The sequence below is a fragment of the Pseudopipra pipra genome, chromosome W (genome assembly GCF_036250125.1).
Source record: "Pseudopipra pipra isolate bDixPip1 chromosome W, bDixPip1.hap1, whole genome shotgun sequence".
NCBI classification, from domain to species: Eukaryota; Metazoa; Chordata; class Aves; order Passeriformes; family Pipridae; genus Pseudopipra; species Pseudopipra pipra.
Window position 1 is genome coordinate 18,314,604 of NC_087580.1, and position 69,701 is coordinate 18,384,304.

A 69,701-nucleotide genomic window follows, 5' to 3' on the forward strand; every position below is an offset into this window, starting at 1 on the left:
AAGCTGGGGAAGAATCACATGTCTGTGTGTCACAGGCAGCATATGAGCTGTCTGTGCTCTAATAAAGCGGACATTTTTGCCAATCCTATTGATTTGAGTGCATTTCTGTCTGACCCCCTCCGTCGTTATCTGGCGCCCATTTAACAGGGAGTCCTACTTCGTCGAGTTCTGCAGGGACGCAAGGCGAACGGAAGGAGCTGAGGGAAGCAGTCGTGGGAGGTGATGCTGTCCCCGGCATCACGGAACAAAACCATGCGCATGGTACAGAGGAATCTCACCCTGGCCCGGTGAGTCGACCGAGGGAGAGAGCATGGGGCCCGCGGCATCCAAAGAGGATGAGGCCGCGGAAACGCTCCCCCGATATATATTCTCTCTAGGAGAGCCTGTTTCTGATGGAACCGCCCCTAAGGGGTTGATGGCATGGGTGAGAGCGAGGACTCTACTTCCCGCTGCTCGAACCGCCTTTCAGGTGTCCACAAGGGACGCTATAAAGGAATTGTTTTGGGACAAGATCTCTACGGGGTCAGGAGCCCCTAGAACGTGTACTCTGCTTTGGCGTCTGGCAGTTGGGTCGCTACAAGAGTTAAGTTCTGAGCGACGGGAACTCATAAAGGTTCGAACAGCTTTGTCGGGAGATGGCGGGACTACGGCCGGTCCCCGCCCCGTTCGGTCTGCTGTAGGGGGGATCCCCGTGCCTGCGGCTGCGAAGTTGCGAACGCTAGGACCCTTAGGAGCAGCGGGATCACCTCCGTTTAGCGCCGTGCATGCAGCAGCAGGATGTGTAGGGGCTGCAGGAACATCACTAGCGGCGGCGAATGAAGCTGGAGCCGAGCCCGCGGCACCGCTCTCTCTTGCGGCTGCGCAGTCGGCACTGTCGCTCCTCACTGTGCCTGCTACTGCGCATGTGTCAACTGGACCGACACTGCTGGGAGCCTCCGCGTCCCTAGATGGCGCTGCATCGCTGGCGCCTGAAGCCACCATGCAACCCGGAAGAAAGCCACTGTGGAACGCTGTTTTCGGAAAAAAAAAAAAAAATAAAAAGCAGAACCAGGTACGGTACATATGAAAGAAAGTAGCAGCTATTGTGCCTTGCATTAGAAGATGCTATATTAGCACAACGAGCAACACCGAAAAAGTGCCACTTCTCGTTGACAGGAGAGGCAGGCTAGAGAACTGCCTTTCCGTATTTTTGTTAACTCTCGTGTTAATTGTGTTGTGTGTCCAACGTTGTTGTGAGCTCACTGTATTGTTAACGGTACCGTGCTTGTGTGTGTGTGGAGAAGCGGCCATACGTTTGTTAGTAACTGTTAAAAGCCAGAGGTGAGAGTCCGGGAGAATTTCCTCCCGTTAGAGTGTCTCGGGTACACATAACAGCATAAAAATTCCCTTTAGGATTACTCAAACCAGAGTCCGGCGTGCGGGCGCTGGGGCCGCACTCCAGGGCTGGGGGCTGCGCGCTGGGGCTGCCGCTGCGCCGGCTCGGCCGTGGGGGAGGCGGCGCTGGCAGCCACGGCAAAAGGCGGCAGGGGCACCTCGGCGGCAGAGGCACCTCAGCGACAGAGGCAACGCCGACAGCTACTTCTGCAGAGCCAGCCAGACTTCTGCGGGCATCCCCGGGAGCTGCACGGCGCACGGAGCAGCCCGGGGAACAGCAGCTCGGCGGTGACTGACTTGCGGGGGAGTTGCCCCGCAGAATCCAGGCATGTCGGTAACTGAGAACAGAAAGCAGAATCTCTCTCTCTTTAGTCCTTCTACTCACTTGTGGATAACTTAAAACTAAAAGATTGTGTTTTACTAAAAGTTAGCATGCAAGAAATTTTAAGAGTTTCCCAGAGAATGAATCTTTATATAAAAGCTTTAGTGAGTTGCCTTGGTTTTAGTCACATTTTACCCCTGTAAAGAACTTCTGCCCAAATTTCGTGTTCAGTCTTAGCAGGAGGAGACATAAGGTTCACACAATAGAGATCATTTGTTGCTTAGCAACTGGGTGGGACTCAAACCACCTCCAGCAGTTTCTCAGAACTAGGGAGAGAGTAGAACTTATACACCAAAAACTACAAATCTGCAAATAAGATAAATGGAAAGCTGGCAGGCTGAGGATTTCCTTGATTCTTAGGTAAAACATCTCTCTATCTTCCTGTTATAAACTGAGAAGTTATTGTGACAGTGGAAATCACATCTTTAGAATTGTATTTAAAAAGGTTTACTCAGCTGATTTTAACATTTGGATGTTAATTTACATTCCTGTCTGATATTATTTCTTTTCCTTGGTCAAGTTTAGTGAATTCATTATTTTTTCCTTTTTTTTTTTTCTGTGTTTATGACAGAGTTGCAACTTTGAGTTGCATTTCATGTACTGTTTAAGCAATTGTTAATATTCTATTTATAACATAGCAGCAAGTACATTTTTTTTCAGATTTTAATATATATCTTCTGTCGTGGATTCGTACAGTATGTACAGAGCAGTTTGGTCAAACAAAACGTATTATATGTTTTTAAATGTTTTATAACTGCTGATATAGCATACAGCCTAATTGCTTTTCTAAAAACACTACTCAGGCACACACTATGCTGTGAAGTTTGACTTATCTCTCTTGGCACTGATGTTATGTCAACAGTTATACTACATGAATTTCAGATTATTTTTAAAATAACCTAACAAGATGCAAAATGTGTGTGTTTACTTTATACCAATAAAAAAGCAGATTGCTAAATTACACTTTTCCAAAACTATTGATGCGCGAATTAGAACTTTTTATGCCCATTTGATTTATAAAGCAGAAATGTCTGGAGACCACATGATAATCTGTCAGGAAATCAGTAGAGATTGCAATAAAGCTGAGTTACTAGAGTCAGGTTGAATTTAGTAAAATTTTTCTAGTTTGCCTCCCAATATAACGATCTCAAAGCTAGATTTAGTTAGCTTTACATTCGGGAAATTAATTAAAACCTGTGAGTGATTTAGGATTTTAATATAACGGGTGTGGGTTTTACCTGTTCTGTGCTGTTGTTCCACAATTATGGAGTTACATGTTCTTACAACTAGTTATTTGTTTTCCTTTGTGCTGCTTATGTTGTGAATTTTGTTCTCTTACCGAAATTTCATAGATAAAAGAACTAAAAACATGAGGAGATGATGTAGATCACATCTAAGGAACTGGCTGCAAGCTGGAATCTGGCCTTCTATATCCTTCTGAACTGCACATGTAGCTTAAGGCTGAGTATTAAACAGAATGATCAAACAGTATTTTTTCACTGTCATAGACTTAAATGCGAACTTTTTCAAAAGATGAGCTTGACAATGACTATAATAACTTGATGGCACAATCAAGTGTGACAGATTCAGGCAGGGGAAGTGCATCTGTCAGTGCATCTACTGCTGAATCTTCTATGGGACTTGCTCATAATATGACCTCAACACAGACATCTGCAGTAAAACACATCCAATTTGGAAACCATGGGCAGCTTTTGCCAATACAAAAAAATACCAACACCTGATGAGGGTTTCTTTCTCAGTGACTTAGCAAATAAGAACTGCTCTCTAGTAAGCAGCTATGAGTTTCAGACACTGGCTGGACATGGAGCAGAATCAACTGTTACAGAATGTCTCCTCAGGTCTGGGGAGAGTAATTTGGAAACAATGCAAGAAACGGATTATGACCAAATATCTGCAGAAGGCATAACAACAGAGACAGATTTTTCCTCACAGGAGACAACATATCGATGTCACCCTTTAGCTGTTGCTGCCAGTGCAAGTTACAGCCAATCTGCAACACCAGTAGAGATGTCTGAAAAAGAGATAATCTGTATGGAAACAAGCACAGATAGTTTGGCAGAGGTTATGCCAGAGGTGCTTTCATTCATATCTCACAAAGAATATGAATCCAAGGATGAAGACTTGTCTTCACTGAAGCATTATGAATTCAAACATACAGTGATGCAGAAATAATTAACCAATTAACCAGTAGTGCAATCAACTTAGAAAAAAAAATATATTGGAAATTAAACATGGACAGATTGAAAGTTTACCTGACAATCCAGAAGCCAAAGTCCAAAGTGTGACTGAAGACAGCAGTGGAAAGGATTTTAAAGACATTAGTGTATCTCAGAATCCAAAGAAACCTACTAATATTGTAGCTTGTGAAGTTCAATGTGAGTTTAATACAAATCTGTGCCTGATGCATGAAGAAGTGGACAAAGATGAACTGCAGGAAGCCAGCACTGAGGTAGAACATACTCAGGAATCAAAAGCGCTCCTGCATTCTGGCAGCCAACTTGAACCAAACAGCCTTTGCCAAGGAGAAAAAAGTGAGAAAACAGAAATAGGTCTACCACTGAATGTACACAAACATTCAGCTGTTTGGAAAGCAGCTCCACTGCAGACTGCTTGTCACTGGTATCTAGGAAAGAGGAGGATTCTCTCCCCACAACTCATCCAGAGCTGCCAAAAGATCACACTCTGCGAAAAACCCCTTTTTTCTCCGTGTTGCCTGTGCAAATTGTGGAGCAGAGGAATGTCTGTTTAGATGCGGATTTAGAAGATGATTTCTTGACTGAGATAGGGCAGACGTGTCACTAAGGGGAAAGGAAGACAATGGAAAACTATAGAACTTTTAACATCCTGAGGCCTAAGGGTTGTCACTGTATACAACGATCTGTTTCTGTGCTGCTCATGTCACATCAGTGATGTTTGTGAAGATCAGGCAGACTGGTGTGGTTTGGGAACTCTACATCAGACATTAACTATTTTGTAGTGCTTGTATTTTTCTGTGTTTCATCTCAGTAGTGTTACAGTGGGTAGCAAGATTTATTTGGAATCATCATATGACAGAAACCTTTTGGCTTACGAGTCTTCCCAAAATTATATGTGGCTGTGCAATAACAATTTTTGAGGTAAAATTCTATATCATATCCAAACTAGAAAAACTTTGAAAGGGTGAATTGCTTGTCCACTTTGAAAACTACTACCAAGTTGCCAGACAATGCTATGTATTTGGTATAGGGGTCAGTGATTTAAGAATTTGTAAAACACTTTTGCAAGACAGAAACGGGGAGAGAACAGGTGACAACCCCCTCAGTTCATTTGCAAAAGTTGTTTCATGTGTTAAGGTCTTTTTTGTACACAGGTGTTGTTAAGGCACAATATTTTTAGTTTTGTTGGAGCACAATTTTTTAGTATCTTTAAGCATATGATTATAGAAGGTTAAGATCTTAGATTATTCACTGGGTACTGGTGGAGGAAAGTTTACCTGTTTGGTGGAGAAGCTTTAACACCATAAGGTACTAGAGAATTAGTATGGTTTCATTACTCATGAGACACAGTGAAATGAGATTCAAAAATATGTTTGTGTGATGTGTGTTTGAATGATGGTGGCCACCGTGTGAAAGAGAATGAATGAAAATGTATGCATGTATATGTGTGAATATTCACTTACACAAACACTTTTGGATAAACAAATACACCAATACCTTTCCATAAAATGGCAAGAAATCCTGAACAAACTCTCCGGGCTGCAATAGAATGGTATGCAAAGAGTGCAATAGAAACGGAAGATCCAGTGTTAATATACGATCATGTCATTGTGTTATTCAAGGGCCAAGGTGTGAAAAAGAATAACAGAAGACATATGGCCCAGAGTTTAATGGAGTTCCATTTCCAAGGATGTTCTGGACAGAGTGGAAGTTTTAAGAATAAACCCTATATTTAAAGAAGCACTTTTAGGCACACTTTGAGAGCACACATCTTAGGGTCAATAGGTTGCTGAGTTTATTGGTGATGGTGGTGTTGTTGTATGTTTGCGCTTATTGAGATGTTATGGATACAATAAGGAATGTTACAGAAATGCAATTTAAATTGTTCAAACATCAACGGGGGATTTGTCGGTGGACAGAAATTGTGTGAACAATTTCAGTTGCATTTCTGAGACCTTCCCCTTGGCATGGCTGGGTGCAGAGAGTAAAAAATACTGCGTCACTAATATGGCTACAGGCCTTGTGCCAAGGTGAAGGAGGAGTTGTTCTGGCAGGAAAACAAGGCTTATGGACACCTGCTGATATCCAACTAGTACTGTACACCACAGTATGTTTGCCTTATGTATCCAATGTAACCTGGGGAAGAATCACATGTCTGTGTGTCACAGGCAGCATATGAGCTGTCTGTCCTCTAATAAAGCGGACATTTTTGCCAATCCTGTTGATTTGTGTGCATTTCTGTCTGACCCCCTCCGCCGTTCCGTAGATATAGTTAACAGTTTCCTTCTGGTTACGGAAGAAAAGATTTTATTCCAACACCTGCCTGTGTCTGCCTGGAATGGGGAGGGAGTGCAGGGTGGCCCCAGCAAATGGCAGCAAGCAGATCCAGCAAGGCCCAAAGGGCACCAAGGGCACCCAAAGGGCACCCCGGGCCTGAGTCACTGCCAGAGGTGCAGGCTCTCACGCAGGGTCACTCCCCTGTCCCCTTCGCCTGGGGAAGCAGCCCTTTGGCGTGGCAGCCAGGACACATGGGTCCCGTGCAGGACTCGTGCAGACGGCCCCACGCCCAAAGCAGCCCTGAGCAGAGCCTGGGCACCATCCTGCCGCTCTGGGGCTTTGGAAGGCTGCTCCCAGTGAGCCCACCGTGTCCCCAGTCACCCCAGCGCAGCCCCAGACAGGGCTCCTCCGGGCTGCCCTGGGGCTGCATTGGACAGGGCCCATAAGGGAGAGGGAAGAATGCGCTGGCAACCACATGCGGGGCCTCACAGGAGCCCAGGGAGACGACATCCGTAGATCTCGGGGAGGTGACACTCGGAAGGTCTCGACCTCTGTCTTGGGGGGGATGGCGAGCCACTCAGGAGTTGATGGGTCAGGATCAAAGGGTGGGCAGGCTGGGAATGGGCACACTGCTGTGGGGGTTTGCTCCAGGCCTCCTGAGCAGGAGCAAGATGGGGAGGAGACCTCTACAGGCAGCTTGAAGCAGCCTCCAGGTCACAGTCCCTGCTTCTCGTGGAGACTTCAACTGCCCTGGCGGGAGCTGGAGAAGCAACACAGCCAAGCACCAAGAGTCCAGCAGGTTCCCGGAAAGCGGTGACGACAACTTCCTGGCCCAGGGGGCTGGAGCCTCTGACAAGCCAAAGGAATGCTGTGCTGCTCCACCTCTTCCTAACACACAGCAAAGACCTTGTTGGAGATGGGAAGGTGCGGGACAGCCGGGGCTGTAGAGACCATGGGATTGTGGTCGTCTGAAATTCCAGCCAGTGGGAAACACAGAAATAGCCAGGAGATCGAGGAGCCGACGAAAAAAAATAAACTTTTATGGCAATAAAAGGGAGACTTCACTGGACAAACCGCAGTGAGGTGGCTCAGCTCAGTGCAGGTCGCAGCCCCCTTTTAGCCCCTTTGAGTGGCGGTCTGAAAAATAAAAGCTAGACACGATCCCAGTATGGGGAACTGGAATAGTTTATTGAACACGAGAACACTATTTGAAAGGCATCTGGGGCTGTATGTTAATGAAGGGGCCAACCTATGTTAATTGGGGAGTTACACAAATTTTTACTGCAATTTCCAAATAGTTAATTTTTCTTCTAGTAGGATTACATGGGGGACAGAGGGATTACAGGGGTTTAGACATGGTTTGATACAATCATCTCAAAAGTCCTTTCTGATTTCTGCTGGAGCCAAGCTTGATCCATGAGGTAGAACTTTAACAGGTCTTCTGAGAAGGGTCCAGCTCCTTCAGATCATGAGGTTTTTGTCAGCCCTTGTTTTCCTTTGCTGAAAGCTGGGTTTGGGTTCCCACACCTTTGCCCCTTTTTTTTTTATTTTTCTAAAAAACAAAAAACTTGGAAAAAACTTTGATCAAACGTTTGCTTATGCAAGGCAAAATACAAGGGAATACAAATATTACCATAAATGTTTTCTTTAACTAGAGTATTAAATTTATCATGCTAACTAAACATGTAATCTAAGTTTTGATTACTATTTTTTTCTGCAACTATCAATGCTTTGATGTATCGGTTCAGAGTGAGGTAATAACAAATTCTATAGCTGCATTTTAGAAGCAAATGTATTCTTAAATGGATCTAACATGAAATATTGCAGTCTTACTTTTAATACCACAAGTGAAATTAATTTTAACATGGAAGCTCCTTTTTCAAGGCAATGTACAGCCTTTTATATACCTGAGATGGAAAGTATGATTAAAGGCATTGTGTGTCAGAATAGTTTGGGCCACAAGGTTTGGCATTATAAAGGCATGTGAAGGAATCATAGCTGTTTTAAGGCATTCTGCATATTGCTACATAAATTATTTTCTTAAACTTAGCACTAACATTAAAAGCATTAAACCAATCAAAAAGACTATTAGATACTTTTGGATATAGAAAAGTAAACAAGGAACAAAATGCAAGAAGGAAGAATTCCCAACAATGCTAAACTAAATAACTCTGGATTAATATAAAACTTGTTTAAACAACTTATTTCTATTATTTCTTATTAGAAATTACTCTTATAAAATCTTTTTTAAGCTATTCTCTAAAGATTCTGTTGACTTATAAGCGATTGATTTTGAACCAAACTTAATAACTTCATGACTTCAGGGTTCGTGTGCTCCTGACTTTTACCTGAAAGTGTTTTTTAGTGTTTGTTTTTGAAAACTTTTATTTAACCTAAAACATTTCTGCAAATGAAATTCTATTCAACTCAGGATGATATGTTTTCTGTTCTTTATCTAAGGGTGTTTGTGCATGTGTGAGGTAATGTGCATTTGTGTATAAATCAGAACATATTAATTATTGTATTTTCGCACGCATGCGTACATTCACACATTCATACTCGATGGCCATCGAACACACATCATACAAACATACTTTTGGGTTTCATTTTACAGTGTCTTTTGGTTATGAACTGAGAAATTGGCGTTTTTTGTTTCTCACCCTTAGATTAGTAATATATGTTTTCTGTTTTTTATGATAGTATAACCTGTAAAAACATAAGCATATTTTACTTCATGTTTAATTTAAATTTCAAATACATATGAACATTCCTATAGTTCAAGGATAAAATATATACTTCTTCTATTTTTAAGGCAAATATATGTCTTTCTGCGTTAATTTGGCTTTTGGACTTAAGGAAAATTGTTATTGTGAGAACTTTAAAATTTTCAAAAATACAGCTATGCATACATTTAAAAACAATTTTGGCTATTAGCTATGGAAGGGTATCTTCATTCAGCAAAGGGTCTTTGCTTTCCTTCGCTTTTCCCTTTTTTTTTTTCTTTCTTTGTTTTTGCGCAGGGGGACAATCTCTCCATTGGTAGCGTTTTGTTCGCCTTACTCACACTGTTAAACTGAAACAGTTAGATTAATAAACAAAAGGGTTTCTAAAAAAAGACCAGTTCTTAGTTTAGGCTGCAAAGAAAAAGGAAAAAAGTCAAGGAAGGGGGTTTTTGCTGCCTCGACTACTGCTGAAGTCGGCAGCTTTGTGTCTGCCCCACTCCGTTTGTCTCTCGGGTCCCTCTGTTCCTGGGTTTCTCTCGTGCTGCTGCCGCTGGGCTTCCGCTCGCTCCCTCCTTCGCCGACGGTCCCGCTTGGGCTCTTTCCTCCCTCGGACCTTTCCCGGAGCCCCCCAGGGATTCTGTGGGATCCTCTTCTCCGCTCACGCTCCATAGCCCCGGTTTTTGCATACCTCCTGCTCTGCTTGTCTTTGTTTTTCCCGGTGCCTCTTTCGATTCCGGGTCCTTCCTGCCTTCTGAGTGGTTCCCGCTGGGGTCCCGCTGCTGCTTCCGCCGGCGCGGGTCTCTCGATCTCGTTGTTTGCTGGGGCGCCGGAGGTGGTGGTCCTTCCTCAGGGACCTGCTCCTGGGTGTTGACCTCGCGCCTCTGGCCGCTGCTTGGCTGCTGCTGCTGAGCGCGGTAGCGGGCGGCGATACAGGAACTTGCCGAGGCAGCGCGGCAGTTCGCTGGCGCTGGCTTCCACCCTGACCCTGCCCGGGGTGGCTGCAGCGGCGGTGGCCATGGTTCTGTCTCACACGGCTCTCTCCGGGCAGCGTGTGTCGGGCTGCAGTGTGCTTGTGCGCTCCGCTCAGGGGCTGGGGCCCGTCCCGGGGAGCAGCTGCTGAGGTTTGTTGGAGACGGGAAGGTCCGGGACAGCCGGGGCTGTAGGGACCATGGGATTGTGGTCGTCTGAAATTCCAGCCAGTGGGAAACACAGAAATAGCCAGGAGATTGAGGAGCCGACGAAAAAAAAATAAACTTTTATGGCAATAAAAGGGAGACTTCACTGGACAAACCTCAGTGAGGTGACTCAGCTCAGTGGAGGTCGCAGCCCCCTTTTAGCCCCTTTGAGTGGCGGTCTGAAAAATAAAAGCTAGACACGATCCCAGTATGGGGAACTGGAATAGTTTATTGAACACGAGAACACTATTTTAAAGGCATCTGGGGTTGTATGTTAATGAAGGGGCCAACCTATGTTAATTGGGGAGTTACACAAATTTTTACTGCAATTTCCAAATAGTTAATTTTTCTTCTAGTAGGCCTTGAGCCTCTTCAGGGATCTTCTTCCTTCTTGCCTGAAATCCCTTTTTTCCCCTCACTCACTGCTCTTGCTGCCCAGCCTCACTTCCTGCAACACCTTCACCCATTTTCAGTCTGGTTCTCTCACTACTTCTTTTAATCCCCAGCTTTTCTCCAGAACAGCCAATTGACATCCACGGAATCACTACGCCCAGAAGCGCCAGGAGAGCTCCACAAGTTCAGAAGTTCAAGTGGGCAGAACCCCTCTTGGACATCCCCTTCCCTGCTTGGAACATCTGATTCCACGGGAGGAGCCAGATGCTGAGCAGTCCCGAAAGCCCTCGTTTTCTAGACAGGAGCTCAACTCCAACAGATCACAGCACAGACCTAAAGCGCCTTTGACCCTGAGCGGACAGAACCCTGTTCTTCTTGTCCGCACTTGTCTTCCCATGGAATGGAGAGCCGAAAAAAACCTCCCCAGGGCAGGGCCAGAACTGACAGGTTTACGGCAGAGGCGCAGAAATTGCCCTGTCATTGCCTCCAGGATGATATGCTTGCTCCAGGATCCTTCCATCAGGGAGCTTTTGTCGGATTGTTTGGTCAATTTTAGGTCAATTTCTATGGCTTTCAGCAATGTCAGCTTCCAGTGGTGAGAAGTCATGAGAGTAGTCCCCAGAATAAGGTGATGCCCCTTGGTAACAAGACTTTGTGTTTAAGTGGCAAATGTTTTTATTCACCTCCTGGCTTCTGCAGAAGTCTCCTGTTTTTCAAGACTCCTAGACTCCTAGAGCAGTTGGTGTTGGAAGGAAGGGACCTGAAAGCTCATCTGCTTCCAACCACCCCTCTGCCACGGGCAGGGACACCTTCCGCTAGACCAGCTTGCTCCAAGCCACGTCCAACCTGGCCCTGAACACTTGCAGGGATGGGGCAGCCACAGCTTCTCTGGACAACCTGTGCCAGGGCCCCACCACTCTCCCCGGGAAGGCTTTCTTTCCCATATGCCATCTAAGCCTGCCCTCTGCCAGCGCCAAGCCATTGCCCCTTGGTCTGTCGCTCCAGTCCCTTGGAAAAAGTCTCTCTTAGCCAAAGCCTTCTTGGTCCTCCCTGTTGTGTTGCAAAATTTGCAAGCTGATGTTGTGCCAGGTGGCACCAGCCAAGCCCTGAGCCAGGTGCAGGACCTTGCACTTGAGGTCTGAGGTCACTGGGGCTGTTGAGCCTGGAGAAGAGGAGACTGAGGTCAGATCTCCTGGGGGGCTGCAGCTTCCTGCCAAGGGGCAGCGACCATTTCTGCTCTGTGGGACCAGGGACAGGAGCCGAGGGAACGGCCGGAGTTGTGTCAGCGGAGGCTTAGGTTGGACATTAGGAAAAGGTGCTTTCCCCGGAGGGTGGTCGGGCACTGGAACGGGCTGCCCAGGGCAGTGGTCACGGCCCCAAGGCTGCCAGAGCTCAAGGAGCGTTTGGACAACGCTCTCAGGCACACTGAATCCGAAAAATCGGTCCAAGAAACTGCTCAGAGAATTTTTATCTTTAAGCAGCAAGGTATTTGTTTATTCAACGTTGGGAGCAAGCCAGCTCGCGCTGGACAAACTTGCTCAAAGGCTTCACACAAAATCAGCATTTTTATACAATCTTCAGATGTGATTAAGTGCATATTCAAGTGATTACAACATCTATCAATACATATTAAAAATAGGTGGAGTATAGGCGGAGCTTGGGGAGGTGCTTCTCTTGGCTCCCCATTTCGGAGGGTAGTTCCCATCTTCCTCCATGGGGCAGGGGGCTTCAACTCATCTTCCTCAGCTTGACCCTTCTTCTTTTCCATTGTTCTTGACCCGCTCACTGAAGCTTGGAAAAAACCCTGGCTCCAGGCCTATTTCTCCTATTTAAATGTCTACCTGATCCTGTTGTATTTCTAATTTATCACCTCTAGGCCTATTACCTGTTCCTGTACTATTCTCTTAAGCTTTGGTCCAGTAAGTAGAACAGAACGAGCACAGATCGTCTTGGATGTTGGGAGCTTGTTAGCAGGCCCAAATCTCTTAGTTAACTCTTTTGGGCCTAGCTTCCTATATCATTCCCCCCTTTTTGTTTAGAATTTACGAATTCCTTCGTCAAGTTCTAATGGATTTTGATAGGTATTCATCACAGCCCACATTATCTGCATCCTTCTAACCATGATGCTTGATTTGCACCATAGCCAAACAATTAGGACCAGTAGTAGAATAATGCCAGCTCCTAATACCAATATTGGATGTATCAAATAGTGAAACACTTGTGATGCTGTAGGGGAGTATCCTGTAAAGATATCCCACCAGTGATGTTCTCCCACTTTTTCCACTTTGGTTAGAACAGTTTTTATGCTCTCAGTGTCATGTTCTACTTGCCAGAGCATTCGTCTAGTCGTTCTGTTTACTTCCTGGACCAGTTTTTCTATATCAGGATGTTTAAGCATTGCTTTAAAAAGATTAATGTTCATTCCTCTCTGCAATTTTGGCACATCATGATACATTGTATAATCAGCTTCAATCAGTTGTCTAGTAGTCACTAGAATGATATAACCAAAGTCACAGCCTATTATTTTAGTAAAACAAAAAAATTAATACCACTCACTACTTCATGACAAATACCTATGGTAAAATTAACACAAAAGATTCTAACACATGCACAAGCATTTCCTACATAATAGACTTGTGATTGGGTTTTAGTATGGGGAAGCATTTCAAAGGTACACACACTATTGTCAGCATCTAAGCATAAATCTTCATTTTCTACTCCAGCATTTTCACAGATATATCCTAATTGTCCTTTAGGAATACATGCCTCAGTACTGACTGGCTGCCACTTTTTCTTGGTGTGATCCTAACTTGCCCAAACATTATGGTCTATGGGTCTGACAATTACATTTTGGTGTATGGCTCTTAATGTCAGGCTAGGAAAGATGGTCTTTTCTTTAGCTGCACTGATAGTGAGCACATAAGCTTCAATTTGTTCATGTTGAGGATTGTAAGTGAAGTTTCCTAACTGCCACCACGCTTGGTAATTTTTCTCAAAGTGTGTAGTAGAACTGTTTCTAGCTATTATTTCTCTTACTTCCTGTGGTAATATTCCTGAAGTTCCTTCTCTTAATATTCCTGCAGCTACAGACTGCACCCACTGTTGAGTTTGGAGACATTGTATTGCAAGTGCAAATCTTTTATGGATGACACCAGCATAGTCAATAATCTTGGTGAAATCTTTTGCAGTGGTTAGCTACTAATGTTAACAATTTAACTGCCAATGATTGTGTTTCTGCCAAAGTGAGCAAAGATGATCTTAAAGGGACTTTGAATTTTCCTAGATCAGATGTGACAGCACTTAGTTTATTCACTAATACTTCTTGATCTATGGTGTTTAATACACTTAATCCTGTGCCAAACCATCCCGTTACATCTCTTTGAATTCTGGTACAAGGGGATCTGGCCATCATCTATACATGCCAGTCTTTAAGGCTTTGTTGAATACAGGGCTGACAATCTTTTTGTATGTTTGATATGTTTACTTAAAGGTGTATTGGAACCCTTTTCAGTGAATATATGGGATCTAACAACAGCTTCTGCTCATTTGAGTGCTTAATTACATATGGTCCAGCATAAGTTAAATTGTGGACACTCTCACAGGCTAAAGAAGGAGTTGTAAAACTGGTGGTGGTCTTAGTCAATGGGGTGGTAGGAGATTTGCTGGTTGGAAATCTCCTGGTTATATTTCCTTCCCTGAATGTCCACTGGCACATCACAGAAACTGATTTATCTAGAGTGAAGGTGTGCCAACACTGATCAGCCACTAATTACATTTCACAGTAACGTCAGTTCTGGGTGACCATCTAATCCGTGCCTATTAAAACACTTGCATTGTATGGGGTACCAGGATTTTACCAATTATTCAGTACCTTTGTTCCTTGGAGGACTATAACAGATGCATTGTATTGGTTCAGTTCAGATGAATTCAGAATATCTGTATTTATAGCAAATCATAGACTAGAATTCCCATTATAGGCCTGAGACCATAATAATTTTGGGGCAAGAGTTTGATTTAACACTAATGTACTTATCAGTCCAAGGATCAGCATTGAGGAGGCTTGATAGTAGATGATTCCTCTCCCGAGGTCCATGCTTCCTCTGGAACTCTCTTGACTCGAGAGTAGTGGATCCCCGTGGGTTTCTCTTTCACCCGGATCGTGTGGAGGTTGTCATCAGCACCTGGTAGGGTCCATCCCACTTCTCCCACAGTGGATCTCCTGAAAGATTCTTAACATATACCTGATCACCAGGGTTGAATGGATGTAACTTACAATCAGGCTGCTTGGGTTGGTGTTCTAACACCACTGTAGCATTTTTCTGCAATTGTTTTCCTACAGCCATAACATGATCGTACACATACTGATTACTGATTTGATCTACAGCTTCACTGTTCACAGTTTGCATCATGTAGGGTCTGCCCAATAGAATTTCAAATGGTCTCAGTTTCCCTTTTGATCTTGGCTTGACCCTTAGCTTGATTAAAGCAATAGGTAAAGCTTGATACCAATGAAAATTTGTTTCTTGACATATTTTAGATTCATCTTTTCTACTTGCCCACTTGCTTGGAGTCTGTAGGGCATATGCAGTTGCCAATTGATTTTTAGTGCTTTACTTATTGCTTGTACAATTCATGCACAGAAGTGTGAACCTCTATCTGAAGAGATGCTCTTAGGCATTCCAAACCATGGTATAATCTCATTCAGCAAGACTTTAACCACTCCTTTTGATTCATTTTTTCTACATGGGAAAGCTTCAGGCCATCCATAAAATGTGTCAGTCAAAACTAAGAGATAACAGGACCCCCCCCTTTTCTTGGGAGCTCAGAGAAATTAATTTGCCAAGTTTCACCTGGGAAATGCCCTTTACTTATTGCCCTTTGGCGTATTTCTGTTCCAGTATTAAAGACAAAGTTCACATTGGGATGTGACTTGCTCTATTGTGATAAATAAATTTGGTCCTGCCACTCTAGTCCTTAAATGCTAATAGAGTGAGTCTAAGCCCCAATAGTTTTATCATGTTTTACTTTTACAAATTGCCACACTAATTTTTCTAACAGTATTAACTGACCTGTTTTTAGTTAACCTCATCTATTGTCTAACACCTTACCTTCATTTTCATGTGTCCATTTATAATCTGTTTCTTGATATTCTACCTGTTGATCTGTGTCTAGTTCTTCTAGCACTAAAGCTGCTACTGATAGTTCTTTACTTCTTGCAGCAGCTAATTCAGCTTCTGCATCAGCTTTTCTGTTTCTTATTTCCAGGACAGTGTTACCTTTCAGATGTCCTTGGCAGTGCATAATTGCCACCTGAGAGGGGAGTTGTACAGCTTCTAATAATCATAGAGTTTCTTCAGCATACTTCACAACTTTTCCTTGAAGAGTTAAAAGTCTTCTTTCTTTCCAAATTGCTCCATGAGTGTGAACTATGCCAAAGGCATATTTGGAGTCAGTCCAGGTGTTAATTTGTTTTCCTTCTGCCAATCCTAAAGCTCGAATGAGAGCTATCAGTTCTGCTTTCTGGACTGAGGTTCCTGCAGGCAAAGGATTTGATTTGATTACCTCAGTAGTGGTGGTCACAGCATACCCAGCCATCTTCACACCTTGTCTTATGAAACTGCTGCCATCGGTAAACCAGCCTTCTGCATCCAGGGGTGGTTCTTCTTTAAGGTCCAGGCAGCTGGAGTGCAGTGCTCCGATGGTTTCCAGGCAGTCCTGCACGACAGGTGCAGCCGAGATTCTTCCTTCTAGGAATGAAGCTGGGTTAACAGTGTTAGTCACCTGAATGGTTATGTCATCTGATTCAGCCAGGATTACCCGATATTTCAGGAATTGGGAGGGTGACAGCCAGTGATTTCCTTTCTGTTCCAGTACTGTAGATGCTGTGTGGGACACTAACACAGTCATTTTCTGTCCCATTGTACATTTCCTGGCTTCTTCTCTATTTATGATCATTGTTGGTACTGCCCTTAGGCAGGTGGGCCATCATTTGCTTACTTCATCGAATTGCTTGGAGAAGTAGGCCACTGTTCTTTTGTGTGGCCCTTGTTGCTGAGCCAGGACCCCCAGAGCCATTCCTCGTTGTTCATGGGAGAACAACCAAAAGGGCTTCGTTACGTCAGGCAATCCCAACGCCGGGGTCCTCATGAGTTCTCACCTCAGCTGTTTGAAGGCTCCACTTGCTTTGGGGGTCCAGATGAGGTTGCCCTTAGTCATTTTCAGCAGGTCATATAAAGGCTTTGCAATTAGCCCATACTGATATATCTATAAACAACACCAACCTGTCATTCCTAGAAAGGCTTGAAGGTTTCTCACCATCTGTGGTTTCAGTGTCTGGCAGTTTCCTTTCTTGTTGTCCCCAGTGATCATTGTCCTTCAGATACTTTGTAATCCAGGTACACCACTTGTTTCTGCACTGGAAGTGCTTTCTGTTGAGAGACTCGATACTCAAATGAGTCCAAAAAGTTTAAGAGGTTTACTGAGTATTGGGCACATTCTTCTTGTTTTTCAGTAACAATCAATAGATCATTCACATATTATAAAAGTACACCCTCTCCTGGTGGTGACTGCCATTGTTCCAATTCTTTAGCTAATTAATTCCCAAAATTGTGGGAATATTTCCTAACCCTTAAGGTAACTCTGTCCAAATGAGCTGAGTTTTCCCTCCTGTGGTGGGATTTTCCCACTTGAAGGCAAATATCCTTTGACTTTCCTGTGTTAAGGGAAGGCAGAAAAAGGCATCTCTTAAGTCTAATATTGTGAACCAAATTACACTTTCTTTTAATATTGTTAATAAGGTATATAGGTTTGCAACAGCTGCATGTATGTTTTAGCTATTTTATTTACTGCTCTTAAATCCTGAGCCAACCTATGTGTTCCATTTGTCTTTTTGACTGGTAAAATTGGGGTGTTGAAATCTGATTCACACTCTACAAAACCTTAATTTCAAAAAAATTGTCTATTATTGGCTCAATTCCTCTTCTATCTTCCAGCTTCAGTGCTTATTGCTTCCTAACTACTGGGTTTGCTCCTGTCCGTAATTCTATTTCAATGGGAGCTGCTCTTTTTGACTTTCCTGGTGTTTCAGTAACCCAAACTCCTGGGTATACCTGATCTAAAATTTGATTGACATTTGAATTACCCTGGCTTGGCTCCACATAGCTCATTGCTAAACTCAGAGCTGCTATTAATTGTTCTTCCTTTACCTTAAGTTCAATTTTACCTTGTTTGAATTCTATTACAGCTCCCAGATTTTCTAGTAGGTCTCTGCCCAATACGAGTTTGGATAAATTTGGTAAATACAAAACCTGATGCACACCCATTTGTTTTCCAATTTTGAACTTTAGGGGTTTCAGAAGAAAGCTTTTCTGATTGGCCAGTGGCACCCACGACTTAAACATATTTATCACTTTTAGGTATTAATTCAAAACAGAAAATGTAGCCCTGGTGTCAATTAGAAAATCTAATTCTTCTTTTTCTTCCCCTAGTTTAATTTTTACCAGCAGGTCCCCTAGGCACTGGCCTGCCAGCCCCCCCCTTCACTCAGTACTCTGTAAGCAACAACAGCCTCTCCTGTGCCTGTGTTTCCACCTGTTAATTCAGGGCATTCTTGCTTCCAGTGTCCCTCTTTTCTGCAATATGCACACTGGTTCTGACCCAGCCTTGTCTGTCAGGGAGGCAAACCTTACATCTGTTACACAAGGCTCATACATATAACTAACAATTGCAAAACTGACAAATCTTAATTCTAGGTCTTATCCAAAGTGATGTGCTTATAGTTAACTCTTCAGCACTACCTCTCATATAGCAACTCTTAGCATGATAATACCTTTAACTATGTGCTCCTGGATGTTTCAAGGTAAGCAAGATATACCAGGTACACAATAACAATACTTGGCCAAATACAAACAAAACCAGACCAGAAGACCAGCCCAGCCCAGAGGGGATATTCCCCTGGGAGAGCGTCCTCTCCCGTGTCCCCCGCGAGACGGCGTCCCGCCTCGACTCACGGGTATCCAGAACCAGAATAACCAGAACCAGAACAAACAAAACCAGAACCAGATACAAATACCTTTTATCAATAGGCAGTGTTCTTGTCCAGCCCCCGCAAGAAGCCACCGAAGAAGGGAGCCCCTTCGGGTAAAAAGACTTACCCGAGGGCGCCCAAGGGGGTCCCGTCCTCCAGGGGATTCCGCAGCCGGGTGGAGAAGGTGTCCTGCCGCGGTCGCCAAATGAATCCGAAAAATCGGTCCAAGAAACTGCTCAGAGATTTTTTATCTTTAAGCAGCAAGGTATTTGTTTATTCAACGTTGGGAGCAAGCCAGCTCGCGCTGGACAAACTTGCTCAAAGGCTTCACACAAAATCAGCATTTTTATACAATCTTCAGCTGTGATTAAATTCATATTCAATGATTCCAACATCTATCTCTGCATATTAATAATAGGTGGAGTATAGGTGGAGCTCAGGCGGGGCTTGGGGCGGTGCTTCTCTTGGCCCTCAATTTTGGTGGGTCTGGGGGCTTCAACTCATCTTCCTCAGCTTGACCTTCCTTCTTTTCCATTGTTCTTGACCCGCTCACTGAAGCTTGGAGAAAGCCCTGGCTCCAGGCCTATTTCTTCTATTCAAATGTCTACCTGATCCTACTGCATTTCTAATTTATTGCCTCTAGGCCTATTACATGTTCTTGTACTATTCTCTTAAGCTTTGGTCCAGTAAGTAGAACAGAACAAGCACAGATCGTTTTGGATGTTGGTAGCTTGTTAGCAGGCCCAAATTTCTTAGTTAACTCTTTTGGGCCTGGCCTCCTGTTTCAGATCCTGGAGTGGCATGTTGGGTTTGAAATAAGAGTAAAGGACAATTTAGTCAGAAACGATTCCTGTTGTTGGTGGCACAGGGCAAAAGGAAAATGGGCCTTTCTTTCAACCATTAAAATTTGGAATTGGTAAATGGGTGTTGGCCCTTCAGTTTCTTTATGTGCCTGACTGTGCTGTACCATTCCTAGGCAAGAGATGGATTTAGTGAGTTAAATGACATTTGAAAAAGGAAAAATCCAAGTTAGTGGGTTCAGCTGCTCTGTCATTTCTGGGTTTTGGTGTCATTGTGTCACTCAGGGGTCCTGAGGAGGGTGAAGCCCTTCTGTGCAGGACATGGAGATGGTCCCTGGCTTGTCCAAATGCATTAAATGCTGCTGCTGAAGGAACCCCCCCAGTGATTTTATCTGCATTGACCCCCTGGAGCCCACGGGCACCTGCTCCTGCCTGGACAGTAACCAGGAGTTTCCTTGGACTGGTGTCCCTCAGGAAGGACGTTTTCACCCCTGTTTCTGAGGCTTTTAATAGTCTTTGATCAATAAATATTTCTCCATGTGATTTCTCCTGTGGTGTCTTCTTGAAGCCTGAAGCAAGCAGAGGAGGGGATGCCAAAGATCCGCCCTCCCCTCTCTATTGTCACTCTGCACCCCCCAGGCCCTTCCTCTGCAGTGTCCTGTCTCCCTGGACGTCCCCCCTGGAACTTGTGCCCTTCCCTGCTGGCACGGGTGGGCACACCCCCCATCCCAGTCATGTTCCCAAGCACTGCCAGGGCCACCTGGGTGACCAGCAGGACATGAGTGGGGGTGGCTTGTGAGAGAGTCCCCAAAGGCTCCCTGTCCCCAGAGAGCAGAGCCACGGGGACCAGGGCAGGTCCCCCAGCAGGTCCCACTGCAAATGGCCCGGTTTGTGCTCCAGGGAGGAACAGGCAAGGACCCAGCTTGGGAGAAGATGCTCCAGGAAAGGACCAAGAGGGTCCAAGACACAGGATTTGGGGCAGGAACACACCTCAGTGCCCCCTCACATACATGTGGTGTGAGTGAGAACAGCCCAGGGCAGAAACACCCACCTGCCCGGGGGCCCCAGCAGTGGGTCAGCACCAGGCTGCAAACAGGGCAGGGCAAAACTTGGCCCTGCAGACCCCACAACCGAGGCCAAAGAGAGACCAGCCAGGCCACCACCCCCAGCCCAGCCTATTGCACCTCCGGCCACAAGAGTGGGGACCAAAGCTGTGCTTCTCCTTCCTCCTCTGCACCCAGGAGCCCCAGCCCGGGGCACGATCCTGCCCCCAGCAGCACAGACTGCCAGGTCCCTGAGCCCCTGGGGCAGGAGCTCCTCGGGGTGCAGCCCCTGGGCCCTGCAGCACCACAACCTCCTGTAGGGCTGCCCCTGCCTGGGCTCCAACTGCCCAGCACGAGGGAAACCAGGAGCCAGAGAGCAGAGCTGGGGGCCTGCAGAACATCAGCATTTCCTGCCCTGCACAGCCAGGACAGTTTTCCAGAGCTCACTTAAAACAGCCCCTCCAGAACTTTCAGGGTGTTCCACAGGGCCCAGTCAGTCCCAGGATGATCCCAGTCAGTCCCAGGATGACCCCAGTCAGTCCCAGGATGACCCCAGTCACTCCTGGTTTCTCCCTGGGCCTGCATGGAATGAAGGGGCCAAGGTGACACTGCAGGGCCTCGTGGAACCAAAGAAGCCTGAGACATTTGGGAACCTCCTGCAATCAAGGGACAATTGGGAGCCTGCAGGGCCTCCTGGAAAAAAGGGACCCTGAGACACTGTGGAAACTCCTGGAATCCAGGGGCCTTTGTGACATGGGGGCCTCATGGAACCAAAGGAACCTGGAAACATTTGGGGAAGTTGTGGAATCAAGGGACCATTGTGACACTGCAGGGCAGGATGGAATTACAGGCACACTGGGACACTGTGGCAGGACATTCCCCCCTGGAATGGGACCAAGACAATGCCCTATTTGCAAATGTATCAGTGCTGAGCTGAGAGGGGCCCAGGCCAGGCCAGGAGATGTTGGAACCAGTCTGGGTTCAACCCTGAATTAACATCCTGATGGTGAGGCAACCCCTGGAGTCCAAGGGCTGTCAGTCCATCACTTTATACTATAAAGTTCCAGTCCCCTTTCCCAGGGGCAGGTTCTTCCAACATAACCCCTCTTGGGGTGTATGAGTGGAGATTCCTCCCTTGGCTGGGGACCCCCCCCCGAGGTCAGTCCTCGAGGGTGAGCAAAAGAGATCTCCCCAGGAGCCTTGGTCTGGGGGAGTTACATCAAATGTCTACTAAACAATTATTTCTTTTTTGCCAGTTTTAGTATAATTGCTTCAACAATCTTATACTGTACTACTGATAGTTTTAGTGTTTATATTGTGTAGTAAATAATTCTGATTAAAATCTTTTGTCTGTTCATCTGTGATAATGAATAGTTCATTTTATATCAATATTTCTGATTTTCCATCATTAAAACCTGCAGGACAAAAGTGGTTCAATCACAGCTCTGTAATTCCTTAAATTCCAACCCTTGGCATAATCTGGGGCTGAGATTGGATCCAGCCGCCCCCAGGCTCCTCTCTGAGCAGGAGTTTAGAGAGCCAGGGAGTCCTTTCTGCACCTCGGGACTCAAGGGCAGGACTTCTTTAATGAACTTTGTCTGAGCCTTCCACTCCCCCCGGCAACAGGGGATGACAGGGAAAAGGGAGGGGAAAGGGGAGAAAAGGTGGAAAAAGGGGGTGGGACCCCTTCAACTGAGCGGTTGAGGGGGTGGGACCCCCAGAGCAGAGCACGGGGAAGCTGTGGTTTGACAGGACGATCGGAAAGGGGTGGGAGAGAAGGGAAAAGGGGTGGGATCCCCAAAACTGAGTGTGAGGGGGGTTGCGACCCCCAGCCTAAGTGGGAGAGGTTGGGAGCCCCTGGCTGAGCACAGGGGGTCTGGGGGTTGGGGGAACGTTGGGAAAGAGGAGGGAGAGGGGGGAAGAGGGAGGTGGGACAGAAGGTCGAGGGGTCCCTTTGTGTCCCCCATCACATGAGGCTTGGAGGGATTCCCTGGAGCTCAGGGGGGTTGGATCCACACTGGGAGTGTCCCTGTCCATCCCTGGGGGTCTGATGGGACACGTCACAAGACCCTGCCCTTAAAATTTGGGGCTTTTCTCGTATAAAGTGCTGGACTGTCAGTCAGGTGTGTCCAGGCTGTGCCAGCCCAGCAGCCTTGGTGAAGTTCTCAGGGGTGTCACCTGTTTGTTCCTTTGTCCGGGGATTTTCCCAGCTCTGCCACATCTTCCCCTCCCTCTCAGGATGTTTCCCTTTGGGATTGAGGAGTCAGGCTGGTTTCAGCATTATACAACCCAAAAGCAGCGTGACCCCCCTTCTTCATTTCCTGCCGGGGGTTTTGTAAACAGGGCCTTGTTGGAGTTGTTTTACCCCATTCCAGGCAGAGCATCCTGCTACAGGACCCCCATGGGACCCTCTATGCCCTTTCTCACCCTTTTCCTCACTGTCCCACCCATTTCCCACCCTCCCTGCAATCCCCTGCTCCCCCCACAGCTCAGTTTGGGGGTGGCCCCCTCCCCCACCCTGCTCAGTTCAAGGTCTCAGCGCCTTCTCACTCACTTTGACAATGCAAAGCTCGTCCCTTTTCCCCCCTCTCCCACCCCTTTCCCATCAGACCCCCAAACTCCAGCTGCCCCAGTTGCTCCCACTAAATCTGGGAGTCCTACCTCCCCCTTTCTCTCAGTTTTGTGGGTCCCACCCCCCTCCTTCTCCATTTGGGGACCCCAGCTGTTCCGATCCGCTTCGATGCAGAGGGGAACCAGGTTCTAAAACACTCCCATAAGCCAGGTTAAGGCACAAACGAGGCCAGATGCTGGATCCCAAAACGAGAATTCCACTTTGTTTTGGAACACAAAAGAGCAGAGAGAAAGAAGGGAGATAGGACAGTGGGACAAGCTAAGGGGAACTGTTAAAAGCACAGGACAGGAGTTAGCAGCACCAGGAAGTGCCGCTGCCTTGCAAGCTGGTAGATCTCTGCTGGGCTTCTGCCCTGGTCGCCTTGTAGCCTCCGAGGAACGATCCCAACCCGCAGGGGAAGGGGGTGGCAGCAGCTCCCGCAGCAGTCCTGCAACAGCTCCCCACAGTCCCCGGGCACGGCCTTAAATCCCCTCGCCGTGGGACCCCTGGATGCCCCCTGGCCCCTTCACCAGGATCCAAGCAAAGGTCTCCTGGCACCGAGATGGGCCCCGAGTGTCCCTTGGCTGGTTCCCCGGTCTCCAAGCGAGATCCGCCTGGCACACCTTCTCCCATTTTTGGATTGTCACAAGTTTTTCTCTTGTTTGCTCCTCTGCCTGCCTCTGCTGGCTTGCTGGGTGCCTCCTGGAGCTTTTGCAAGGAGCTCGGCTCCTGCAGCAGCCCGGCTGTGGCACCAAGGCTTTGGAACTCTGCTAAGGGAAAAGGTGAAGTTGCTGTTGGGCCAATGTTCCAGTGCTATTGCTAAGGGAAAATGTGAAGCTGCGGTGGATGGGGAGGATGTTGAGTTGCCCTGGAACTGGCCCAGTTGAATTAAAGTGCAGGTTGAAGGGTCGGTGCTGTTGCTAAGAGAGCAGCCCTGTTGCCGGGGAGCAGCCAATGGGGAGCTGCCCAGAGGCAGCCAATGGGGAAGCTGCGTGGTGGCGCGAAGGGCCAGCCAATGGGAGAGTGCGATGGAGCCAAGTGTAGCCAATAGCCAGCCAATGGGACCCCGAGCGGACGGGCAGCCAATGAGGAGCTGTGGCCGGGAAGGTGCTGAGGGACTGCGCATGCTCTGGGCCAGTCCCCGTGGGGGGCTTTTCCCAATTGTCCCCTGTTCAACTCCCTTCAACCTCCAACCCTGATAATTCCTGGCATCCCCCTGTCACTGCAGAGATCCACGTGGGTTCTGCACTTGACCGCCCTGGGGCAGGGGGTGAGCAGGGCATAACCAAGCTCAGGTGTGGACACCTGACATTTCTGGGGATGCCTAGAAGAGAAGCTTTGGGCAAGGTGACTGTGGTTAAACCTGTCTGGCCATCCAGGGACAGCCAAGTTGCTCTCTCCCTTCCCCTCCTCAGTCAGACAAGAGGAGAAAAGCAGGTGAAGAAATCCTTGGTCAACAGAAAGGGAGATTAACTGGAGAGAGGAAAGCAAAAAGCAAAGGTCACGTGCAGAAACCAAGAAAACCCCTGGGAGGCAAGAATTCAGTCCATGGAGAGGTTTCCTTGGAAGACAAATGTATTAATGAAGGACATCCACGTCTGCCCCCTGCCCACCTTCCTTTCTGCCTTCCTTTCTCTCAGTTTATTGCTGATCATGCCATCCCATGGAATGGAATATCCCTTGGGTCAGTCCAGCCCAGCCCTCCCAGCCATGTCCCCTGTGAAACACTTGCCCAGCAGAGCCCATTGGGTGGGGGTGGTTGCAGAGACGCTCCCTGTGGGGCCAGCACTGCCCAGGGACAGCCAAAGCCTTGGGCTGGGACCAACAGCGCTGCAGCCACGAGCACCAACCCAGCAGGACAGGGGCTGCTCTGGGCAAAGGGAACTGCAGCCCAGCCACAGCCAGGGCAGGGCTGCTCAGGGGGCTCTGCCAGCCTCTGGTATTCTGGGACTCAATGAAGCTTTTCCTTGGAGAGCTCTTTGAAGGCCCAAGTGAGAGAGAGGCAGAAGTGCAGCTGTCAAATGCAGCAGGATAAACACAGCAGTTCCTGTGAGGAACATTTCTGCCTTCAACCTCCAGTTAGGAAATGTGTTGGATAGATTTGATGAAACAAGCTTCCTTTTCTCTGGTCCTGTGGTAGGTCACAAAAAGGAGGGTGATGGATGGGTACGGTGCTGTGTGATCAGTTGTATTTCAGCAACTCACTATCCAGAAGGATGTTGGTGGCTGTGAAGGGGCTGTGAGGTCACTTCTGCCCCTGGAGGGGAGAGGCCAAGAGCAGGAAGGTGTCTGGGGAAGGGCCTGTGAGGTCCCTTCTCTCTGCAGGAGCTGATGGCTCAGCCCGTGACTCAGGGCTGGGCCAGGGGCTCTCCAGCTGCCCCTGCCCTGGCCTGTGACAGCCCAGCACAAGGCCCCTGGCTGGCACAGCCCTGGGAGATCCCCTGTGCCTGAGGGCCTGGGCTCCCTCCAGCAACGGGGCTTCTCTTTGGGCTGCCCCGTCCCTCGTGCTGAGCGCAGGATGGGACAGCAGCAGGCACAGCTGGGCCCTGTCTGTGCCCGCAGCTGAAAGGAGCAGCCTGGGCACAGCACGGGGAGGCTGCTGCTGGCAGGGCACAGCAGAGGGCCCGGGCAGGCTGGGCACTGGCACCCCCTTGTCCTTCCCTCAGCGTCACCCCCCAAGGCAGTGCCCCCGGCAGAGCCCTGAGCCAGGCGGGAGGGACAGGATCTGCCTTCCCCGGGCTGGGGGTCAGGGCTGGGCCTTTCTGCTGCCTCCAACCAAGCCAGGCTGTGCTCAACATCTCAGCTGCCTGCACAGAGCCTTTGCCTCCCTGCACTCACGGCCCCCAAGGTTCTGCTGGAGAGTCCCTGGGGAGGCTTTGTCAGGAATGGTCCTTGGGGGGCTCCTGAAGGCTCCAAGGGACTGCAGGGTTTTCCAAGGCCTTTGGGTTTTGCTTTGGAATCTCGCAGAAGTTTGTGCAATCCTGACCTCCAGTTCTCTGCTCTAATGAGTCCCTGAAGAGGCTTGGTCAGGAAGGGCCCTCAATGGGGCTCGTTAATGCTTGAAGGGACTAAAGGTTTATTCAGGTCCTTTGCCTTTCCTTTTGACCCTGAGTCTAGGAGAGGTTTGATCAATCATGGTCTCCAATTCTCTGCTTTAATTAGTCCCTAGAGAGGCTTTGTCAGTAGGTCCTCCAGGGTTTTTAAGGAGCTTTGGGATTTCCTTTGGAAACTGAGCCTTTGAGAGCTTTGTGCAATCATGGCCTCCAATCCTCTCCTCCAACCAGTCCATGAGGAGCCTGTCTTGGGAATGGCCCTCAGTGGGACCCATTAATGCTTTGAGATACTTTGGGTTTTCCTTCTGACTTTCACTTCTGGACAGGTTTGTGCAATCTCCCCTCAGTACCTGAGGTTCAAGGACTCAGCACCAAAAGCCCCCCGGGGCTCATTCAGATAAAGCAAATCCTAACAAACCACGGCCCTTCCTGGGATTTTCCTCCAGTCTAGACAGTGAATTAGGAATGTTGTCCCATGGAATCAGGGGACCATTGTGACATTGCAGGACCCCAGGGAACTCTTTTGCCTGCGACGAGGGTCAGCACAAGAGACACCGACACCAACTTTGGAGAACAAGTGTGTAATTTTCCTGCAGTGCAAAGCAGCAAAGAATGACAAAAGGCTGAGCTCAGTAACGCACCTCATCGTTCCTACCAAGAGTGCCTGGAGTGAGTAGAAAAGCTCCCTGCCCAGTTGCCCTCATCTGTTCCCCTCAGCCAGGCCCGCCCGGCAGCGGGGGAGCCCCGGTCGCAGCCAAGGGTTGGAGAACCCCTCCCGGGCACGGGGAATCCCACCCAGGGCGTCCACTCGTAGGGGAGGGCTCCATCTCTGCTGGGAGGGGGTCCAGCTTTTCTGGCCTTGCAGAAACAAGCTCACAGAGCTACGAGTGTGCAAAACCATCTGGCTCCCTTCTCCTCCTGGGTTCCACCCACAGCCTGGCCAGGGCTTAAGGGGAAATCCCAGGCAGTCAACCTGCCCCATCTGCTGCCAAACAAGGCCACACATCCACTGCCAGGGCCTTGACCACTCTCTAAAGACAGAAAGATAAAGATCACATTTTGCTCACAATCAGACAGAAGATTTGATTAATCAACACATACAAATATCATTCACTAATGAGCTGAGACTCACAGATCTCACTAATAAGCACATTTATTTTGTTCAGGGGCAGATACACGAGGAGTCTTTCCACACTACATCTTTGACCAACAAACATACACAGTTTTAGCTAAGGAGCAAATACAGGGATAAACAGACTGTTAGGTTGGAAGGTTCATCTAGAGCTCAGCTTTGGCTCAGGGCCTGTTGTTCAGCCTCAGCACTTCAGTGACAGCCACACAGGGCTTTACATGACACACACAGTTTCCAGATTCATTAGAGATTCTCCCTTACTTAAGACATAGATGTTACTTTGCTTTACACAGTCCCCCCCCCTATTGCAAGTCCTTAGTTGGTCCTTTGGGGTCTCCTTCAGGGCTCTCTGGTGGGTTTTTTGGTAGCTGGTGCCCCCCAAAGTTGAGGTGTCCACTTCTTGACCTCGGTTCTGAGCAGACACAGTGTCATTACCTTTCACCACAAAGACTGGAACGTTTGGGTTTGATCTTCTCTGGGCCCACAGAGCTCAGCTTCCATCCTGTTTGCTTAGTTACATCCCTGATCCAATTCTCCAGGACCTCTCCAAGATTACAGTTCTCCTTCCTTGGCCATAGAGAAATGTTGGGAGCAGTCTTCTATATCCCACATCAAATCCCCCCTTTTTTCAGACTAAGCTCCTGAAGGGATGGAGTGACTTAGGAGCTTTATTTCACTTTACAGCTCAAGGCATTAGAACAGCTACAGCACTGAATCCTGATGCAAGCTGAAATACAAATGCCCTTCCAGCTTTGGGGCAACCCTTCACAGGTGTTATTTCCACACACCAATCCCACCCCGTTCCTTTGGGGACCGGCCAAGGATCAGTCATTTCCCCAGCAGGAAGGGTTTGAGGACATTGGGGGTGATTTCCCACCAACGGGCCACTCTCATTAACACAATCCACTTGTCCTGTTCCTTTAGTGGGGGTTACAGCTTTGGACACAGGCAGGATTGTCAGAGGTGGTGGGGGGTACTTGCACACTGACTGCTGGGTCGACTTTTTGGGGAACACAAGTGCTCACCCAGTGACCAGGAATCATTTCTGCCAGAACAGGGAAGGCAGAAATGGTGAATGGCTTCCTTGTCTTTTCAGGTAAAGGAGTGCACACCCAGCAATCCCTTGGAGGCAACACTTGGGTCACGTTTGAGACTGAAAGGAGATGTAAATTTTGCTCCCAAGTCAAGACCCAATTAACTATTGTCAGGAGAGCCAAAGCAGACTTAAGCATTTGGTTTCTTCTCAGACAACCTCTCAATTACCCAAGGGGCCCTGGCCTTTGGAATTCTGCAATAATGCATCCCTGACTTGACTTGTTGGACCACTTCTACAATCAAGTGGGCACCTCTGTCTGATGACATTCCCAAATGTACCTCGAATCCAGGGATTCTTGGATTCAACAGTATTCCACTCACTTCCCCAGCCCGGTTGGTGTGACAAGGAACAGCCTCTGGCCACCCAGAGAAGGTATCCCCCAAGACCAGGAGATCTTTACACCCCCCTTTTCTGGGCAATTCAGTCACATCCATCTGCCAACATTCACCTACAACAATTCTACATTTTCCATCACCTGTTCCCACTCCAGTGGCAGGGTTTGGATTATTTCTCTTCCACACACCACACTGCTGACTCACTGCTTGTACAACTGGGGTCAGTTTTGGACCAAGAACCCACTTGGGCAAATGTTACAGTGCAGAAACAAATACAAACACAAAACAAGGATCAGTGGAGAAAACAAAGCCAGAGACCAAATGGGGGAACACCAAATAACCCACCCAAAGAGCTGGAAGATCCACATGTCTTAGAGGGACAGGATTCCCCAAAAGAATGCCTTATTGTCCAATGGGATCTTCCCCCATCCCAGACCAGTCCAGGGATCTGTGGTCTTCTCCAGGAAAGTCCTGGGGCCGGCGTGAAGATCCAGAGATCCCTCGGATCCACGGGAGATCAGGCAGAGGGTCCCATCTGGGGCCAGAAATGGTGCCCAAAAGCAGCAGAAAGCAACTCCTTAACCCCAGCTGGGAGGTGTTAAGAAGCAGGCATTCTTTAGGGCAGCGTGCTGGACGCCTGCAGGAGAGTTCTTCTAATCCAGCCTGCTCAGGGACACAGGCAGGGCTTGGGATTACACCCACTGATTCCAGAGGCATTGGATATTCCCCCTTACTGAACACATGTCCATTACTGTGCTTTACACAGTCACACCCCTATTGCAAGACCACTCTCTAGATACAGAAAGAGAAAGATCAGATTTTGCTCACAATCAGACATCTTTTGTTAAGGAACAGATACAAACAGGATTCACTGATGAGCCCAGACTAACAGATCTTCCTAAGAAGCACACCTGTTTGGTTCAGGAGCAGATACACAGGTGGAGTCCCATCCCACCACATTTGTACCAACAAATAGACCCAGTTTTAGCTCAGGAGCAGATACATGGAGACACAGCCCATTAGGTTGGAAGGTTCATCTAGAGCTCAGCTTTGGCTCAGGGGCTGTTGTTCAGCCTCAACACCTCAGTGACAGCCACACAGGGCTTTACATTACACACACAGTTTCCAGATTCCTTACAGAGTCTTGCTTACTTAATACAGACACTTGTGGGCAACACTTGGATCACCTTTGGCCCTAAAAAGACATGTAAATTTTCCTCCCACGTCAACAGTGTTTGAACTGTTGTCAGAAGAGCAAAACAAGAGTGAAGCATTTTGTTTCTGCAGTCAAGTGGGAACCTCTGTCTGATGACATTCCCAAAGGCATCCCAAATACAGGGAGGATTGCACTGAACAGGATTGCAGTCTCTTTCCCAACCTGCTTAGTGCAACAAGGAACAGCCTCTGGCCACCCAGGGAAGGTATCCCCCAAGACTAGGAGATCTTTACACCCCCCTTTTCTGGGCAATTCAGTCACATCCATCTGCCAACATTCACCTGCAGCATTTCTGCATTTTCCATCACCTGTTCCCACTCCAGTGGCAGGGTTTGGATTATTTCTCTTCCACACACCACACTGCTGACTCACTGCTTGTACAACTGGGGTCAGTTTTGGACCAAGAACCCACTTGGGCAAATGTTTCAATACTTTGCTTCACTCCAAGGAATACCCTCATGTTCCCCATCCACCAGGTCACAGGAGATTGGCTCAGGGACTATTATTTGCCCACTTGGGGGAACTGCCCAGCCTCCTGGAGCAAATTTTGCTCTAAGGTTTCAAGGAGTTGACAATCCTTAGCACTAGACTCATTTTCTTCTACTGGGAGAAGGATCTCTGTCAGGATCTCTGCCCTGGTGGGGGGGAGTTCTGTGCATCCAGAGATTTGTTTTCCATGCCGGACAAAGCTGCCCCCCCTGGGAAACAATTCCCAACCAGGACTTTCCAAGGGGCTGTCTCCTAAGTCAGCTCTGCCCCAATACACTTCTCCTCTAGTCTGGAAGCAATCCCGCTCTGGGCTTCCTTTGCTGGGGCTGGGGCAGTTGACAGGTTGCTTCTTTCCTTCCTGGCCCAGCCTCCCTTGTCCTTGGAGAATTCCAAAGCCCACGGAGGCTCCTGGGCTCTGGACTACTTGCACTTTGTGTTTGGGATACCCCATATCCACTCAGCCCAAGGAAATTCCACAGGGCCACAGTCTGACCCCAGCGTTGCTGCTCAGCATCAGTGGCATCAAAAGATCATCCACACCCTGCAATAAGGCTCCAAGAGGGTGGGTTTGGACTTCTCCATTCCTCCAGTCCCTTTGCCAGTTGAGTTCCAAATATTGGGGGGCTATTTTTAAACCCCTGCAAGAGGACCACCAAAGTCAGATGGGTTTTCCTCCCCGGCTTTGCATTTTCCCATTGGAAAGCAAAAAGCTCTTGACTTTCCCAACTCAAAGGGAGACACAAAAAGGCAGCTTTCAAACCTAATCCTGTGAAACAAATTAAACTCTCATTTAGGGGAGTGAGCAAAGTGTAAGGACTCGCTACGACTGCTTGTATATCTTCTACTCTGTTCTTTACAGCTCTAAGGTCTTGGACTAACTGGCATAGCCTTCCATTTGCCTGCTTGACTGGCAAAACTGGAGCATTCCATTTAGATTCACATTCTTTTCACAAGCAAAATTTCATCAATTGTTCTACAAAGGGTGAGAATCCCTTACAACTTTCTATTTGCAAAGGACATTGCTTTGGCCCCACCAACCCCACTCCAGGTTTCTCTGGAATTCTCACGGGTTCTGCTCTCTTGGATCATGGAGGCACCTCTCCAGCCCATCCTGTTGGAACCACTGCATCCCCAAGTGATGGTGGCAGATGGATTACTTCTGCTTCTGGAGACTCTCATGCAAAACTAGAAACTTCCCCAGAATTAGGCTCTGCAATAATAACCTATATTGGACCATTTTTCAATTGGATTGTGGCATTTCATTTTGCCAAGAGATCTCTCCCAAGCAGAGGCTTTGGGGAATTGGGGAAATACAAAAACTGGGGAGCCAACCACTGTTTTCCCAATTTCAAAGCCACAGCATTAAAAATGGCCCAGTTTCCCAATTCCCTGGCACACCAGACAATTGTTCTAGAATTGTCCCTTGAGTTTCATTTTCCCGGATTTAACACAGAGGAACAAGTTCCCACAGCCACAAACAATTGTGCTTAGCTTGGCTGGAACCAGATGTTCTGATGGGGAAGAATCCTCTGGTGCCCCCTCAGTTGTCTTCAGTGATGCCACGAGAGGGTTCGGAGGGTTCTGAAGTTTCAGTTGTGGACAATCCCATTTCCAGTGTCCATCTTTCTTACAGGATGCACAGGGACTGATCCCAAGTCTCCTGGGGGGATGTTTGAACCAGGCTGCCCACGCTCTCATCCTCTTCCTCTCCCCGGGGCACCATTTCCTCAGGGATTTCTTCCAGAACTGCAACTCCAACCTCCAACAATGTCCCCAAATTAGACTGATCTTGTCCCTCAGCTTGATTTTCCTTTCCGGGCTCACACCAAGGGCTCTGAGGGCGCTGCATTCACACCACAATCTTTCTGCCCTTTCACAGGTTCTGCAAAGTGAAAAACACATCACCAGACATAACCTCCTTCCACTTCTGCTCCCCTTCTCAAACAGCATCAACTGCAACAATGGATTCTAATTCAGTGTTCCAGAACAGCCACCCTTTGATTCCAACACTCCATTAAATTCTCCCTGGGAGAATTTACAAGTACAAAACAATATTGATGGATAAAACAAAGCCAGAGACCAAATTCCAGAATAACAAAGAACCCACCCAAAGCGCTGGAAGATCCACAGGTCTCAGATGAGCAGGATTCCCAAAATACCAAAGAACCCCAGTGTGCTGAAAGATCCATATCTTTGACATGGGCAGGATTCCCAAAAAGAATGCCTTGTTATCCAGTGGGATCTTACCTGTGTCCCAGACTGGGCTGGGGATCTGTGCTCTTCTGCAGCAAAGTCCTGGTGCTGGCGTGAAGATCCAGAGATCCCTCGGATCCGCGGGAGATCAGGCAGAGGTGTCCTGTCTGGGGGCCAAAAATGACACTGAAAAGCAGCAGAAACAAACTTCTTCACCCCAATTTGGAGATGTTAAAAAGAGCATTCTTCTTTATTCAGCATGCTGGGCGTTCAGAGGAGAGCTCCTCTAATCCACCGTGCCAAAGGACAGACAGGGCTGTTTATTACACACACTGTTTACATGTGCATTCAATAGTCTGGCTTACTTAATACAGATTCAGTACTTTGCTTTACACAGCCACACCCCTATTGGAAGTCCTTTCCTGGGCCTTCCGGGCCTTCTCTGTCATCCTGACCTCAGTTCTTGAGCAGCACAGCACCATTGTGTTTCACCACCAAATATAAAGTTTGTTCTTTCATTATCTGGGTACCCAGAGCTTAGTTTGCATCCTGCTGGTTTGGGACATCCCTTATCTAATTCTCTAGGACTTCTCCAGGATTACATTGTTCCTCATTTGGGCACTCCGGGGGACTGTGAGAAGAGTTTCTATTTCTTCTCTCAGTGGTTTGATGGAGACCATGAGGAGCTGGGAACTCATTGCAGGGACAGGAGGGAGCAGTTGGGAAGTACTAGGCAGGTGGGGGAGAGAACTGTTCAGAGAACAGCTGAGATACAGCTCGAGCAAGCTGAAAACTAAACTGTCATTTGGGGTCATCCCAGATCGATTGGATTTCAGCAATTACTCAACACAGGTGCCACCTCCTCCAGCCAAGCCCAGGAGATCAACCTCCTCAGCAGCTGCAAGAGCGGGATGTTCATGTGCCTGCTGCCATCTCCCCAAAGCCATTATCCCACTCCTGCTGACAAGATGGGCAAGATGAGCATCTACCTCCCAAGATCTGCTGCCGCAAGAAGAGCGTGTCCCAAAGGATGTCCTCAGCCTTCTCAGAGGGGACGTCAGATCCTCTCCAGGGATGGTCCCAGCCCTTCCCAACCCGGACTGGGCACCAGCTCCAACTCTTCCCTGGAAAACAAACAACAAATTCATGAACAGAGATTACAAACCAAAAGCGGAAACAAGAAAAAAAGGTAAAACATTAACATTCTGTCAGGGTTCTGAGGAAGGCCCAACCCCTCCAGGCCAAAGGAAAACCCCACCTCCTCCAGCTGAGGAAAACCCAGGCCTTCTCCCTGCCCTGCTGCACTGGCCCAAAGAAAGGCTCCTAAGCCAAGGCAGCCCAAGCCTTTCCTGGCCTGCAGCCCAAAGCAGCTGGTGTTCTGCAGCCCTGCCTTTGCTCCCCCCACGGGGGTTTGTTTTTGGCAGGCTGGCTGCCCCTGCCCCAGCCCCGCCCAGCAAAGGGGCAGTGGCAGAGGCTGGGGGCAGAGCCGGGCTCCCATTTCACAGCCAGCCCAGAGCACCCGCCCGCCCTCCTGCCAAGAAGCAGCTTGGCAGCCGGCTGAAGAATTCCTCAGGTTCCCCATCAGCAAAGGGGAACCTTCGGTGCCCAGCCAGGCTGAGCAATGCCCGTGTCCGGGAGCACCCCCTGGGTGTGGACTCATCTGCAAACGGCGTGTGGAGCACGGCTTGGAGGAAGGGGCCAGAATCAAAGTCCATCCTCTTCAGCTGGCCGGCGTCCAGGTCAACTGAGAGCTTGTCATCCTCGACGTCGTCCTCGATGTCTCCAGCAGCAGGCCCACCCGGCACAGCTTCTCCAGAGGCCCCTTCTCCTTCCCTGGGGGCCAGACCAGGCTGTCAGCGTTCTGCCGAGGGCCCAGCTGTCTGTGAAGTGGGACGAGCAAAACCAGGTTGGATGGTGGCCACCAGCACTTGGGAGACCGGGTCTGCAGCCCAGCTCCAGCACAAAGAGGGGCGTGTTCCCGTGGGATGACCCCCCCTCAGTGCTACAGGCTGACAAAAAAGTCTGGTTTCCTTTGCTTCTTATTGCCAAGAGATGTGTGGAGGTGTTACCTGCCAGGCCCCGGGATCAAAGGGAGCACGTGGATCTCTCCCGTCTTCTAGGGCAGGGGAATGCCCTGCACCCAAGGATGGCACAACAGGTCTTCCAGTGCTGGCCTGTCCGAGGGGCGGATGGACAAACACCACCTGATAAGGTGCTGGCAGCCTGGGGGGAAAATGGCCGGTCAGTTGGAGAAGGATCCTGTCCCCTCTGTCCCACTGTTCACGTGCCCAGGCTGTGCTGGCTGTGCTCAGGGCTGTGCCCAAACTTCTCCATCGATTCTCCCTTTTGGAGGAGAGCAGGATGGCAGGACACAGGCCACCTCCTCCAGCCACCCATGGGACACAAACAGCTTCAAGAGCGGCGTCCTCGTGAGCCCGCTGCCCTCTCCCAACACCGTTATTCCCCCCGTGCCACAAAGATTGGTATCCACCTGGAGAGACCCGTGCTGGGAACGGGAGCTGGTCCCAGATGGTGTTGGGGCCTTTGCGGAAAGGGTGCTTCCCGCAGACCATCTGGTAGAGCAGGATGCCCAGGGACCAGATGGTCGCCTCCTCGCCGTGGTAGCGCTTGAGGTAGATCCACTCTGGCGGGCTGTATGACAGTGTTCCTACGGAATACAGACGCAGTTCAGCAGGTGGATGCTGCCTGCTCCCAGAGCCTCACCCCAGCAGCCCTGGCAATGTGGGGCCTGCCCCAGTGGCACACGCTGTGACCCACTGCCTTCTCGCCGGCCCCTGACTCTTGGTTACAAACTCTGGGTTGGAGAAGAAGCCGCTGGTGTCCAAGAGGGCAGCGGAAGCCCTGGCAAGGCCCAACCATTTCATGCAAGGGAAAAACCCACCCAGTGGTGGGGAAAAGCCGTGCCTTCTCCCCGCCCCACTGCACTGCCCCCAACAATTCATCATAAGCCAAGGCAAACAAGGCGAGCGGAGCAGCCCAAGCCCTTCCTCGCCTGCACACCAAGCCAGCTGGTGCACAGTTCTGACCCCCTTCTCTGCTACCCTCATGGGGGTTTTGGTCAGGCTGGCTCCCCCCTGCCCCAGACCCAGCCCGGGACAGGGTGGGTGGCACAGGCTGTCGGCAAGGCCGGGGCCTGTCTCACAATAACCCCCCAGCCCCATCCAAAAGCAATTTGGCTGAAGAACTAATCCTGTTCCCCCTCGGCCAAAGGGGCAATCTCCACTGCCACACCCGGGCATGGCCATGCGATGCCCGGCACCAGGAGCATCCCCCGGCTGTGGGCTCACCTGCAAACTGGGTGTAGACCGTGTCCTTAAGGAAGGTGCCACATCCAAAGTCGAGGAGCTTGGCCTCGCCGGTGGCCAGGTGGAGGAGGATGTTCTGGGGCTTGATGTCCCGGTGCAGGACGCCGCAGCTGGTGCAGTGCCGCATGGCCTGCAGCACCTGGCGGAACAGCCCCCACGCCATCTCCTCCGGCAGGAACCCCCACGCCCTCAGTAAGCGAGAGAGGTCCTGAGACGGCTCCGGATGCTCCATGACCAACAGGAACCCGTTGGGGAGCTCGAACCACTCCAGCAGCTGGATGACACCAGGGAAGCCATTGGACACCTTGTCCAGCAGCACGATCTCCAGGGGGGCCCGGGTGCCGTCGGGCTGCGGGGGGACCACGGGGTCGTCAGTGGGGCTGATGCCGTGCCTGTCTGCCTGCTCCCCCTCGGCCAGCCCTGGATGCTCCCCGTCCCCCACGGAGCCCACGGCCACTCTCCCTCCAGGTGTCCCGGCGGCTTCCACCCTGCCGGGCCTCGGCTCGTCCCCGCCCGTCCCGCCCCGCTTTCTGCCGCTGGCCCCGCTCGCTCACCAGCTCGCCCCAGCGCCGGATGCCATCCCGGGACACGGCTTTGATGGCCACCTGCAAGCCGAGGGGAAGGGCGGGTTGAGCTCGCCGCCCGTCCCGCCCTCCTCCTCCTCCTCCTCCTCCTCCTCCTGCTGCACTCACCGGGGCTCCGTCCGCCAGGCAGGTCCCCGCGTAGACGCGGCCGAAGCCGCCGCTGCCCAGCAGCGAATGCAGCCGGTAGCGCTCGTGCAGCGGCTCCTTGGCCTTCGGTGCGGGCGAGACGTGGCCGTCAGCGTTGGGGCCGGGGCCCGGCACGGCCCCCGAGCGCCCCTCAAGCGGCCCGGGCCGGGCTTCCCCAGCCGCAGCGGGCAGCGGCGGCTCGCTGCCGGCGGCCGGGCTGGCGAGCGGCGGAGCTCTGGCCGGGGAAGCCGCCGAGGAGGCGGCAGCGGCCGCGGCGCCCGCGGCCCCCGCCGGCCCCGGCAGGCGCCGGGCTCGAGCCAGGCGGAGCCAAGGGGCGGCGAGGCCGAGCCCGTCCCACAGCCAGCCCCACAGGAGCGCCCAGCAGCGCCACAGCCGGCGCGCCGGGAGCCGGGCGAGGGCGAGACCGCGCCGGGCCGCCCAGGGCCGGGGACGGGGCGGCCCCGCCCGGCACAGGGGAACGGCCGGGGCCATGGCCCGGGCCGGCAAGGGGAGGGGGGACCGGGAACGGGACAGGGACAGCGGGAGTGGGACACTGGCACAGGGACACCGGCAATGGGACAGGGACAGCGGGAGTGGGACACTGGGACAGGGACACCGGCACAGGGACACCGGCACAGGGACACTGGGACAGCGGGACACCGGGAGAGGGAGAGGAGGACGAAGAGCTCGAGCAAGGAGAGCACCAACAAGAGTCAGACGAGAGCGCGTCGCTACAGTCGCTGCTGCCGCCGCTGCTGCTGCCGAAGCGCAGGGGCCGTTGGTCCGTTTGTCCGTTCCCCGTTGGCCCCCGCGAGCCCCGGGGGCAGCCCCGGCCGCTCCGCTCCCAACCAGCCCCGGCCGCAGTCACGGAGCTCCCCTTCCTCCCGCCCCACGCCAAGACCACGGCCTTTTGGAGCTGCTTCACTTTAGTTCAACTTCTTGGCTGCCAAGTTTGCAACTTCCCGCCGCTGCTCGGACCCCATCCCGCCCGCTCGGCCCGCGCTGCTGTCGCTTCCTCCCAGGCCAGCCGGGCTCGGCACTTGCCCCTCAACTTTGGCAAGGGCTTTGCTCAGTGAGGAGCCCCGGCACGTCCGGCCAGCGCCAGGCAGAGCCAGCCCCGGGGGAGGGCAGAGCAGGACGATCGGCAGGGGAAATGCAGCCCCTTGGGGTCAGCGCTGCTCCCCGACCACCCCAGGGCTCTTCCTGTTTTCCCGCCTGGTTTGAGGGAAAATCGGCGGCTGCAGAGAGGATTAAGCAGAAGAGAATTAGAAGACTCTTCTTGCTGCCCTTTGGATGCCAGTCCATCCTAATAAATGCAGGCTTAATTTGGAATGGACACGATGTAGCAGCTTTTTCAGCACCCAATATTTAACAGCTGCCTTTCAGGGGACAATGGGAAAAAGGGGGGAGAACGGGAGAAAAGGGGGGCTGGGACCTCCAAAGTGAGTGAGGAGGGGGCTGAGACTGTGAAACCGAGCAGGGCAGGGGGAAGAAACACCCCCAAACCGAGCTGGGGGGGAGCTGGGGATGGTGGGGATGATGGGAAAGGGGTGGGAGAGGGGAGAAAAGGGGTGTTGGACAGTGGGCAGGGGGACAGAGGGCAGGGGGTTGCCACATGGGTCTCCCCTATCCCCCATCACTTGAGCCCTGGAGCGGTTCCCTGGGGCTCTGGGAGGGGGCAGATCCGCCCTGGGAATGTCCACTGCTTCTGTAACCCTTTGTGTGCTTGCTCTGGTGACGATTGTGCACAGGTGCCCAACCCCCCTGTCCGTCCCTGGGGGGCTGATGGGGGGACTCCCCCACCCAGTAACTGGTGCTGCAGCAGCTGTGGGGCAGAGGGGGGTGGGAAAGGGGGGTCCGGGGTGGCCCCCTGAGCTCCCAACCTGCTGGGGGGGCTGAGGGCTGCTGGGGGGCCACCCCCTGACCTGTGTCCCTGCACACCCAGGGCTGTTCCAGGTCCTGGGAAAAGCCGAGTGAACGGCCCCGACCGGGAGAGGTTCCTGCCCGGGTACATCTCCAGCTGGGAGCAGCTCAGGCACTTCAGCAAAGATTTGGGCACCTGGGGGGGACACCCCGTGTGGGGAGACCTAGGCCAGGCACTGGAACAGCCAAGGGGAGTTCCTGGAGAACAGACAGGATCAGGGGACATGAACTGCTGGCACAACTACGAGAATGTGGCCCCGTTTGCCCAGCCTGGGAACCCCCATTTTTGGGGTAATCTCCCCAAATCCTCCCAAATATTCCCCTGAATCCCCAAATGCCTGGGGTCAGGGCTCTGGCTCAAGCTCTCGTCCCCTTCCCGGCGCAGGGTGGGTCTTTCCTCCTCAGAGCACCCTGGGCTGGCTTTGGAGACCCTCCTCCTGGGGTACCTTCGTGGCTTTCCCTCCCCGCTGCCTTCCTGCGCCGTGGAGCCCTTCAAAACGGCCTCTCCCACCAGGCTCTGCCGGGGGGATTTGTCCTCCGGGCTCTCCGTCCTCAGCTCGGGGCCTGGGGCAGGAGGGAAGAAGGACAGGGAGGGGATTTGCCTCTGGCCCAGAGGGAAGGCCAAGGACATCCCCCCAACTCCGGCCCCGGCAGGACGGCGGCGGCAGCGGGGTTGTCCTGCAGCCGGGGGCGATGCTCAGCTGGGAGATACAGGACAAGACAGGGGCAAAGGGGCACTGACTTCCTCCTCACCTGCCTGGGGGTCCTGGGGCATCTTCCTCTTCCTCGCAGCCTCCTCCTCCATCTGGCCAAGCTTTGGGAAGGAATTATTCTATGGAAACTCATTCCCTTCTGCCCAGAGTAACTCAAACTAATACACATATATCAGACTTACAGGCTCATGCCATAGAGTTTAGAGACAGACTTCCCAAAGGGATGAATTTTTCCTGGTTTAGGAGGGAAAACAAGGTGTGGGTGCATTGGGTTGGCGGTCCCTCTGTTCTGACCCACCCCAGGAAAAGAGGGGGGGGTAACCCAGGTTTTATCAATAATTCCTTTGGGGTGGATTAAAGCAAAACGACACTAAATAATCGGTGTCTGAAAACATATATTGACAAGATTTATTTTAACAATTTTGTATCAATAGGGATGTTAAGATTTTGGGTGCTGTCATAACCTTTCGGGGGAGGAGGAAAACAAATGCATAGGGGAGAGAAAGACAGGGTAAGAGTAAGGGAGAGCAAGAGAAAAAAAAGGAAAGATGAGAGTGGTATAATCACCACCCACTGGATCCAGCGACGTCTTGCATTCGAAGCACTTGTAGGGCCGTTCTCCGTTGTGGATGCACTGGTGGCAGATCAGGTTGGAGCTGCAGATGAAGCTCTTCCCACATTCCCCACACATGTAGGGCCTTTCCCTGCTGTGGATGTGCTGTTGGCAGATCAGGTGGGAGCTCTGGCTGAAGGTCTTCCAACAGTCCAAGCACTTGAAGGGCTTTTTCCTAGTGTGAAGCTGCTCATGGACATCCAGGTCAGGGCTCTGGCTCAAGCTCTCGTCCCCTTCCCGGCACAGGGTGGGTCTTTCCTCCTCAGAGCACCCTGGGCTGGCTTTGGAGCCCCTCCTCCTGGGGCACCTTCGTGGCTTTCCCTCCCCGCTGCCTTCCTGCGCCGTGGAGCCCTTCAAAACTGCCTCTCCCACCAGGCTCTGCCGGGGGGATTTGTCCTCCGGGCTCTCCGTCCTCAGCTCGGGGCCTGGGGCAGGAGGGAAGAAGGACAGGGAGGGGATTTGCCTCCGGCCCAGAGGGAAGGCCAAGGACTGTAGCAGGGGTCCTTGTATAACAAGGAATGAAAGACGCTCCTCGTGCGGTGGTGGGGTCAAAGAGAGCTTTTATTCAAATTTCCCACTCTTAAATCCCTGTGTACCATGTGACTTCTTCAGCCAATAGAGTTGTATGTGACTGCGCATGTCCCCTCGGGCCCCTCGGCCTGGCACATCCCCTGTGCATCCAGACATGCCTCCCACACATCCCCTCTCTCGAATATTTAAAAGAAGTCACAAAAAACAGTGCAAAAAACAGTGCAAACAACCAGAACATTGTAAACTACCAAGCTTCGCAGCGACCCAGCGCATTGCTTCGCTTAGCTTCTTAACTCTAACATAAACCTTTTAAAACTTTATATTCCTATAGGGTAGTGCAACTTGGATAACTATTTTATTAACTTGGGGCCTTTAGCCCAACTGTGTGTAAACTATAACCTTATTAATCTGAGGGTTTTTTAATAACTGGTGATTTCAAACTTTATTCAAAAAACAGGGTAAGCATATCAAAACTCAATTCTTTGAAAGTGACCTTGTGGTGTAGGTAATGTGGTTTTGTGAGGTATTCTGTGTTTTTATGTTTTCCAGTCACACAATTCTCTTATTCATTCACTCAACTCACACACGACGGCCGTCGTCATTCACGCACAAACATACACACACCAATATTTGCAGTTTGCTTGTCACCACATTGGTCATTTACATAAACTGAAACATAACAGAACTGTTTTTAAACTCCTGAGTTATCTGGTTCCTGCAGCTGTGATTGTGTATCCAAATAGGGCTTTACACACCTGGAGGGAATCCACTTCAGTTCTTTTCCTGTTGCCACACAAGCGTAACCTCTCCCCCAAGTCATAAGATCTAAAGGTCCTGTCCACTGTCCCGAAATCAAATCTTTCACCATGACTAGCGGCCTGGGAGAGGCAAACGCCTGAGATTTGTGCTGCTTCTCATATCTGCTTCTTTCAGCACTGTCACAATTTAAAAAATTGATAACATATGTGGCTTTCCACAAACGTTCTTGTGGACTACATAGCTTCTCCCCCCCTCTTTGTTTTATTAGCATCTCTTTCAGTGTGCGGTGTGCTCTTTCTACAATTGCTTGTCCCGTAGGTGAGTGTGGAATTCCTGTAATATGTGAAATTCCCCATTCTGATAGGAAGTTCCTTACCTTTTCAGAGACGTATGCTGGTCCATTATCACTTTTAATTTGTTTTGGAGTGCCAAGGGTAGCAAAACAGCTTAGCCAGTGTCTTATTACATCCTTGGCTTTCTCACCTGTGTGTGCTGTAGCAGTGATGTACTGTGAATGTGTGTCTACAGTTACATGTACGTATTTCAAGGGGCTAAATTCTGGGATGTGTGTAATATCTGATTGCCATATTTCATTGGATACTAACCCTCTGGGGTTAACACCTTCCTGAGATGGCATAGGGGTGATTTTTTGACAGTCTGGACAAGACAATATGATATCTCGGGCCTGATTGATAGTAATTTTAAATTGTCTCTTTAGAGAGCGTGCATTCTGGTGAAAAAATTAATGGGACAATTTTGCTTGCTCAAGGGTCCTAGGTACTGTGTTGAACATTGCTGCTTTGTCAGCTTCCCGGTTCCCTTCAGCTATTGGCCCTGGCATGTCAGTGTGAGACCTGATGTGCATTATATAGAAATCAAACCTTCTGTGATTGACAAGGAACCAAATAGAACGCATTTCAAACAACAAATGAGGGTTAGAAACATCCCGAAGAAATGAACATTCTAGACGTGAAACTAACCCTGCAGTATAACAAGAATCAGTGACAATATTAACAGGTTGTTCAGAAAACTTTTCCAAGGCAATACGAATAGCAGCCAGTTCCAGAACCTGCACAGAGCATTGGTTCATAGTCTGTACTTTTTGTTCCCATTGTCCTGTATCAGGATTCACCCAAGTCACTGCAGCTTTTTGTGATTGTCCAGATGCATCTGTAAAAACTGTGAGGCCTTTTATTGGCTCACTTCTGCATCTAGTCGTGGTTCTTAAAGGCAAATTACCGATTTCTGCCCAAAGTTTGTGCTTAGGGAGATTAACTGAAATGTTACCATCAGAACCTGCTAAGGCAGCTTGGAACTCGGTGTCCTCAGCCAGCATCCAAGCTAAATTGTCCTTCGTGGCTGGAATGTAGATGACCGCTGGATCCCTTCCATCCAGTTCCTGTAGTCGAGCTCTGCCTTTAATAACAAGCTTAGCAAACATTTCATTAATTGTCCATACAGTTTTATGTGGGGTGTGGGGCAGAAATAGCCATTCTAGAACCAGCAGTGGGTCCTTTTCAGTCTGGTCCCACTGAAACAAGACTGCAAATGGTTGGTACCTGCTGGGAACTAAGGCCAGGCAGATTTGCAGTTCAGGATCTCTCCTTCTGCTCTGCCTAGATTCTATTGCCTTGGCACAAATGTCTAACGCCTGTTTTGCCTCTGCTGTCAGAGACCTGTTAGACGTCAGATCAGAGTCCCCCTTTAGTAACACAAAGAGAGGGTGTAGCTCCTCTGTGGTTAAGCCTAGAATAGGCCTTAACCAATTAATAGCTCCCAGGAGTTTTTGCAACTCATTTAAGGTTAAAGTGTCTTTTACCTCGAGTTGCAGTGGCTGTGGGGAAATCTGTTGCTGCGTGATTCTCCATCCAAGATAGGTCCAGGGCTGCGATCGCTGGATTTTCTCTGCTGCAACCTGCAAGCCTGCTTCTTGGACAGCATCAGTCAAGGCAGTAACAACAATTTGCAGTTCATTTTCTGTGGCCATGCTTATTAAAACATCATCCATGAACTGATATATTATTGCAGAGGGGAAACGCTTTCTGATGGGTTGAATAGCATTTGCAACTACTGTTTGGCATATGGTTGGACTGTTCTTCATCCCTTGAGGGAGAACAACCCAGTGATACCTTTGCATAGGCTGTGAGTTGTTTAATGCTGGAATGGAAAATGCAAACCTTGGGGCATCCTCGGGGTGCAGGAATATGGTAAAAAAGCAATCCTTTAAATCAATTATTGCCAGAGGCCAGTTCGCTGGGAGCATAGCAGGTGAGGGTAATCCTGGTTGCAATGTTCCCATGGACTCAATGACTGCATTTACTGCTCTGAGATCCTGAATCATCCTCCATTTGCCAGATTTTTTGTGAATGCAAAATACAGGAGTGTTCCAGGGACTATTTGTTGGCACAATGTGTCCTGCTTCTAATTGTTCCTCTACAAGCATTTTTAAATGTTCAAGCCTTTCTTTTTTCATGGGCCACTGGTCTACCCAGACCGGCTGGTCACTTTTCCAGACCAGCTTAATCGGTGCTTGGGACGGCTGACCAATGGCCCCTATTGAAAAACCTGGCTGCTTGCAGGAGGTATTTGCATGACTGTGCCAAACTGTGAAAGTATATCACGTCCCCACAGAGAGCAAGGGATTGGAGCTATGAATGGAGCTACCTTTGCTAATTGTCCCTCCGGCCCCAAGACAGTGAGTACTTGAGCACTCTGTCTGGGTCTTTGTGTACCTCCCACCCCTTGAATGGTTGCAGCTGGGCAAACAGTGGGCCAGTCAAGTGGCCATTCCAAGTCTTTTATGATGGAGACATCAGCTCCCGAATCCACAAGGCCTGTAAATCGGTGTCCATTAACCTGGCACATCATGACTGGCTGTGTGGCTGTGATGGCTGCTGCCCAGTAAACTTGTGGTTGTCCCGTGCTGCCAAAGGCCCCTGAACCCCGCTCCCTCCCCCCCTCCCCTGCAGGCGACGCACTGTAGAAGGGGATTAACTGAGCAAGCTTCTGTCCTTTCGGGATGAAGCAGGGGGGTGAAGGGGTCCAAGCCATTATTAGAATCTCACTATGAGAATCTGAATCTATTACACCTGGCAGCACAAACAAACCCATTCTGGTGGTGGAGGACCTTCCAATCAGCAGTGCATGTACCCCTGGATTAAGGGGACCCCAACACCCAGTCGGGATTAGCACCACCTCAGTGGAAGTTATGAGGACTGTGTCCCTGTTGGATAAGTCCAGCCCAGCGCTGGCTGCGGTGGAGGAGCGCAGATTGCTGGCTGGGGTGTAGGGGCACAGAGCGCTGGCTGAGCTGGGGGGGCACAAATCGCCAGCCTGTTCCCTTGTGTCGCATGTGATTGCTGTACCGGGGCGTGCGACAGCGCCCCTCGCCTCCAGTTTTTTGGCATCCTCCTTGCTTTGGGTTGCTTTCGAGGTACCAATGCTAGAGGTTTCTGAGGGCAGTCCCTTTGGAAATGGTCGGGGGCCCCACAAATGAAGCAACCTTCTCTGGGTCTGGCCCCCTGCTGTGTCCTTAACTGAGTACTCAGTGCTACTGCTAGCAAATCTGATTGATGTGTTAAAGAACCTACCTCCTGGCAGGCACGAACTAATTCTGAGATACTGCAAGTTTCCCTCTTAGGAAGGGTTTGCAGAACTCTTTTGCAATCCACATTAGCATTTTCGAAAGCCAGTCTTCTGCTAAGGATTTCTCTGGCTTCCTCATTTTCAATCTGCCTATCCAGAGCAGATTGCAGCCGATCTAAGAATTTTGTATAAGGTTCTGTTGGGCCCTGTACTATTTTTGTAAATGACAAGTTTGCGTCTCTGTCTGATGAGGGTAATTTCCGTATTGCTCGCATGGCATGTTTTGTAATGACTTCGTATACCTCTCTATTGTACCCGGTTTGAGCATCTATGGAACGATAGTTACCATCCCCTGTGAGTTGGTGTGCTGATACCCCTGCTTGCGGGTCATTAGCATAGGCAGAACAGATTCCTCTAAAATCGTTCAGCCATACATTGTACTGTGTGTTAGAAAGGCTTATTTGTAACAGGGTTCTCCAGTCATGAGGCATGAAGATATATGTGGAACTTAGTGATTCTAAAAATGCAAGCGTGTTAGGGGATGAAACACCCGTTTCTCTTATTAACTGTCTCAGTTCTTTGGTTAATTCATGTGGTAATGGTTGGAATCTGCGGCTTTGACGTGGACCGATAATTACTGGACATGCTTGTATAACTTGTAAGTCCCCAGTACGCAATGCCTCTTCTCTACATAAAGCCCACCTATCAATTGTGCCCTCTCTGTATGTCGCTTCATCCCTTGCCGGCAGAGCTATCCCGAAATCCCCCTCCTCCTCCCCCCATTCTCCCCATTCCCCCCCCCCTGCAGCTCCGGCGAAAGCGGAGCAGATTGCAGTGTGTACTATAAATTGCAATTCATTTAATTCTAGTTCGAGTGTTATAGACCACCTTCATTGCAACTCCATGAATCCTTCACAGTTTCCCTCTCTGGAACCAGCTGCAGAACAGACGCCGAACACGCCTAAATAATCTAATGACTATGTGGAGAACAGCACTGCAGAAAAGAGGACTTAATATTGAAGGAGGAATTATGGATATAAGTGATTGGCAAAAACAATTAATGAGTGCTTGTCCCACTCATGGTTGCTCATGTTACCCTTGGGTTTGTGTAAAGTGTCATAATTGTAATGGGAAAACTTGGAGAGCAGTGAAAGAAAGAGAAGTGAGAGAAGGAATTCTTAACAGACTATGTTTAGCTTGTAGCTCTCAAGCTCAGCAATTATGGACAGGAGGGCGCTGGGCCTCTGACTTTCTAAACACTCCTATTCATAATAGGGAAATACCTCAGGTTATACAGCGTATTGAAAACTTAGAAATCAGAGCCTGTGTATTCTTTTTTTATGTGGTTATAGTGCGAGCCATAAAATCTCAATTGTGCCAACAAAACATTATCGTTACAGCCGAATGTGGACAACACATTGCAGTCCCACATCCTCCCATTGTTGCTGAGGAACAGTGGGAACAAATTAAATCATACTGGGAACAACGCAGACAATGCAAACGAAAGTCAGAAAGATGTTTGGGCTGCTTATGATAATGCTAAAAATAGATAACAATCAGTTAACACAGAAGCACAAATTCCTAAAAGACAGTTAAGATATATCTGTGAAAATGCTATGGTAAAAACAGAAGACTTATGCTTAAATAAGCATATGTATCTTTAAAATCCTTCCTCACAGTAAAACACAATCTTAAGTATTTTATGTAGGAAATAGATGTGTATGTGTAAGAACTATTTGTAGTGACATCACCATAGATAATTGTAACAAAAAGTTTATTGTAGAGAGAGGAGAGAAGTTTTGATCAAACTGGAGGATCTGGACTGTATAAAATAATTGGAATAATTATTTTGTTGTGAACTAAAAGGTAATTTTCCAGAACCTCCTAATCCCCTCTGAATACCTTGTGTTAAATACCATTTTAGTTGATTGATTTGTGAATGTATAAAGTATAATAGGCAGTGGCCTTGTGTTTCACTAAAAGAAATCCACATTGCCCATGCTGTAGAAGAAATAGAACTTAAGATATAGATTGGAATAGATCTGGCAGAGAATTGTTAGTCAAAGCAAAAGTAATTTAATAATTATAAAATCTGAAATATCCTCCTAAGTGTAGGAGAAGTTCCAATTTAAAAAAAAAAAAAAAAAACACATGGGCAATGCATGCGTAAAAATATGGAATAAACCAAGAAATAGTCTGAGATGGTGAAATAGAATAGAAACTGTTTCAAATTGAAATACATTTCACAGGCATACCAAAAGCTACTTAATTAGAAGATATTAGTAACAGTTTAGCTCGATTAGAAATTGAAGCCTAAGTTCAGAGACAAGAATTGCTTGTTATAATAGAATACCATATAAGGGGTTTTCTAAGGGAATTAGAAGAAAAAGGTATAGAGTTAAGATATGAGCCTTTAGTAATAGGAGATCTTCTTAAGTGAGCTCCGGTTTGGGAACATGATCAGTGGGAAAAGTGGTACATTACTGATGCCCGAATAGTGAGACCTTAATTTCTTAATCCGTACATTAAAATACAAAACTCCTGGTCCCGGTTATAATAAGTTTGGCAAATAAACTAGCATTTCAAATTCTAATCAGTGGTGGAGAAACATCACAGACACACTCCTGAAGAATATCTGTGCTGCCAAGAAGATCTAATACCCCGTTGCTCCTTGCAAAGGAGTAGACGAAGGGGAGGCAGAGAGGTAATACAGTGGAGTCGATTTGCCTGTAATTAATACCACTGATATTGAAAGATTAAATGGCCAAACTCCCTGTTTCTGTTACGTTTCTCATATTTGTGAGAATTGCAGTGAAAAACTCTCACTGACCGTAGAAATGAAGCATTATCCAGTTAGATGACATAAAGATTATTAAGGAATTGGTGACTACAGGTATCCTTAAATTTCAATTGAACAATTGTGAACTAGTAAAAGAGGTAGAGACTCATTGTAAAATTTTAACGAAAATATAAATAGCAATATAAAGAGAGAACAGCCTCCCATGTTAGAAGCAGCAAGAGAAGCTGTTGTAAGATTTGACGAGCAAATTTATGGATAAATAAGAGGGGGGGACTGTAATAAGTAAGCAATGGTAAAATTTACTCGTCAAAATATATATATTGTATTTTCTGTATATTATAGCTAATGCTTGGTTGGGACTAGGGAATTGTAAGCTGCAGAATAGTTAACTGCTGTATTATTATAAGTTGACTGTCCTGCAACTGGCAGTTCCAAGTTGGCAAAGATAAAGTATTCTGCTTTACTGAGCACGTATACCATATCCTGCTTTTCTAAAAATATTGTCTAAGTTACTCATTAGGAAAGAAGAAGAGAACGAGGATCAGAGGGTCAAGGATGGACATGATAAAGAAAGAGCCAAGGAGAACATCTGGACCATCTGGACACCTTCCCATAGTCAGCTCCAAGGACATTGGGCTAATTAAAGCTATTGATGGAAAAGTCCCTGGCACTTGAAATGGGCCAACAACAGAACCAACCAGAACGAAGCCCGCGAACCCAAGCCCAATCAAGAGCTAACAAGTGACTGTGGGAGGGGGAGAGGAAAAGTATAAAAGTTGCTGTTTGTTTTTATTGGGCTTGTGGGCCGGTGGGGAGCAGGGGTCTCTCCAGGCCACCCAGCATGCTGATTTGCTTATCTGCACTTTATATAAATCTCACAATAAATTTTGCTGCTAAATTTTGATTTGGTTTATTTACCTATAGGACACACAAGAACAAACTACTGCATTTAACACTCTACAACAAGTGAATTTTTTCTTTTTTATATCTATTATGGGCATCCCCGAGTCAGACAGGATTCTAATACTATAACACACACTCCCAGTAACACACACTCCCCAAACACTTCACTTTCTCCAGCACTGACCATTGGCTTTGACAAACACAGTTCCCTGAGCAAAGCCCTCCCCAAAGCAGCTCTATGGGCAAGAGCTCTGTGTGTGACTGATCTGTGGGCAAAGCACACGGGGGGCCTGGAACCCACCCCCTGACCCACACCTGGGGCCTGGAACCCACCCCCTGACCCACACCTGGGGCCTGGAACCCACCCCCTGACCCACACCTGGGGCCTGGAACCCACCCCCTGAACCACACCTGGGGCCTGGAACCCACCCCCTGACCCACACCTGGGGCCTGGAACCCACCCCCTGAACCACACCTGGGGCCTGGAACCCACCCCTTTCACTCAGTCAGTAGGGATTTCTTCTCATAAGCCAAATATCACACTCCTTCTTTTACAGTTCTATCATCACTTTCACAACCCAATCCTATTCTATTCTGTTCTAGAGCTCCATTTCTAGGATGCTTAGGTATACCTTTTCTATGCTCAGGAATGCCTTAATAAAATTCCAGGGATCTTGCTTTGAACTCACCAGATCCAGGGACTGAGATCTCCCAGAAGAATATTTTCACTGCTCGCTGGAGTCCTCAGGGTCCCGGAATCCCTGGAGGGTCGACAGCATTGTCCCACCTGGCTCACCAAGAATTGTCCCTGAAAAGCGTTGGGAAGAAATGAAACCCTCCAACGCCCCTGGGAAGTGTTGGTGAGCCAGGCACTGCTTTGTTCTGGCTCCCAGAGACAGGGAGCCAATCATTCCAGCCCCACCTGTCCCTTTCCAGACTTTTCACACATTTCTACATTTGAACCAACAAACAAATTCATGTTCATTGCTTCTAATTTACCTGAATAATGAACTAATGAATTCTCTTCAGTAATTAAGACTCTAATTAGTATGCTATCCTTAACTGGCTAATTTGGTCCACCTTCTTTGGTCCTCTTAGCACTCCTCCTCAGACACAGAGTCTCCAACTCTCAGGCTGCAATGTCTTTGTTAATCCCCTCTGGACCTTCTGGTTCCTCCAACAGGTCCTTGAAGGACCAGGAATTTAAGATCCCAGACGTCCAATCTTCAGCTCCCTCGGGCTTTGTTTATGGAAGCTCATCAGAGCCAGTGCAGAGAAACTCCAAGTTTGGGTGCTTTAAAGATCAAACCGACAAGAGCCCGTGAAAAGAAACCCGGTCAACTGCTGCCCCTGACTAAAATTTGAGGCAAGTTGGATCATTTCCAACAAGACCAACCCCCACCGCGGGGGGGACCCCGCATCCCCCCGCCCACCGCCGGGGCTCTGCCGGGAACCGCCACCGGGACACCCCCAAAACCAAATCCCCTCCCGCGGACCCCCCCCGATCCCCACCAGGGGCATTTGCGGCTCAGCTTTGGAGTCCTTCCAGCTCCAAATGTCTTCCCCTGCAAAGAACCCCCTTTCCTGCAGCCCCGCCCCCAAAGCAGTGCTCAGCCAATCCGAGCGCGCAGCGCTGATGACTCATCAGTTGCCAGCCAGACCCGCAGCGCCCAGCGCTCCCCCCGGACCCCCCCAGGGTCCCCCCTCGGCCCCAGCGCCCCCCGGGACGGGAATTTGGGCAAAGGGGAGGTGGGGGGTGCCCAGGCCGGGCCCCCCCGCGCCGTCCCGGCCGTGGCGGCTGCGGCGGGGGCCGAGTGAGGGCGGGAGCGGCCAAGAGCCCAGCGCTGCCCCATCCCGACCTGCCCCAGCTCCCACGGGAATGGGAGGAGTGGGAATAGGAGGGGAGGAGAAAGAGAAGGAGGGGGAGGAGGAGGCAGAGGGGGAGGAGGGGAAGGAGGAGGAGGAGAAAGAACGCACGTGGATGCACCGCCCGCTGTATCCGCAGCCCCCGCGTCCCGGGAGCATCGCCCCCCGCATCCCGCAGGTGACCGGGGAAGGGGAGCTCGCCCCAAATATCTTGAGGGGGATGTTTGGATCTTGCAGGACCCCAAAGCTGAGCCGCAAATGCCCCTTGGGGGATATTGGGGATCCCCGGGAGGTGTTTTTTGGGGTCCCGGGGTGGGTTCCCGGCACAGCCCCGACGATGAGCAGGGGGATGTTGGGTCCCCGGAGCCACGTGGCGATCGCCGGATACCGGCGGGGAGTGGGGGGGACACGGGACAAACACACCGGCTTTGGGGACCCCTGGGACAGGCGGGGGTTGGAATCTGAAACGGGGGCCCGGAGAGGGGGAACTCCCGGCAGTCTGGAGAGGAGGGGGGAGCAGCGAGGGCTGTGGGGGGAGCCGGGACCCCCGGCAGCCTGGAGAGAGGGCTGGACACCTTGGGATCGCCAGCACCCCGAAGGCGAGAGTCAGGGGAGAAGGGACCCTGGGACCCCGAAAGCCCCCGACCACCCTAAAAGGGCCCCCGGAGAGGGGAGCCCCCGGGACCCCCGGGACCCCCAGCAGCCCAGAGAAGGGGGATCCCCAGAATGGCAAAGTGAGGAGCCCATAATGGAAGGAGCCCTGGGATTCCCGGGATCTCCAGCAGCCCAGAGAGGGCGGGAACCCTGGAGAGGGGGTTCCCCAATACATGTGAGACCTCCAGCAGCCCACACAGGAGGGACCCCAGAACCCCAAAGTGGATAGACCAGCGAGGGGAAATTCCACTGCTGAGAGGGTTGTTTTGGGCTGAATCTTGGTGGTTTGGAGGTGATTCCTGGTGATTCCAGGTGACTTGTAGAGATGGAGCTGAGCAGGAGGTACCGCCAACCCAATGCACCCACACCTTGTTTTCCCTCCTAAACCGGGAAAAATTCATCCCTTTGGGAAGTCTGTCTCTAAACTCTATGGCATGAGCCTGTAAGTCTGATATATGTGTATTAGTTTGAGTTACTCTGGGCAGAAGGGAATGAGTTTACACAGAATAATTCCTTCCCACAGCTTGGCCAGATGGAGGAGGAGGCTGCGAGGAATAGGAAGATGCCCCAGGACCCCCAGGCAGGTGAGGAGGAAGTCAGTGCCCCTTTGCCCCTGTCTTGTCCTGTATCTCCCAGCTGAGCATCGCCCCCGGCTGCAGGACAACCCCGCTGCCGCCGCCGTCCTGCCGGGGCCGGAGTTGGGGGGATGTCCTTGGCCTTCCCTCTGGGCCGGAGGCAAATCCCCTCCCTGTCCTTCTTCCCTCCTGCCCCAGGCCCCGAGCTGAGGACGGAGAGCCCGGAGGACAAATCCCCCCGGCAGAGCCTGGTGGGAGAGGCCGTTTTGAAGGGCTCCACAGTGCAGGAAGGCAGCGGGGAGGGAAAGCCACGAAGGTACCCCAGGAGGAGGGTCTCCAAAGGCAGCCCAGGGTGCTCTGAGGAGGAAAGACCCACCCTGTGCCGGGAAGGCGACGAGAGCTTGAGCCAGAGCCCTGACCTGGATTTCCATGAGCAGCCTCACACCAGGAAAAAGCCCTTCAAGTGCTTGGACTGTTGGAAGAGCTTCAGCCAGAGCTCCCACCTGATCTGCCACCAGCACACCCACACCGGGGAACGGCCCTACATGTGTGGGGAATGTGGGAAGAGCTTCATCTGCAGCTCCAACCTGATCTGCCACCAGCGCACCCACACTGGAGAACGGCCCTACAAGTGCTTGGAATGCAAGAAGAGGTTTCAGACCAGTGGGAATCTCCTCCTGCATGAGCGGACACACACAGGGGAGAGGTCCTTCCTCTGCACCCACTGTGGGAAGTGCTTCAACCAGAGCTCCCACCTCGTCACCCACCGGCACATCCACAGCGGGGAGAGGCCCTACAAGTGTGGGGAGTGTGGGAAGAGCTTCAGCCAGAGCTCTGCCTTGACCTCACACCAACAGACCCACCAGTAAGGGAAGCCCTAAAGGTGCCTCGACTGTGGGAAGAGCTTTGTCTGCTGCTCCAACTCCATCACCCACTGGAGGAGTGATGTCTTCCCACATTGGGAAGACACCTGGCTGGTGGTCTCCACATCCTCCTTGTTCCCCACAGGCACCTGGGTGAACACAGTGGGAGAAACATCCATGGGGTCACAAACTGACCTGGGAAATTCAGTGGGAAGAGCTGATTCGTTGAATTTAAAACAAAGACATTCAACAAAGACATCTAAATCCCCACCATTTTACTGGGATTTGGGGTCATTTGGAGATCCAGGGGAATATTTGGGAGGATTTGGAGTTTCTGGTGGGATGTGGGGGAGATTACCCCAAAAATAGGGGTTCCCAGGCCAGGCAAACAGGGCCACATTGTCGTAGTTGTGCCAGCAGTTCATGTCCCCTGATCCTGTCTGTTCTCCAGGAACTCCCCTTGGCTCTTCCAGTGCCTGGCCTGGGTCTCCCCACACGGGGTGTCCCCCCCAGGTGCCCAAATCTCTGCTGAAGTGCCTGAGCTGCTCCCAGTTGGAGATGTACCCGGGCAGGAACCTCTCCCGGTCGGGGCCATTCACTCGGCTTTTCCCAGGACCTGGAACAGCCCTGGGTGTGCAGGGACACAGGTCAGGGGGTGCCCCCCCAGCAGCCCTCAGCCCCCCCAGCAGGTTGGGAGATCAGGGGGCCACCCCGGACCCCCCTTTCCCACCCCCCTCTGCCCCACAGCTGCTGCAGCACCAGTTACTGGGTGGGGGAGTCCCCCCATCAGCTCCCCAGGGATGGACAGGGGAGTTGGGCACCTGTGCACAATCGTCACCAGAGCAAGCACACAAAGGGTTACAGAAGCAGTGGACATTCCCAGGGCGGATCTGCCCCCTCCCAGAGCCCCAGGGAACCGCTCCAGGGCTCAAGTGATGGGGGAGAGGGGAGACCCATGTGGGAAACCCCTGCCCTCTGTCCCCCTGCCCACTGTCCAACACCCCTTTTCTCCCCTCTCCCACCCCTTTCCCATCATCCCCACCGTCCCCAGCTGCCCCCCAGCTCGGTTTGGGGGTGTTTCTTCCCCCTGCCCTGCTCGGTTTCACAGTCTCAGCCCCCTCCTCGGGTCACTTTGGAGGTCCCAGCCCCCCTTTTCTCCCGTCCTCCCCCCTTTTTCCCATTGTCCCGTGAAAGGCAGCTGTGTGGTCGGGGAGCAGCGCTGATCCCAAAGGGCTGCATTTCCCCTGCCGATCGTCCTGCTCTGCCCTCCCCCGGGGCTGGCTCTGCCTGGCGCTGGCCGGACGTGCCGGGGCTCCTCACTGAGCAAAGCCCTTGCCAAAGTTGAGGGGCAAGTGCAGAGCCCGGCTGGCCTGGGAGGAAGCGACAGCAGCGCGGGCCGAGCGGGCGGGATGGGGTCCGAGCAGCGGCGGGAAGTTGCAAACTTGGCAGCCAAGAAGTTGAACTAAAGTGAAGCAGCTCCAAAAGGCCGTGGTCTTGGCGTGGGGGCGGGAGGAAGGGGAGCTCCGTGACTGCGGCCGGGGCTGGTTGGGAGCGGAGCGGCCGGGGCTGCCCCCGGGGCTCGCGGGGGCCAACGGGGAACGGACAAACGGACCAACGGACCAACGGCCCCTGCGCTTCGGCAGCAGCAGCGGCGGCAGCAGCGACTGTAGCGACGCGCTCTCGCTGTGACTCTTGTTCGTGCTCTCCTTGCTCGAGCTCTTCGTCCTCCTCTCCCTCTCCCGGTGTCCCGCTGTCCCAGTGTCCCTGTGCCGGTGTCCCTGTGCCAGTGTCCCACTCCCGCTGTCCCTGTCCCATTGCCGGTGTCCCTGTGCCAGTGTCCCACTCCCGCGGTCCCTGTCCCATTGCCGGTGTCCCCCTCCCCTTGCCGGCCCGGCCCATGGCCCCGGCCGTTCCCCTGTGCCGGGCGGGGCCGCCCCGTCCCCGGCCCTGGGCGGCCCGGCGCGGTCTCGCCCTCGCCCGGCTCCCGGCGCGCCGGCTGTGGCGCTGCTGGGCGCTCCTGTGGGGCTGGCTGTGGGACGGGCTCGGCCTCGCCGCCCCTTGGCTCCGCCTGGCTCGAGCCCGGCGCCTGCCGGGGCCGGCGGGGGCCGCGGGCGCCGCGGCCGCTGCCGCCTCCTCGGCGGCTTCCCCGGCCAGAGCTCCGCCGCTCGCCAGCCCGGCCGCCGGCAGCGAGCCGCCGCTGCCCGCTGCGGCTGGGGAAGCCCGGCCCGGGCCGCTTGAGGGGCGCTCGGGGGCCGTGCCGGGCCCCGGCCCCAGCGCTGACGGCCACGTCTCGCCCACACCGAAGGCCAAGGAGCCGCTGCACGAGCGCTACCGGCTGCATTCGCTGCTGGGCAGCGGCGGCTTCGGCCGCGTCTACGCGGGGACCTGCCTGGCGGACGGAGCCCCGGTGAGTGCAGCAGGAGGAGGAGGAGGAGGAGGAGGAGGAGGAGGAGGAGGAGGAGCAGGAGGAGGAGGAGGAGGAGGAGGAGGGCGGGACGGGAGAGCTCAACCCGCCCTTCCCCTTGGCTTGCAGGTGGCCATCAAAGCCGTGTCCCGGGATGGCATCCGGCGCTGGGGCGAGCTGGTGAGCGAGCGGGGCCAGCGGCAGAAAGCGGGGCGGGACGGGCGGGGACGAGCCGAGGCCCGGCAGGGTGGAAGCCGCCGGGACACCTGGAGGGAGAGTGGCCGTGGGCTCCGTGGGGGACGGGGAGCACCCAGGGCTGGCCGAGGGGGAGCAGGCAGACAGGCACGGCATCAGCCCCACTGACGACCCCGTGGTCCCCCCGCAGCCCGACGGCACCCGGGCCCCCCTGGAGATCGTGCTGCTGGACAAGGTGTCCAATGGCTTCCCTGGGGTCATCCAGCTCCTGGAGTGGTTCGAGCTCCCCAACGGGTTCCTGTTGGTGATGGAGCATCCGGAGCCGTCTCAGGACCTCTCTCGCTTACTGAGGGCGTGGGGGTTCCTGCCGGAGGAGATGGCGTGGGGGCTGTTCCGCCAGGTGCTGCAGGCCGTGCGGCACTGCACCAGCTGCGGTGTCCTGCACCGGGACATCAAGCCCCAGAACATCCTCCTCCACCTGGCCACCGGCGAGGCCAAGCTCCTTGACTTTGGATGTGGCACCTTCCTTAAGGACACGGTCTACACCCAGTTTGCAGGTGAGCCCACAGCCGGGGGATGCTCCTGGTGCCGGGCACTGCATGGCCATGCCCGGGTGTGGCACCGGAGATTGCCCCTTTGGCCGAGGGGGAACAGGATTAGTTCTTCAGCCAAGTTGCTTTTGGATGGGGCTGGGGGGTTACTGTGAGACAGGCCCCGGCCTTGCCGACAGCCTGTGCCACCCACCCTGTCCCGGGCTGGGTCTGGGGCAGGGGGGAGCCAGCCTGACCAAAACCCCCATGAGGGTAGCAGAGAAGGGGGTCAGAACTGTGCACCAGCTGGCTTGGTGTGCAGGCGAGGAAGGGCTTGGCCTCTCCGCTCGCCTTGTTTGCCTTGGCTTATGATGAATTGTTGGGGGCAGTGCAGTGGGGCGGGGAGAAGGCACGGCTTTTCCCCACCACTGGGTGGGTTTTTCCCTTGCATGTAATGGTTGGGCCTTGCCAGGGCTTCCGCTGCCCTCTTGGACACCAGCGGCTTCTTCTCCAACCCAGAGTTTGTAACCAAGAGTCAGGGGCCGGCAAGAAGGCACTGGGTCCCAGCGTGTGCCACTGGGGCAGGCCCCACATTGCCAGGGATGCTGGGGTGAGGCTCTGGGAGCAGGCAGCATCCACCTGCTGAACTGCGTCTGTATTCCGTAGGAACACTGTCATACAGCCCGCCAGAGTGGATCTACCTCAAGCGCTACCACGGCGAGGAGGCGACCATCTGGTCCCTGGGCATCCTGCTCTACCAGATGGTCTGCGGGAAGCACCCTTTCCGCAAAGGCCCCAACACCATCTGGGACCAGCTCCCGTTCCCAGCACGGGTCTCTCCAGGTGGATACCAATCTTTGTGGCACGGGGGGAATAACGGTGTTGGGAGAGGGCAGCGGGCTCACGAGGACGCCGCTCTTGAAGCTGTTTGTGTCCCATGGGTGGCTGGAGAAGGTGGCCTGTGTCCTGCCATCCTGCTCTCCTCCAAAAGGGAGAATCGATGGAGAAGTTTGGGCACAGCTCTGAGCACAGCCAGCACAGCCTGGGCACGTGGACAGTGGGACAGAGGGGACAGGATCCTTCTCCAACTGACGGGCCATTTTCCCCCCAGGCTGCCAGCACCTGATCAGGTGGTGTTTGTCCATCCGCCCCTCGGACAGGCCAGCATTGGAAGACCTGTTGTGCCATCCTTGGGTGCAGGGCATTCCCCTGCCCTAGAAGACGGGAGAGATCCATGTGCTCCCTTTGATCCAGGGGCCTGGCAGGTAACACCTCCACACATCTCTTGGCAGTAAGAACCAAAGGAAACCAGACTTTTTTGTCAGCCTGTAGCACTGAGGGGGGGTCATCCCACGGGAACACGCCCCTCTTTGTGCTGGAGCTGGGCTGCAGACCCGGTCTCCCAAGTGCTGGTGGCCACCATCCAACCTGGTTTTGCTCGTCCCGCTTCACAGACAGCTGGGCCCTCGGCAGAACGCTGACAGCCTGGTCTGGCCCCCAGGGAAGGAGAAGGGGCCTCTGCAGAAGCTGTGCCGGGTGGGCCTGCTGCTGGAGACATCGAGGACGACGTCGAGGATGACAAGCTCTCAGTTGACCTGGACGCCAGCGAGCTGAAGAGGATGGCCTTTGATTCTGGCCCCTTCCTCCAAGCCGTGCTCCACACGCCGTTTGCAGATGAGTCCACACCCAGGGGGTGCTCCCGGACACGGGCATTGCTCAGCCTGGCTGGGCACCGAAGCTTCCCCTTTGCTGATGGGGAACCTGAGGAATTCTTCAGCCGGCTGCCAAGCTGCTTCTTGGCAGGAGGGCGGGCGGGTGCTCTGGGCTGGGTGTGAAAGGGGAGCCCGGCTCTGCCCCCAGCCTCTGCCACTGCCCCTTTGCTGGGCGGGGCTGGGGCAGGGGCAGCCAGCCTGCCAAAAACAAACCCCCGTGGGGGGAGCAAAGGCGGGGCTGCAGAACACCAGCTGCTTTGGGCTGCAGGCCAGGAAAGGCTTGGGCTGCCTTGGCTTAGGAGCCTTTCTTTGGGCCAGTGCAGCAGGGCAGGGAGAAGGCCTGGGTTTTCCTCAGCTGGAGGAGGTGGGGTTTTCCTTTGGCCTGCAGGGCTTGGGCCTTCCTCAGAACCCTGACAGAAGGTTAACATTTTACCTTTTTTTCTTGTTTCCGCTTTTGGTTTGTAATCTCTGTTCATGAATTTGTTGTTTGTTTTCCAGGGAAGAGTTGGAGCTGGTGCCCAGTCCGGGTTGGGAAGGGCTGGGACCATCCCTGGAGAGGATCTGACGTCCCCTCTGAGAAGGCTGAGGACATCCTTTGGGACACGCTCTTCTTGCGGCAGCAGATCTTGGGAGGTAGATGCTCCTCTTGCCCATCTTGTCAGCAGCAGTGGGATAATGGCTTTGGGGAGATGGCAGCAGGCACATGAACATCCCGCTCTTGCAGCTGCTGAGGAGGTTGATCTCCTGGGCTTGGCTGGAGGAGGTGGCACCTGTGTTGAGTAATTGCTGAAATCCAATCGATCTGGGACGACCCCAAATGACAGTTTAGTTTTCAGCTTGCTCGAGCTGTATCTCAGCAGCTTTTGGGTATCATTTTTGGCCCCCAGACAGGACACCTCTGCCTGATCTCCCGCGGATCCGAGGGATCTCTGGATCTTCACGCCAGCACCAGGACTTTGCTGCAGAAGAGCACAGATCCCCAGCCCAGTCTGGGACACAGGTAAGATCCCACTGGATAACAAGGCATTCTTTTTGGGAATCCTGCCCATGTCAAACGTATGGATCTTTCAGCGCACTGGGGGTTCTTTGGTATTTTGGGAATCCTGCTCATCTGAGACCTGTGGATCTTCCAGCACTTTGGGTGGGTTCTTTGGTATTCTGGAATTTGGTCTCTGGCTTTGTTTCGTACTTGTATTTGTTTCTGTATTGTACCATTTTGGGTCTACTGTTTAGAGCTGGGAAGTGGGCAATCTGAAGGGGGAATTTGGAAGAAGTCCCCCCTTGGTTGCATTTTGCAATATTGGATGAAGATTGGCGGCCCCCCCGGAGGAACAGCTCCCAGGGAGAATTTAATGGAGTGTTGGAATCAATGGGTGGCTGTTCTGGAACACTGAATTAGAATCCATTGTTGCAGTTGATGCTGTTTGAGAAGGGGAACAGAAGTGGAAGGAGGTTATGTCTGGTGCTGTGTTTTTCCCTTTGCAGAACGTGTGAAAGGGCAGAAAGATTGTGGTGTGAATGCAGCGCCCTCAGAGCCCTTGGTGTGAGCCCGGAAAGGAAAATCAAGCTGAGGGACAAGATCAGTCTAATTTGGGGACATTGTTGGAGGTTGGAGTTACAGTTCTGGAAGAAATCCCTGAGGAAATGGTGCCCCCGGGGAGAGGAAGAGGACGAGAGCGTGGGCAGCCTGCTTCAAACATCCCCCCAGGAGACCTGGGATCAGTCCCTGTGCATCCTGTAAGAAAGATGGACACTGGAAATGGGATTGTCCACAACTGAAACTTCAGAACCCTCCGAACCCTCTCGTGGCATCACTGAAGACGACTGAGGGGGCACCAGAGGATTCTTCCCCATCAGAACATCTGGTTCCAGCCAAGCTAAGCACAATTGTTTGTGGCTGTGGGAACTTGTTCCTCTGTGTTAAATGCAGGAAAATGAAACTCAAGGGACAATTCTAGAACAATTGTCTGGTGTGCCAGGGAATTGGGAAACTGGGCCATTTTTAATGCTGTGGCTTTGAAATTGGGAAAACAGTGGTTGGCTCCCCAGTTTTTGTATTTCCCCAATTCCCCAAAGCCTCTGCTTGGGAGAGATCTCTTGGCAAAATGAAATGCCACAATCCAATTGAAAAATGGTCCAATATAGGTTATTATTGCAGAGCCTAATTCTGGGGAAGTTTCTAGTTTTGCATGAGAGTCTCCAGAAGCAGAAGTAATCCATCTGCCACCATCACTTGGGGATGCAGTGGTTCCAACAGGATGGGCTGGAGAGGTGCCTCCATGATCCAAGAGAGCAGAACCCGTGAGAATTCCAGAGAAACCTGGAGTGGGGTTGGTGGGGCCAAAGCAATGTCCTTTGCAAATAGAAAGTTGTAAGGGATTCTCACCCTTTGTAGAACAATTGATGAAATTTTGCTTGTGAAAAGAATGTGAATCTAAATGGAATGCTCCAGTTTTGCCAGTCAAGCAGGCAAATGGAAGGCTATGCCAGTTAGTCCAAGACCTTAGAGCTGTAAAGAACAGAGTAGAAGATATACAAGCAGTCGTAGCGAGTCCTTACACTTTGCTAACTCCCCTAAATGAGAGTTTAATATGTTTCACAGGATTAGATTGGAAAGCTGCCTTTTTGTGTCTCCCTTTGAGTTGGGAAAGTCAAGAGCTTTTTGCTTTCCAATGGGAAAATGCAAAGCCGGGGAGGAAAACCCATCTGACTTTGGTGGTCCTCTTGCAGGGGTTTAAAAATAGCCCCCCAGTATTTGGAACTCAATTGGCAAAGGGACTGGAGGAATGGAGAAGTCCAAACCCACCCTCTTGGAGCCTTATTGCAGGGTGTGGATGATCTTTTGATAGCCACTGATGCTGAGCAGCAACGCTGGGGTCAGACTGTGGCCCTGTGGAATTTCCTTGGGCTGAGTGGATATGGGGTATCCCAAACACAAAGTGCAAGTAGTCCAGAGCCCAGGAGCCTCCGTGGGCTTTGGAATTCTCCAAGGACAAGGGAGGCTGGGCCAGGAAGGAAAGAAGCAACCTGTCAACTGCCCCAGCCCCAGCAAAGGAAGCCCAGAGCGGGATTGCTTCCAGACTAGAGGAGAAGTGTATTGGCAGAGCTGACTTAGGAGACAGCCCCTTGGAAAGTCCTGGTTGGGAATTGTTTCCCAGTGGGGGCAGCTTTGTCCGGCATGGAAAACAATTCTCTGGATGCACAGAACTCCCCCCCACCAGGTCAGAGATCCTGACAGAGATCCTTCTCCCAGTAGAAGAAAATGAGTCTAGTGCTAAGGATTGTCAACTCCTTGAAACCTCAGAGCAAAATTTGCTCCAGGAGGCTGGGCAGTTCCCCCAAGTGGGCAAATAATAGTCCCTGAGCCAATCTCCTGTGACCTGGTGGATGGGGAACATGAGGGGATTCCTTGGAGTGAAGCAAAGTATTGAAACATTTGCACAAGTGGGTTCTTGGTCCAAAACTGACCCCAGTTGTACAAGCAGTGAGTCAGCAGTGTGGTGTGTGGAAGAGAAATAATCCAAACCCTGCCAGTGGAGTGGGAACAGGTGATGGAAAATGCAGAAATGCTGCAGGTGAATGTTGGCAGATGGATGTGACTGAATTGCCCAGAAAAGGGGGGTGTAAAGATCTCCTAGTCTTGGGGGATACCTTCTCTGGGTGGTCAGAGGCTGTTCCTTGTTGCACTAAGCAGGTTGGGAAAGAGACTGCAATCCTGTTCAGTGCAATCCTCCCTGTATTTGGGATGCCTTTGGGAATGTCATCAGACAGAGGTTCCCACTTGACTGCAGAAACAAAATGCTTCACTCTTGTTTTGCTCTTCTGACAACAGTTCAAACACTGTTGACGTGGGAGGAAAATTTACATGTCTTTTTAGGGCCAAAGGTGATCCAAGTGTTGCCCACAAGTGTCTGTATTACGTAAGCAAGACTCTGTAATGAATCTGGAAACTGTGTGTGTAATGTAAAGCCCTGTGTGGCTGTCACTGAGGTGCTGAGGCTGAACAACAGCCCCTGAGCCAAAGCTGAGCTCTAGATGAACCTTCCAACCTAATGGGCTGTGTCTCCATGTATCTGCTCCTGAGCTAAAACTGGGTCTATTTGTTGGTACAAATGTGGTGGGATGGGACTCCACCTGTGTATCTGCTCCTGAACCAAACAGGTGTGCTTCTTAGGAAGATCTGTTAGTCTGGGCTCATCAGTGAATCCTGTTTGTATCTGTTCCTTAACAAAATAGGTCTGATTGTGAGCAAAATCTGATCTTTCTCTTTCTGTATCTAGAGAGTGGTCTTGCAATAGGGGTGTGACTGTGTAAAGCACAGTAATGGACATGTGTTCAGTAAGGGGGAATATCCAATGCCTCTGGAATCAGTGGGTGTAATCCCAAGCCCTGCCTGTGTCCCTGAGCAGGCTGGATTAGAAGAACTCTCCTGCAGGCGTCCAGCACGCTGCCCTAAAGAATGCCTGCTTCTTAACACCTCCCAGCTGGGGTTAAGGACTTGCTTTCTGCTGCTTTTGGGCACCATTTCTGGCCCCAGATGGGACCCTCTGCCTGATCTCCCGTGGATCCGAGGGATCTCTGGATCTTCACGCCGACCCCAGGACTTTCCTGGAGAAGACCACAGATCCCCGGACTGGTCTGGGATGGGGGAAGATCCCACTGGATAATAAGGCATTTTTCTGGGGAATCCTGTCCCTCTAAGATGTGTGGATCTTCCAGCTCTTTGAGTGGGTTATTTGGTGTTCCCCCATTTGGTCTCTGGCTTTGTTTTCTCCACTGATCCTTGTTTTGTGTTTGTATTTGTTTCTGCACTGTAACATTTGCCCAAGTGGGTTCTTGGTCCAAAACTGACCCCAGTTGTACAAGCAGTGAGTCAGCAGTGTGGTGTGTGGAAGAGAAATAATCCAAACCCTGCCAGTGGAGTGGGAACAGGTGATGGAAAATGTAGAATTGTTGTAGGTGAATGTTGGCAGATGGATGTGACTGAATTGCTCAGAAAAGGGGGGTGTAAAGATCTCCTAGTCTTGGGGGATACCTTCTCTGGGTGGCCAGAGGCTTTTCCTTGTCACACCAACTTGGCTGGGGAAGTGAGTGGAATACTGTTGAATCCAAGAATCCCTGGATTCGAGGTACATTTGGGAATGTCATCAGACAGAGGTGCCCACTTGATTGTAGAAGTGGTCCAACAAGTCAAATCAGGGATGCATTATTGCAGAATTCCAAAGGCCAGAGCCCCTTGGGTAATTGAGAGGTTGTCTGAGAAGAAACCAAATGCTTAAGTCTGCTTTGGCTCTCCTGACAATAGTTAATTGGGTCTTGACTTGGGAGCAAAATTTACATCTCCTTTTAGTCTCAAACGTGACCCAAGTGCTGCCTCCAAGGGATTGCTGGGTGTGCACTCCTTTACCTGAAAAGACAAGGAAGCCATTCACCATTTCTGCCTTCCCTGTTCTGGCAGAAATGATTCCTGGTCACTGGGTGAGCACTTGTGTTCCCCAAAAAGTAGACCAGCAGTCAGTGTGCAAGTACCCCCCACCACCTCTGACAATCCTGCCTGTGTCCAAAGCTGTGACCCCAGGAACAGGACAAGTGGATTGTGTTAATGAGAGTGGCCCGTTGGTGGGAAATCACCCCCAATGTCCTCAAACCCTTCCTGCTGGGGAAATGACTGATCCTTGGCCGGTCCCCAAAGGAACGGGGTGGGATTGGTGTGTGGAAATAACACCTGGGAAGGGTTGCCCCAAAGCTGGAAGGGCATTTGTATTTCAGCTTGCATCAGGATTCAGTGCTGTAGCTGTTCTAATGCCTTGAGCTGTAAAATGAAATAAAGCTCCTAAGACACTCTATCCCTTCAGGAGCTTAGTCTGAAAAAAGGGGGGATTTGATGTGGGATATAGAAGACTGCTCCCAACATTTCTCTATGGCCAAGGAAGGAGAACTGTAATCTTGGAGAGGTCCTGGAGAACTGGATCAGGGATGTAACTAAGCAAACAGGATGGAAGCTGAGCTCTGTGGGCCCAGAGAAGATCAAACCCAAACGTTCCAGTCTTTGTGGTGAAAGGTAATGACACTGTGTCTGCTCAGAACCGAGGGCAAGAAGTGGACACCTCAACTTTGGGGGGCACCAGCTACCAAAAAACCCACCAGAGAGCCCTGAAGGAGACCCCAAAGGACCAACTAAGGACTTGCAATAGGGGGGGGGACTGTGTAAAGCAAAGTAACATCTATGTCTTAAGTAAGGGAGAATCTCTAATGAATCTGGAAACTGTGTGTGTCATGTAAAGCCCTGTGTGGCTGTCACTGAAGTGCTGAGGCTGAACAACAGGCCCTGAGCCAAAGCTGAGCTCCAGATGAACCTTCCAACCTAACAGTCTGTTTATCCCTGTATTTGCTCCTTAGCTAAAACTGTGTATGTTTGTTGGTCAAAGATGTAGTGTGGAAAGACTCCCCGTGTATCTGCCCCTGAACAAAATAAATGTGCTTATTAGTGAGATCTGTGAGTCTCAGCTCATTAGTGAATGATATTTGTATGTGTTGATTAATCAAATCTTATGTCTGATTGTGAGCAAAATGTGATCTTTATCTTCCTGTCTTTAGAGAGTGGTCAAGGCCCTGGCAGTGGATGTGTGGCCTTGTTTGGCAGCAGATGGGGCAGGTTGACTGCCTGGGTTTTCCCCTTAAGCCCTGGCCAGGCTGTGGGTGGAACCCAGGAGGAGAAGGGAGCCAGATGGTTTTGCACACTCGTAGCTCTGTGAGCTTGTTTCTGCAAGGCCAGAAAAGCTGGACCCCCTCCCAGCAGAGATGGAGCCCTCCCCTAGGAGTGGACGCCCTGGGTGGGATTCCCCGTGCCCGGGAGGGGTTCTCCAACCCTTGGCTGCGACCGGGGCTCCCCCGCTGCCGTGCGGGCCTGGCTGAGGGGAACAGATGAGGGCAACTGGGCAGGGAGCTTTTCTACTCACTCCAGGCACTCTTGGTAGGAACGATGAGGTGCGTTACTGAGCTCAGCCTTTTGTCATTCTTTGCTGCTCTGCACTGCAGGAAAATTACACACTTGTTCTCCAAAGTTGGTGTTGGTGTCTCTTGTGCTGACCCTCGTCGCAGGCAAGAGTTCCCTGGGGCCCTGCAGTGTCACAATGGTCCCCTGATTCCATGGGACAACATTCCTAATTCACTGTCTAGACTGGAGGAAAATCCCAGGAAGAGCCGTGGTTTGTTAGGACTTGCTTTTTCTGCATGAGCCCCGGGGGGCTTTTGGTGCTGAGTCCTTGAACCTCAGGTACTGAGGGGAGATTGCACAAACCTGTCCAGAAGTGAAAGTCAGAAGGAGAACCCAAAGTATCTCAAAGCATTAATGGATCCCACTGAGGGCCATTCCCAAGACAGGCTCCTCATGGACTGGTTGGAGGAGAGGATTGGAGGCCATGATTGCACAAAGCTCTCAAAGGCTCAGTTTCCAAAGGAAATCCCAAAGCTCCTTAAAAACCCTGGAGGACCTACTGACAAAGCCTCTCCAGGGACTAATTAAAGCAGAGAATTGGAGACCATGATTGATCAAACCTCTCCTAGACTCAGAGTCAAAAGGAAAGGCAAAGGACCTGAATAAACCTTTAGTCCCTTCAAGCATTAACGAGCCCCATTGAGGGCCCTTCCTGACCAAGCCTCTTCAGGGACTCATTAGAGCAGAGAACTGGAGGTCAGGGTTGCACAAACTTCTGCGAGATTCCAAAGCAAAACCCAAAGGCCTTGGAAAACCCTGCAGTCCCTTGGAGCCTTCAGGAGCCCCCCAAGGGCCATTCCTGACAAAGCCTCCCCAGGGACTCTCCAGCAGATCCTTGGGGGCCGTGAGTGCAGGGAGGCAAAGGCTCTGTGCAGGCAGCTGAGATGTTGAGCACAGCCTGGCTTGGTTGGAGGCAGCAGAAAGGCCCAGCCCTGACCCCCAGCCCGGGGAAGGCAGATCCTGTCCCTCCCGCCTGGCTCAGGGCTCTGCCGGGGGCACTGCCTTGGGGGGTGACGCTGAGGGAAGGACAAGGGGGTGCCAGTGCCCAGCCTGCCCGGGCCCTTTGCTGTGCCCTGCCAGCAGCAGCCTCCCCGTGCTGTGCCCAGGCTGCTCCTTTCAGCTGCGGGCACAGACAGGGCCCAGCTGTGCCTGCTGCTGTCCCATCCTGCGCTCAGCACGAGGGACGGGGCAGCCCAAAGAGAAGCCCCGTTGCTGGAGTGAGCCCAGGCCCTGAGGCACAGGGGATCTCCCAGGGCTGTGCCAGCCAGGGGCCTTGTGCTGGGCTGTCACAGGCCAGGGCAGGGGCAGCTGGAGAGCCCCTGGCCCAGCCCTGAGTCACGGGCTGAGCCATCAGCTCCTGCAGAGAGAAGGGACCTCACAGGCCCTTGCCCAGACACCTTCCTGCTCTTGGCCTGTCCCCTCCAGAGACAGAAGTGACCTCACAGCCCCTTCACAGCCACCAGCATCCTTCTGGATAGTGAGTTGCTGAAATACAACTGATCACACAGCACCGTACCCATCCATCACCCTCCTTTTTGTGACCTACCACAGGACCAGAGAAAAGGAAGCTTGTTTCATCAAATCTATCCAACACATTTCCTAACAAGAGGTTGAGGGCAGAAATGTTCCTCAATGGAACTGCTGTGTTTATCCTGCTGCTTTTGACAGCTGCACTTCTGCCTCTCTCTCACTTGGGCCTTCAAAGAGCTCTCCGAGGAAAAGCTTCATTGAGTCCCAGAATACCAGAGGCTGGAAGAGCCCCCTGAGCAGCCCTGCCCTGGCTGTGGCTGGGCTGCAGTTCCCTTTGCCCAGAGCAGCCCCTGTCCTGCTGGGTTGGTGCTCGTGGCTGCAGCGCTGTTGGTCCCAGCCCAAGGCTTTGGCTGTCCCTGGGCAGTGCTGGCCCCGCAGGAAGCGTCTCTGCAACCACCCCCACCCAATGGGCTCTGCTGGGCAAGTGTTTCACAGGGGACATGGCTGGGACGGCTGGGCTGGACTGACCCAAGGGATATTCCATTCCATGGGATGGCATGATCAGCAATACACTGAGAGAAAGGAAGGCAGAAAGGAAGGTGGGCAGGGGGCAGACGTGGATGTCCTTCATTAATACATTTGTCTTCCAAAGAAACCTCTCCATGGACTGAATTCTTGCCTCCCAGGGGTTTTCTTGGTTTCTGCATGTGGCCTTTGCTTTTTGCTTTCCTCTCTCCAGTTAATCTCCCTTTCTGTTGACCAAGGATTTCTTCACCTGCTTTTCTCCTCTTGTCTGGCTGAGGAGGGAAAGGGAGAGAGCAACTTGGCTGTCCCTGGATGGCCAGACAGGTTTAACCACAGTCACCTTGCCCAAAGCTTCTCTTCTAGGCACCCCCAGAAATGTCAGGTGTCCACACCTGAGCTTGGTTATGCCCTGCTCACCCCCTCCCCCAGGGCGGTCAAGTGCAGAACCCACGTGGATCTCTGCAGTGACAGGGGGATGCCAGGAATTATCAGGGTTGGAGGCTGAAGTGAGTTGAACAGGGGACAATTGGGAAAAGCCCCCCACGGGGACTGGCCCAGAGCATGCGCAGTCCCTCAGCACCTTCCCGGCCACAGCTCCTCATTGGCTGCCCGTCCGCTCGGGGTCCCATTGGCTGGCTATTGGCTACACTTGGCTCCATCGCACTCTCCCATTGGCTGGCCCTTCGCGCCACCACGCAGCTTCCCCATTGGCTGCCTCTGGGCAGCTCCCCATTGGCTGCTCCCCGGCAACAGGGCTGCTCTCTTAGCAACAGCACCGACCCTTCAACCTGCACTTTAATTCAACTGGACCAGTTCCAGGGCAACTCCACATCCTCCCCATCCACCGCAGCTTCACATTTTCCCTTAGCAGTAGCAGTGGAACATTGGCCCAACAGCAACTTCACCTTTTCCCTTAGCAGAGTTCCAAAGCCTTGGTGCCACAGCCGGGCTGCTGCAGGAGCCGAGCTCCTTGCAAAAGCTCCAGGAGGCACCCAGCAAGCCAGCAGAGGCAGGCAGAGGAGCAAACAAGAGAAAAACTTGTGACAATCCAAAAATGGGAGAAGGTGTGCCAGGCGGATCTCGCTTGGAGACCGGGGAACCAGCCAAGGGACACTCGGGGCCCATCTCGGTGCCAGGAGACCTTTGCTTGGATCCTGGTGAACGGGCCAGGGGGCATCCAGGGGTCCCACGGCGAGGGGATTTAAGGCCGTGCCCGGGGACAGTGGGGAGCTGTTGCAGGACTGCTGCGGGAGCTGCTGCCACCCCCTTCCCCTGCGGGTTGGGATCGTTCCTCAGAGGCTACAAGGCGACCAGGGCAGAAGCCCAGCAGAGATCTACCAGCTTGCAAGGCAGCGGCACTTCCTGGTGCTGCTAACTCCTGTCCTGTGCTTTTAACAGTTCCCCTTAGCTTGTCCCACTGCCCTATCTCCCTTCTTTCTCTCTGCTCTTTTGTGTTCCAAAACAAAGTGGAATTCTCGTTTTGGGATCCAGCATCTGGCCTCGTTTGTGCCTTAACCTGGCTTATGGGAGTGTTTTAGAACCTGGTTCCCCTCTGCATCGAAGCGGATCGGAACAGCTGGGGTCCCCAAATGGAGAAGGAGGGGGGTGGGACCCACAAAACTGAGAGAAAGGGGGAGGTAGGACTCCCAGATTTAGTGGGAGCAACTGGGGCAGCTGGAGTTTGGGGGTCTGATGGGAAAGGGGTGGGAGAGGGGGGAAAAGGGATGAGCTTTGCATCGTCAAACTGAGTGAGAAGGGGCTGAGACCTTGAACTGAGCAGGGTGGGGGAGGGGGCCACCCCCAAACCGAGCTGTGGGGGGAGCAGGGGATTGCAGGGAGGGTGGGAAATGGGTGGGACAGTGAGGAAAAGGGTGAGAAAGGGCATAGGGGGTCCCATGGGGGTCCTGTAGCAGGATGCTCTGCCTGGAATGGGGTAAAACAACTCCAACAAGGCCCTGTTTACAAAACCCCCGGCAGGAAATGAAGAAGGGGAGTCACACTCATGTGATGGGGGACACAAAGGGACCCCTCGACCTTCTGTCCCACCTCCCTCTTCCCCCCTCTCCCTCCTCTTTCCCAACGTCCCCCCAACCCCCAGACCCTTTGTGCTCAGCCGGGGGCTCCCAACCCCTCCCACTTAGGCTGGGGGTCGCAACCCCCCTCACACTCAGTTTTGGGGATCCCACCCCTTTTCCCTTCTCTCCCACCCCTTTCCGATCGTCCCGTCAAACCACAGCTTCCCCGTGCTCTGCTCTGGGGGTCCCACCCCCTCAACCCTCAGTTGAAGGGGTCCCACCCCCTTTTTCCACCTTTTCTCCCCTTTCCCCTCCCTTTTCCCTGTCATCCCCTGTTGCCGGGGGGAGTGGAAGGCTCAGACAAAGTTCATTAAAGAAGTCCTGCCCTTGAGTCCCGAGGTGCAGAAAGGACTCCCTGGCTCTCTAAACTCCTGCTCAGAGAGGAGCCTGGGGGCAGCTGGATCCAATCTCAGCCCTGGATTATGCCAAGGGTTGGAATTTAAGGAATTACAGAGCTGTGATTGAACCACTTTTGTCCTGCAGCTTTTAATGATGGCAAATCAGATATATTGATATGAAATGAACTCATCATTATCACAGATGAACAGACAAAAGATTTTAATCAGAATTATTTACTACACAATATAAACACTAAAACTATCAGTAGTACAGTATAAGATTGTTGAAGCAATTATACTAAAGCTGGCAAAAAAGAAATAATTATTAAGTAGACATTTGATGTAACTTCCCCAGACCAAGGCTCCTGGGGAGATCTCTTTTGCTCACCCTCGAGGAGTGACCTTGGGGGGGGTCCCCAGCCAAGGGGGGAATCTCCACTCATACACCCCAAGAGGGGTTATGTTGGAAGAACCTGCCCCTGGGAAAGGGGACTGGAACTTTATAGTATAAAGTGATGGACTGACAGCCCTTGGACTCCAGGGGTTGCCTCACCATCAGGATGTTAATTCAGGGTTGAACCCAGACTGGTTCCAACATCTCCTGGCCTGGCCTGGGCCCCTCTCAGCTCAGCACTGATACATTTGCAAATAGGGCATTGTCTTGGTCCCATTCCAGGGGGGAATGTCCTGCCCCAGTGTCCCAGTGTGCCTGTAATTCCATCCTGCCCTGCAGTGTCACAATGGTCCCTTGATTCCACAACTTCCCCAAATGTTTCCAGGTTCCTTTGGTTCCATGAGGCCCCCATGTCACAAAGGCCCCTGGATTCCAGGAGTTTCCACAGTGTCTCAGGGTCCCTTTTTTCCAGGAGGCCCTGCAGGCTCCCAATTGTCCCTTGATTGCAGGAGGTTCCCAAATGTCTCAGGCTTCTTTGGTTCCAGGAGGCCCTGCAGTGTCACCTTGGCCCCTTCATTCCATGCAGGCCCAGGCAGAGGAACCCCAGCACGGAGCCCCCGACCCCCGTCAGCATCTTGGGGGGCGGCGTCCGACGGCAGCTCGGGGTGGGGGGGCAGCTGGGGGCAACTGGGATATACTGGGAGAG

General features: G+C 51.4%; 2 protein-coding genes and 2 long non-coding RNA genes across 4 annotated transcripts; 2 read left to right on the top strand and 2 right to left on the bottom strand.

The window, feature by feature from the left end:
- Positions 1-31,265: 31,265 nt before the first annotated feature.
- On the bottom strand, positions 31,266-32,941 carry LOC135406443 (uncharacterized). Its single transcript, XR_010426253.1, has 2 exons — positions 32,589-32,941; positions 31,266-32,223 (listed from the first exon to the last, which is right to left on the bottom strand). It is a non-coding gene; the product is annotated as an uncharacterized LOC135406443 (long non-coding RNA).
- Positions 32,942-33,745: 804 nt separating this feature from the next.
- Positions 33,746-37,144, bottom strand: LOC135406437 (serine/threonine-protein kinase pim-1-like). The gene is made up of 5 exons (XM_064640823.1): positions 36,415-37,144; positions 35,843-36,209; positions 35,026-35,202; positions 34,604-34,757; positions 33,746-34,414 (listed from the first exon to the last, which is right to left on the bottom strand). Exons 1-4 carry the CDS (start codon positions 37,060-37,062, stop codon positions 34,651-34,653), a joined length of 1,299 nt encoding a protein of 432 aa, XP_064496893.1. The 5' UTR covers positions 37,063-37,144; the 3' UTR covers positions 33,746-34,414; positions 34,604-34,650.
- A 16,441-nt stretch (positions 37,145-53,585) lies between these two features.
- On the top strand, positions 53,586-56,610 carry LOC135404894 (serine/threonine-protein kinase pim-2-like). The gene is made up of 6 exons (XM_064639622.1): positions 53,586-54,762; positions 54,889-54,939; positions 55,145-55,656; positions 55,957-56,018; positions 56,151-56,317; positions 56,596-56,610. Exons 1-6 carry the CDS (start codon positions 54,253-54,255, stop codon positions 56,608-56,610), a joined length of 1,317 nt encoding a protein of 438 aa, XP_064495692.1. The 5' UTR covers positions 53,586-54,252.
- A 1,404-nt stretch (positions 56,611-58,014) lies between these two features.
- LOC135406495 (uncharacterized) lies at positions 58,015-61,475 on the top strand. The gene is made up of 2 exons (XR_010426293.1): positions 58,015-58,196; positions 58,682-61,475. It is a non-coding gene; the product is annotated as an uncharacterized LOC135406495 (long non-coding RNA).
- Positions 61,476-69,701: the final 8,226 nt, after the last annotated feature.

Coding starts and splice junctions, on each gene's coding strand:
- LOC135404894 (XM_064639622.1), top strand. CDS start 54,253: ATGGCCCCGGCCGTTCCCCTGTGCCGGGCGGGGCCGCCCCGTCCCCGG. Junction 54,940..55,144: donor TCCGGCGCTGGGGCGAGCTG/GTGAGCGAGCGG, acceptor GTCCCCCCGCAG/CCCGACGGCACCCGGGCCCC. Junction 55,657..55,956: donor GATGGGGCTGGGGGGTTACT/GTGAGACAGGCC, acceptor GGGCCTTGCCAG/GGCTTCCGCTGCCCTCTTGG.
- LOC135406437 (XM_064640823.1), bottom strand. CDS start 37,062: ATGGCCCCGGCCGTTCCCCTGTGCCGGGCGGGGCCGCCCCGTCCCCGG. Junction 35,203..35,842: donor GGTCTACACCCAGTTTGCAG/GTGAGCCCACAG, acceptor TGTATTCCGTAG/GAACACTGTCATACAGCCCG. Junction 34,758..35,025: donor CCCAGCACGGGTCTCTCCAG/GTGGATACCAAT, acceptor TTTTCCCCCCAG/GCTGCCAGCACCTTATCAGG.